This window comes from Coturnix japonica, chromosome 13 (genome assembly GCF_054131305.1).
Source record: "Coturnix japonica strain WE chromosome 13, WE-NBRP24, whole genome shotgun sequence".
Lineage (NCBI taxonomy): Eukaryota > Metazoa > Chordata > Aves > Galliformes > Phasianidae > Coturnix > Coturnix japonica.
The window spans coordinates 1-72,089 of NC_140675.1; the positions used below are offsets into that span (position 1 = coordinate 1).

The 72,089-nt window shown below is 40.2% G+C and overlaps 1 protein-coding gene and 1 long non-coding RNA gene across 2 annotated transcripts; one reads left to right on the forward strand and one right to left on the reverse strand.

Moving 5' to 3' along the window:
- Positions 1 to 72: 72 nt before the first annotated feature.
- Positions 73 to 41,540, reverse strand: LOC146758524 (cytosolic carboxypeptidase 4-like). Its single transcript, XM_085514545.1, has 3 exons — positions 40,419 to 41,540; positions 6,887 to 7,016; positions 73 to 2,528 (listed from the first exon to the last, which is right to left on the reverse strand). Exons 1-3 carry the CDS (start codon positions 40,697 to 40,699, stop codon positions 2,334 to 2,336), a joined length of 606 nt encoding a protein of 201 aa, XP_085370671.1. The 5' UTR covers positions 40,700 to 41,540; the 3' UTR covers positions 73 to 2,333.
- LOC146758525 (uncharacterized) lies at positions 7,023 to 9,565 on the forward strand. The gene is made up of 2 exons (XR_014934008.1): positions 7,023 to 7,174; positions 9,411 to 9,565. It is a non-coding gene; the product is annotated as an uncharacterized LOC146758525 (long non-coding RNA).
- Positions 41,541 to 72,089: the final 30,549 nt, after the last annotated feature.

Genomic DNA, 72,089 nt, shown 5'->3' on the forward strand with positions numbered 1-72,089 from the left:
ACTGCTAATACACAGCGCTATCAAATATTTCTATCAGTGTGGATGCAACACTTCTTCATGCTAACTGTAAAAGTATATACTAGATACCTTAACACTAGGTGTACTCGGTGTAGAAATTGGGCATTTACATACAAAAGCACATATGTGCATATAAACCTTTGTGCTTGCATCCCAGTACATGCCCAAAGACCATCCAGTGAAGAGCTTGTAAAATAAGAACGTTCATTATTTCTTTGATGACAGCTTTCTTAAACTTCTGAATGGAATGGAATCATACAGAAGGAGTTTCTGCTCATTGCTAATGGCATTGACCCTCAAATTTCATTCAGTTTGGGCAGTGAAAGCCAACCAGCTAATTTCACTTTCCAATAACAATCAGTGAAACTGATTGATTCTAAGCAATTCTAGTTCCACTCTGTTGAGCTTTACATCACAGTTCTGTACAGGACTGCTTGGTTTCATCAAAATTGAGAAAATAACATTTAATAGCTGGTCTTCTCTTAAAGGATGACTGACGCAGAAGATAAAATCTTTGGCCTAAACTGTTCTGCAATATCCACTGCAAACATCATAATCATACATACCTCTGTAATAAGAAAGTAAATGTTATTTTCAGCATATCCAATCTATAGCTATGAATGGACCCTACCAGTTCTGTAAGGTACAGACATAAAGATCTATAAGGTCCATTCATCAGCAGAAAAAAACCTTGTGAACAGATAACTGGAACAAAGTGAGAGATTACATTTCAAACCTGAGACCAGCATGAGCCTAACTCTTAAGTCAAGATCTACAGTGTGCTATTAAGAACTACAGCATTCCTTTTCCTGGGAGAATACCGAACAGAGGAATCTTTAAAATTGATTACTTGCTCTGAACTAAACATCCACTGCTTCTGAATTGCCCTCAAAGTACAATTTGCTGCAAAATATTATGATTCCGAGCAACACATCCAGGTTTTCCTGGAGCTGGGTTAAAAATAAAGCACAGTCACCCAAACAATTATAATCCTGAACACAATCATGAGATCCAGCTAAACTGCGTGTGAAGGTTCAGATAGTTTTCATTCTGTCCTTATCTGAAACAGCACACAGATTTTTGTAAATATATGCTATGAAGTACCATAATCAGATCTCTAATCCAGTTTAGTTTTTAAAACAATTGAAATTATATGCATAATCAGTCTTCTATATTTGATTAAATAAAAACGCTGGCAGGTAACAGTAATGTCTCTGTAGTCAGGACTCATTTAGAAGCATTATCAAATCTGAATTTAATATTCCTTTCATTTTACCAGCTTTCACTGGATTTCACACTAATAGTTCTTTCCCCTCTGCTTTTCTCATTAATTACCTTTCAATTGTATTTCTGGGAGGGTGAAAACGCATCTTTTCAAAGGATTCTTTTATGACAACACATTACTTTAACCATGCTCCCTGTCTCTCATACAGCTGGATTTAGCATGCACAAAAACGGGGGTGCTGCCCATGTCCATAAACCTCCGTTCCCATTTGGTCAGAATGGAATTAGGATTCTTTACTGAGGTCCCTTCAGAGATTACTGTCAAAGGGGCCTGGAATGGTGATTAAAAGGAGAAATCCTGAAGTTGGGTTTTCCAATGTCAATGCTACGCATGTCATCTGAGGCCAAGTATTAGGAAGTAACAATGCCTCTTTCTCCCACGAATCAAGGGCTACAGCAAAGGCTGTTCAAAAATCACAATTTTCTTGAGGTATTTTGCTCATGTTTTTGGGAAGTAAATACATGGAGAGCAGGATCGTCCCCAATTACTCATGGGAGGAAGGAGAGAAACTTCCCATATTTTGCAATCACAAAGCCTTTCATCTAGGCCACTGCAGATTCTTGGACACCCTTGGAGGCTTGCTCTTGGTTTCTTCATTGCAGATTCAAGACAGGCACCAGATGCTGAAAGCAGCATTTGAATTCTGTTTGTGTAACAGTGAACTATCCTCAGCCTTTTCAAGCCCACTGATTTCAAATACAACAAGCGATGTTCTGACTGTAAGCACCCTTCCTGCTTTTCCTTGTGAAACAAGTGTTTCCACGGGGACTTCTCGTGAGTTGAGGGTGAGAGAAGCACATGTATACTTGGAACTTATAAAACACAAAAATACAACATTTCTATTAGTCAGCGGCAGTGACAACAAAACAGCATCTTAATGAAATGAATTAGAGATCCACCTATTGACAATATTCTCGCAGATATCTGGTGCATGAAGATAGTAGGAATCATTTAAACTTTTCTGGATCTCTACTCCTCTGCTGCAAGACAAGTTTGCACCTACCAACAGAACTTGTGATCTGACCTCATCTTAAAGAGGGATGTAGGTGCACATATATGCCAACAACTGTAGAAAGGAACAAAGCAGACCTACCCTGTAGCCAACATCTTCTGTGATAACTGCTGTGTCGACCACGCAACCTGCTTGCCACAAGGTCTCTTTGATACTGCAACCATAGAGGAACACATTCTTTTTCTGGGAGTGTCCATGGTAGTCACAGAACACCTAGGGAGGAAAGAAAGGCAAAATCTGTAATACTGAAGTAAGCTTTGTGGTTCTTCACAACAGACACTATAAATACTAGAGGATTGTATGTGAGGAATTACACCTTTGTCAGTGCTCTTCAGACAAACTCAGAGCAGAGCTCTGGGCCAAGCCTATAATCAGTGTCAAACTTTGTTAGTCAGCCGTACCTCGTTTTACCTATTGGAACTGACATGATCTCATGAATCCAGTGTCAACACCGGTGCATTTCTGTCCACAGCAGAAATAAACATGACATCTGTGCAAGATTCCATGCCAACCGAGGAACCTGAGAGTTCATGGTAACTTATGATACAACGGAGCAATTTGTTGGGCTCCTCTGACTTCTCAACTCTAGCATTAGCCTCAGGAGATTTTAAAACTGCACCTTTTGCCAGCAATTAATCACCTTGGCTTCTTTAAACACAAAAACTGTGCTACACAATGTTTAGGAAAATGTAATTGTGCAGTTGTGTAAAAATGTATTGTATGTGGTCAGATACTTACATGAATTCCTGGACATAAAGCACGGGACATTATCTTTGTCAGACAAATAATCTGATTCCACACAACGTAATGTATCTATTTAATCCATCTCTCATGTCAGCTATCATATAAACTAGGTACAAGGTACATTCCAGGTTTTAATGGAAGTTTTGATTGCCTTCATAGGCACATATCAACTTTGATAAAAATGAAAATCACGATTTAATGACCCAAGAGGAAAATATTGACCCAAGTGTTAAATAATAATCAATCTCATTGCCCTCCGGAATATGAAGTCAATATAGACACTGCTGTTACATATATTCTCCATGTCTTTATCAGAAACATTCAGAAATCCAGCAGTGAAAAGACAAGGATTTCTAAAGAGAAGAAACTGGTTTGTTTTAAGGCAATATTCATTGCCGATTAGAAAGGAACATCGTGATATCATTTAAATAGTTTTCTGAGGCATCTATCAGAGACAAAGGGACAGGTGTCATAAGGTAGGGAAGCACTGTGGATCAATTAAAAAGATGAGGAAGAAAGATACATATTCTTATATAAACATAGACAGGAGGAGAGAAACAGATGGAATAGATCAACTTCTTCCACCAACTGTTAAGGCAAGTTTTACCCTAGTATGCTTGTTTAGTAGTTATACAGTAACTCAGTTTAGCTGCAGCCAGTCAGGAAGTTTAATTACCTAAGGAACTGAGCATTTAAATTCCTCCAGCTGCTCTGACAAGCTGCACGTTGATTGGAGATGCTAAGACACTCACACGCAGATTCATCCCACAAGTCCTAGTTAACAGGACTGCTATAGCCACAGAACATCCTGAGTTGGACAGGACCTGTAAAAGGATCACCCAGTCCAACACATGGGGCTTATGCAGTCCTACACTTCAAGCAACTGCCTGAAAAACAGGGAATTATCCCATAAAGCCCCCTTCTAAACAGCTGCATTTATTGGTTCTTTTAATGACAGGCATTTTTCCAGTTAGCGTTCCATCTATGCTTCCAGCAATACAGTCATAGATTAGTTTAACCACAGGTACCAACTAGAATTTACTCCTATGAATATCAAAGAAGGTTTTATAGCTGTGGTTCTATTTTGAGGCAGAGATCCCAGCTCAACCAGGTATCAATTACCTGCCAATTTACAGAATTACTAACATGCAAGATGCATATATTATTACCTAAAAGATTACTTATCAGAAACCACACAGGGATGATCAGCTGCTCAGATAGCTGTGCTGCCTGATAAGCAGGAGGTCCATAATTCTGCATCTCAAGAGTGAATCCTTAAGTGACAAGTCTGGAACAAGCCTTCCATATTAGTAAAGCATTGTAAAAGCCAGGCTCTGTAACACCACTATTTCATGCCATGGGATGAATCCATGACTGCCACCCACCTCCACAGCAGAGAAGTCAACACTACTGGAAATGTTTCCATTCCATTTGTGTATCATATATACCTACATTTTAATTAATTTTACTGAGCACTGCAGTTATTCTCAATGTTTATGACAAATCGTTTTGTTTTTGTTTTTACAATGCATTCTTCTGCTCTATTTTTATTCTACAGAGTAGCTCAAGCCTCACCACTCAGCCAAGACAAAACTGTATTTTATAGTTGCAGCACCCAATGAAGAACTTTCCTTGGGTTAAGCCTGGGCAACCACAAGGTAAACTTGAGACCTACCCACCCCTTTTTTCTCTCTATCCTTCTTGTACAGCTGTGACACCAACACACAGTCAAATTCCAAGTCTGGTGTTCACTGGGGTATGACTCAAGACACACATGCAAATTTTTATCTATTTAAAGTAATGTGCCAGCACTGAGCACCACAAAGGTAAGGACTGCTTTCAAACTCAAAAACAATCCCCCTCATGACTCACAGAATCAGGAAGCTTTTAAAACAAAGGAAAAGCAAGACAGAAAATGGATGCAAATACTCTTTTTTTTCCTTAGTAGCTTCGTGAGAGGACCCAATCTCAGACTGCTGAGGTAGACACGTTTAGGATGCTTTGCTCACAAAAAGCTATGTACTTGCAGTCAGATTCTGTTTCCAACCTTGATAGAATATCTCAAAAAGCAAACACCGCTTTGTGTCTCCTGGTCCCTAACAGCATCTTCCTGTCCCCTCCAAAAGTAACTTGCTCTTTGCTGCAGCTTGATCCCTCTGTAAGAGCTACACTTTTCCTGTTGCATCCTGCAAGTGCACTGTCAACTGTAATTCACAAACTGCACATTTCCTCACCACGAATGCTCAAGGGGAAAAAGCAACATCTCTTTCCCCTTCAGTCCTAGCTGCTCCCAAGCTTAGCTCTCTGATACTCCCGCTGCTCTCAGTTGAAAAGAAACCACCCTCAGTGGAGAGTTGCAATACTACAGCGTATCCAGCCCCTTCTTTTACTAGGGTTTCCAAAACCAACAAGAGAAGCAAAAATAAATAAACAAATAAAGCACTTAGATGGCTGTTTTCTATGGCTGAAGTTACCAATTAAAATGGGTTTGGTTTGAAAGGCCGCTAACTTTAAAGTTATTTCCTTTTCACTTTCAAGAAGCTTTCCTTTCCTTTGAAGAAACTGCTTGCGCATCCCCAAGATAAATTAAACTAATTCACTCCACAGAAATCATTTGGCTATCAGTGAAATTGCCTTCATGGCATCTTGGCAGTGAGTGCAGGGCAGAAGAAATCCAGCTTCTTCTGGAGTTGGGAAAAGACATTTGCGAGCATGTATAAACCAAAATCAATGTACTCTTCAAAGGCAAAGAAAAAATCAGTTTACCACGTCTGACATACTGCCTGTGAGTGAGAGACATGATACGATCAATAGTCTTACTTCACTCAGCAAGATGAAAACTTCCACTGGGCGCATGTTCAACTTCATGCATCTGGATGTGACAGGGATGGTTATGATAAATTTAAATTAAAAAGGCCCAATACGATTAGCACAATAAAACAAAACTGATCAGATGTAGCTCAAAACCCAAAGAAAATGTAGGTGGAATAAACTCTCAGATACAAGCTGAACTTCCAGTAGATTCCTTGGAGTGCAGAGCTCGATGTCAGGGCTGTCATTTAGGCCAAAAATAGCATATTTCCACAAATATTCACTTAAAGAAACTCACAGACATTTTCACCTTGTCTGAGGATTTTCTCATCAAGACCAGAGTGAACAGTGCATCTTAGGACATTTCCTGCCTAACTGGGGCTATAAGAAGCCAACTTGCTGTTCCATCCACTTCCATTCTGTTCATCAACATTTGAAACCATCAGTGTTTTTTTTTTATCCTGAGGTCTCAGAACTATTCATTCTGTTGGGCATCAAGACCGAACAGATGGGGACAGATCCCAGACATATGCCAGTAGTATCACCCCTCATGAACTTCCGGTAGTTCCCCCAAAAAGTCATTTTCTTCTCACTGAAGCAGCAGAAAAGTTCAACCATTTTGAAAGCTAACTTGTGTTTCTCTGATTGCACAGATTGCTCCAGTTTGGGCTTTTGCATGATCCATTCAGACTATGTCTTCACAGAATTTCTCCTGTCATTGCCAGAAAGATAACAATAACTTACTAACAATATCTAGTTTAGCTGAAGTACTTTGAGGATACTAAGGAGCTGTAAGGAATTTGTATTCACTCTGCAGGTGCACGAAGACTCTGAAGTTTGGAGTTGGTTAGAAGATTCAGTAGATAACCCAAGACTTTCAAAAACACCCCACAATGATGAAAGTATAGCGGTATAGTATGCTTTCCACATCTCTAACCATAAAACAGGGCTGTTGACACAACTGCAATAATCCATCTGCGTGCAATAACCCATAGAAGATACAGGGAGTTACTCACCACAGGGGCCCGGTTGATGCTGCGCAGATAATACAGAAGACCTTTGGTGTGGTAAATTGTTGGATGGAGCTGAGAACTGGGAGTCAGCCACTGCCTGTTCAGATCATCTCCACTCAAGGAACAACGGTGGCTGAAATCACAAAGCAACACATCACAAACAAAAGTTGATTCCAAAGAGTTCCTGATTCTGGCAAGACCTGGCACAAAGATGGGGAATGCCAATTAAAACACAGATCAAAGACTTTTAACACTGGGTTGGAATGAATCAACAGTCGGTACATTTCAGAGGTGCGTACCACCATGCAGATTTTATCATCCCCTTTCCTTCCAGAATTCAGACAGTTACAGCCCTGAAAATAAATGCAGATTTTCCTTTACTTAAGTACATACACAATCAGGACCACTTACAAACAAAATTACCTTCGGAAACGCTCTAAATTCTGCGCTATCTACAAAACTCACCCAGCTTACGTGCACAGCAAAGGCTTCTCAAAACCTCCACAGCAAATAAGTACATCCAACTCCTACTCATTCTAATTGAAGACAGGTGCTTGAATCTCTTCGACCGGCCTGAAATATGTATGCACTTAAATGAGATGAGCTGGATATCTCATTTAAGCTCCTCCGCTCATGAGAAATGTAGCTATCTGAAGCACATCAAGAAGATCTTGATGCATGCTACATCATTATGTGGAACAATTACCTAGATTCACTGCAAAGACTGGATAAAAAGCTAAATAAGGATCCTAGATTTGCACTGAGAAAGTGTTTTCATTAGTTGGATTGAAAATATTCTGCTCCTGACTCAGTGATCAGTGAAAAAATCTGCAGGATATTTGATTGTAAGGAGCAGCACATCATTGTACAATTTTGCAGAATCTGACTAATTTCCCTCATTAGTGATTGTGTGCACTGCAGAGCCTAATTATTGTAAGTACTGGACAAATTTCTAGCTACAGAGTTACATCCAGCTTTGCTGTTCCAGCCTCCTAGTCACAGAATAAGTACAGATGTATTCCTGGGGACACAATCTGGCGGTCTGAAGATAGAATCTCGCATTGCAACTGGGGTGCATTGCATCCAGCGTTATCAGTGAGCCTTGCAAATAATGCTTGCAGAAAAAAGGTCTTAAGGCTGGAATACTTCAAAAAATACTAGATACAATGGAGAACTGGTTAAGAAAGGAAAACAAAGAAACAATAAAATCCACTAAAAATGTCATACGTTTCTAATGGAGAAAAACAAGGTCTCTGATGCCATCTTGGGGTTTCTGGCAACATCACAAGACTCATTCTGACTTTACTCTAGTTTCAGTGTTACCTGAATTCCCTTTTTTCCTCATAACCCACAGCTGCTACATTGCTCATTCTGAAAGCTGAAAAATATTGCCAGTAACAAAAGCATGAGAAGTCACTGAATGCTTCTACCAAATATTCTATGTAAAAACATGACCGTTTCTGTTATGTTTCTTAATAGCCCTTCAGGCAAAGTTACCTGCAGGCTCACCTTTCCTGACCTGCAAGAGAACAGATGCTCAGCTGAGATTTACAAGTGTATTTCTGCCAAGAACTTGTGTGCATACACAGTTTCCTTCCAGCAGGCGTAACTCCATTCTAAAAGTCACTAAACAAAAAGCCAGTTTGTAAATATATATATAAATTATTCTTCTTTCTGAACACAAGAAGAAATTAGATGTTCTCTTAGAAAAGGAGGCAAGAAAAACTAATCGATCCTGTTGCATTGCAGTGTTTCTCATTGCAGCATTAGATTCTGCTATGGACTGTGGTCTGGAATGTAGGGCTGGTTCACAAGCACATCTTGTACACAGCATGCTGACATGTTCATAGGTCACAGTACCCTCACTCTTCAGTCTTTACTCTGCCCATGTTGCAATTTACCAATTCCATCATTCTGATACAAAAGGAGGTTCTTCCTAGAGGAGACTCTATGACAGTTCAATTGCCCCATGACATTCACAGGCTAATTTATAATGGAAGGAAGGTAAAATCTCACCAAGAAGGCAAGAACTGGGAGGCAGAGTTCAGTTTTGTCCTCCAGTGATTAGTATCTTCGCTCATTCGAATGACCTTTAGATATTAGCCCTCTGCCTGGCAGCCTGTAGCCATAGCTCTGAAGGAGATGCAGAACTTTAATTAAATTATGAGACACTGATTTTTCCAACCTCGCTCACTCCCTCTGACCATACTGTTATAGGCTGTTTATTTTTGGAGATCCCCACCAGCTCTGTTCCCTTGCTCCTTTCCTCCTTCTCTTCCTCTCCTAATAGCGATGACATTCGCAGATAATGGTTTTGTCCGTTATGCTCTGCATCCAAGGGTGAAGGTAAAATATTAAGCTGATCTCAAGTGCTGATAGCAAATAAAGAGACTGGAAAGCTGAGACTGGCTTTCTACATTTGGCAAGATTTAATGAAATTCACTTCTCAAACCAAAGGCATTTCTCACAACGTAGTTCCAAGCTACTGTATTTGCTTTAAGTGCTTTATGTCTTCTCTCCTTTGCAGCATTAGTGAGACTACGTGACAGCCTGGATGGGACTCCCAGCAGCTCAAACCAAGTGATGAAAATGTTTGCCACAAGGAATTCCAATAGAGTAAAGGAAACCCCACCTCTACCTCTAAACAGATTACCCGTAATTAAATTGTATTTCTCTTGCTCACAAGTCTGATGCTTTGAACTTCTGTTATAGCTCTACCTCCTTTTCTACCTTTAAACAGTTCTTTGACGGGGGTCAGCATGTGGGACAGCTGTTAGCTGCCTCCTGGGGTACTGCTTGACTACCAGAGCACAGAAAAAAGGAAACTATTTGCTCCTTTGTTCTACATAAGAACTGAAGTGGCTCCATTAAACGTTCGGCCACAACCTTTGAGATACACGATCCATTAGTGCTACTGTAGAAAGGATCAGTTCCACAATTTGAAGTAGTTTGTGCAAATATCACACATCTCTCCCACCAATCAAGACCAAACACTTTTGACCTTCTCCTCCAAGCAGACTCTGGGGCTGTAACGTTTCTGTAAGTAGTTCTAGAATAACTCAGGAAAAGCCACAGAGCTGGTAGAAGATGGGACCCTCAAAGCATAACTAAGGTGTTCTAAAAACGTACGTAGCCAGAAAACACTGCCACAGTGATCCACAGCAAAGCACCCAGCACTCACAACTGTCTGAGGAAAGAAACGCTTGGGTTGTCTGCCTTTCAGATATACTAGTGCCATGCAGCCCTGGAAAATGAACAGAAAGTAGTCAAGCCCACACCCTGAAGCAAAGATTTGATGGAACACGCTCAGCTCTCCTGTGACTGGCTGTGAGCAAAGAAAACTCAACCACAGGTGAATTTGTTGATGACTGTTGGTTTCAAATATCAGTACACATCATCAGTAATACTCCTGCACCTCTGCAAGCCGCACCTCTAAAGATGTATAAAGGCAGGTAGTCATTCTGAACTGCAAATGGGAGAACTACTCTAAAAAAGCCAGATCCTTAAAATCTCAAATTGATACACCACAGTCATAAAGATGAGGTTGAGTTTTCTCTTCTGAATACACAGGCAGTAAATGCACTTCTAAGAGAAGCATTAGACCTTGCTCTGAAGGCAGGGACACCTCACAGAGAGTTAATGAGAAAGAGGTTAAGTTGCTAAAGCACGGACCTATTCAGTTAAAAACAGAATGATATTTTAAGTCTGTTTGCAATTTTAAGACCTTGCTTTTAATCTTGTACCTCGACGTCTGACATCAAGTTTTAATGAAGATTCATCCTCTTTTTTTCTCTCACCCTTAGGTCTGCTTGGTTTAAGAGCAAAGCAAAAGATCCCTGAGCGCCTCAGCTTCCAACTGTACTGAATTCTGAAATGTCTTTGGACTGGGAGACATGAACTAGTCCTAACCCAAGGCTGATATTGTCAACAGAACCCTTCAGTTGGCTGCTGTAAGACTGGTTCGATGCCCTGCATGGAAAGAAAAATGAGAGGGGAAAAAGAGAGAAGGGAACACATGGGGAGGAGAGGGGAAAAAAGAAAACAAACACCAAAAAACAAAACAAACCAAAACAAAAAAAAAAACACTAAAACAAAAGGGAAAAGGAAATATGAAATAAAGACATGGGGGGGATAAATGTAATGCACAAGATATTAGACCAGGAAGAAAGCGAGAAGTGGAAAGAGAGGAAAGTCACTTTTTAAAGAAAAGATGTTGCTGTGCTTGGAAGATAAAATGATTCAAAATCTCCTGTCCATTACAGATAAATGGAAAGACAGGGCCCATCATATCAAATGAATGATGTCAGGACTGATAATAACAGCACCTGGGGCACAGTGAACTATGAAATCTAAAGGGATGCATTGTGTTTGATATGTAGAGAGCAACATCACCATTCACTGTGCATCTTAAAAGCAGACAGCAGTACCAGCACAGGATAAGAATATCTATAAAGGAAAGTAGGCACAAGTAAACATCAGGATGCCGTTGAACAGCGTGTGGCAGCCTCAGACAGACACAGCATGCTGGACTTATAAATAACTACTGCTTACCCAGGATGGAAGCAAGAGGAATATTTGCATTAAGGTGTTTTGGTCTTGCAATTAAGAAAGCTCAGATCAACCTGAGATGTGAGTACATGTGGAGAGGGCAGGTGGAATCGTGAATTTTCTTGATTGTTAACCTTTTCAGAGAACAAGGCAGTGATGTTGGAAAGCAGCAGAACCAGTAAAGCCCTCCCTCATAATTAAAAGGAAGATGTGACAGAAATAGAATTATTTTTTTACAGCCTGAAGTCCATGCGCTGGAACTGACTACATTCACCATACATTTATTCCATGGAGATGCTCATCCAATGCCATCTAGTCGTTGCATTACAGCATTGCCCTGCGATGTCTATGGTCATTCTAGAAACAGGAAGCCCCCACAACAACAGCAATATTGGAGGCTTTAAACTGTGTGCAATCCAATGAAACACCAGCTTATGGCAACTAACAGTCTTCCATTTTCTGAAATATCTGCCTTAATTGCATTAGAGAAATGTTGAAGTACTGAGTACTGCTTCGTAGAGCTCTTCATATAATCCATTTCATTTTATAGCAGATAAATATACAGATAAGCACTACAGGACTCTACAGCTGGAATCAAAGATGGGGAAAAAGAGGGCAAGGTGTTTTCCTACTGTGCTCTGGGCTGCATCATTAATTTCATAGTGAAACTTCTTTCCCATCATTTAAGTGAGCTGCTTAAAGTTCCCTCTGGGATACCTCACTTGGGCATCTTGGCAAGCCACGGGGTTTCACTGAAGAAATGTGATCCCTTCCCCATTTACTTCAGGAAACAAAGGGGGCAATGTTCTTTCTTTGTTCAGGGATTGAAGTTACCAGATTTTCATTTGTTCACAGTGAAATATAGGTGAATATCTGCAAGGCATATATACAGGCACCAATGACCAAAGCAGTTTCCATCCACATTACTGCAGCTAACAATTCACTACTGATCATAGCTTATCTCTTAGATGACACTCGTACTATCTGGCTGCCAACCAACTGAACAAGGCCACTGGAAAGATCCTGACCACTTTAGACCACTGCTGCTCAAAGACTTTTCCATTTCAGCACAGATTAATGAATCCATGATGCGTTGTACTTCCTCTTGAGCAAATGGTGTTCTAAAGCACCACTCCATCAGCTTCTTCTTGCCTACCCACATCAGAGCATTGATGCTAATTAGCATAACGAGCCTTCAGAGTTTCACCTTCTACATCTGACTGATTTTTTTTACAGTGGACAATTCTTCCTTCCCAAGATAAATGATTTAGTCTGTGCTTTCTCCTTTTGGTCCGTGTAACTGTGTCTCTGTCCTTGTTCTGATAGGAGAGTTCCTTTTCTCTCAGCGGACACATTTCATTAAGCCGCACTTTGTCACAAACCAGTTAGACACAGAATGAGATCTGCATCATTCCCAGCTAACACTGTCAATGTCATAATCAAATGAGACAAGAAGTTCACATGACCTACTGAAAAGGTGAGTTAACAGCCTTATCACAGCTAAACTACCTCCTCAGTTCCACATGAAAGGACGCTCATCAGATTTCTACTATATTAGCTGCAACAACAGTAACTATCAAATATGAGAACAAATTCACCTGCAGTTGGTGACACTTTGCACTGTCATTTATGAGGAAAATGCAAGTTATGATGATCTGTACTGTTTTGTGGAGGAGTAAATAAGGATTCAGGAAGCACCTAAAAACTGAAAGTTTCTTGACACCTACCATGAGATTGAGTCATCTTTAGACCCTTTTTGCAACAACTTCAAATACTTTCTCACTGGTAAGAAAGCCCAAAACAGAATTTTTAGTCACTAGTTCTGACTGGAAAAAGTAATTTTCAACTCAAGATTTTTCTTTTAACAAGTACCTGCTTCCTGCTGGAAATCATAGCTTTTCCTCAGCTCATTCTCTTCAAAACTTGGAGTTTTCCATCAAAACTTCAAATTGGCCAGTTCAGAATGTTAAACTGTTTAAGAGATGCCCTCAGCATATGGCAGAATATGTGCACTTAAGGATTCTAAGGTACTCATTCTTCTCTGCCAAAGCGCCTCTTTGTCTGGGCCACGTGTCCTACAACACAACTTAAAGCGCTGACAACACTAATTCAGTAAGATGCACAAATTAAGATGCAGCAGGGGAGGCAGGTGAAGCCAGGACAACGGGACAGCCAAGCAACTCCCAAATGGCACTGCAATGACATTTCCAAATGGAAATGATGTTTTTAAATGGGAAGATTTGGCTCCAATTTTGACTATTACTCATTGAAAAGCTTAAGTTTACCATGGGGAGAAAACAGTTCTTTAAGACAGCCTCATCCTCCTACAAACTCTTTCAGCAGATCCTAATTTTGCAGGCACAAATATTGAAAAGTGAAGACACTCATGCAACAAGGTAGCAAATCAGTGAAAAATTAAGACCAGAACCAGAGGTTTCAAGACAAAGGACTGAATAACTAACATTTTACTTTTGAAGTAATGTCCTTCAGCCTGCTTCTAAGTCTTGCATTGTTCACTTTCTTAATTTAAATATGGTTTACATTCATATACCTGAAGAAAGGTTCTTAACTGACTTAAGCTAATTGCTCACATATGGATTGCATTAATTGAGTTGATTTAAATATCGGGTAGTTATATCAGTGCAATCTCCATATACAAATGAACACTAAGAAATACATTTTCCAGATGACTGTTCTAAAATTTAAACCCAACTAAGTGACACATAAGAGCAAAGTGTGGCATCATAGATCAATAATAAGAACTACAAGCAGAGCCTTGCGTAGAGGCCAAGAATAAAAAATAAATAGAATGTGCAGAGATACCTTCAGATCTGTTCAATTTTCCTAGGATCCTTATGCAGCCCCATAGTCCAGTAGGTAGCACTCATTCCTACAGGCAAGAGCGAACTGAAGATGTTAATTAGAATGGGAGGAAAAGACCTCAGAACAGATGCTACGAATCAGAAATATTCTGCTAATAAGTTATAGAATAATTGGAGTAATCCAAAAACATTGTCAGTGAGTGCTGAAGAACCGTTGCACTTTTGTTTTAGTAATGAGAGTAATGAAACAAACACTGCACAAGGACTGTGGTCCAAGATATTATGATACAGTTCCCTTCTGGACCATCACTAACATCATCCTGGTCTAATCATGTTCAGCATCATCTAAAAGGTTTTGTCCAGCTTGTAACATCCCGCTTCCTGCTAGTCATTGATCAGGACATTGTGCGCCTACCTCAGAAGACAAACCAATTTTGGAAACCTAGAGTCCCTTTTCAGTTTGGGGCCTGCAAAGATCTGTGTATCAGACTTGTTTCAGCAAACTGACAGCAGCACGAGCAGAGATCTCAGTACATGAGACTGTGATGTGATTTATGCTGGAACTGACTGCAGGTTGACATATATGAAGACATACTATACTTCCTCCGTCAGTAAATTAGAGTACTGACAAAGCACCATTACCAGAAATATGCTGAGCGGTAGCTTATGAAATAACACAAACCCAAGAACACAGTTTGTCAACCACCCTCTCCATGGCAGGCACAGTTAAAGAAAGTAACACTAGACTTTGCTAATCACTCACATTGGAGGAGCTTTCCCTTCTTTCTTCCTACTTTTCTCCCTTTCTTTTTACAGTCACGCCTTAAAACCAATATGATTGTGATCATATTGCTACTGATGCCTACAGCTCCACTGGAAATGCCCGCTATAACAGGATATATACACTGTTGTGTGACGATGCCTACTAACTTCACAGGCTACTTGCATGACAAATACAATCTCCCCGCAATGAAGTAATAATTCCTCACAGGTTACTCAGCAATCATATACATGAATGCAAGCTTTTCCCCTTTCTGAACACAGAATTTCCAGCTCTGCCTGCCTAGTCCACTGAACAGTCACGAATTCCTATGAAACAATTTGATTTCTTTGCAATAAGTGTTCCTTTCTGTAGAGATAAGCAATAGTTACAGATCAGGTCTGTTTGCAATACAGTTTCCATGTCAAAATAGGAAAAAAAGCCAGAGCAAAACACTGAAAAAACAACAAAAGACTTATTTTCAAGTTATGCATTCCACCTGACTCTGAAGGGAAATGCATGTCTTCTATTGAACTAGACACGCATTCCATGCATCCTCAGAGATCAGGCAACCGCTGCTCTACCATCACTAGAAAAGCATCTGAGGGACTGATCTGTCACTGAGCAGAGTGAGCAGGCACAGATAAGTAAATCAGTTTGGGGTTATATCTGCAGATGCACTAAGTTGTTTTATTTACTTTCCCCCTATGCTTATGCACTACATGACTTCAAAGCTCAACTGAATGCTAATTCTGATACGAAAAGATGCACTAAAACAAATTGCACTTACGTAACTGCTCATCCAAGCACAGTGTCTCTGGGCACTGCACAATAGTAAAGTTAAACGAAGCATTCAATACCCACTTATTAAAATAAAGTATTCACTGGAGAAACCTGATGGGCTTGTAAATGTCTGCAAAACATTCAGGAAAAAAAAAAAAAATTAAAATATCCATATAAAATGCAGTAACTGATAAAATCGCTATAAAACAAAACAAAACAGACCCAATTCTCCAGGGAAACTCACATAATGGTGAGATTGGGCCAAGTGTTTAAGAGATGCCACGCAAGTGGTAAGTAAAGCTGGCACAGAAAAGTGAGGGCGCATAGAGAAAAATGAAGACTCCTAAGAAAAAGGATTTGAATTTGAGGGGAGATCTGCCTTAGAAACCAGGGCAAACACATTAAGTGCAGCAGTTTTGCTGGAAGATTCTAGTGGAAAAAAACAAAAGTCAAAGAAAAACTAGGACAGTAGATAGGAACAAATGTAAGCGGTTCTTATATACTTATGTGAGCAGAAATCTAAGCTGTTTTTTTTTTTTCCATAGCAATTGGCAAATTTTAATTGGGGGCTCGTACGATCAAAAAAAAATCCCTCTTGAAACAGATTTGTAAAGTGAAGTTACTTGAATTCTGAAATAAATGACCTGATTTTTCAAAATATGGAGCTACTCATCACTGCCTATTGAAGTTCAATAGAATTGCAAGCACTCAGCATCTTCCAAAGTCAGGAAATTCTTAACTAGCTTCCTAAAACATATTGGATCAGGGCAACTAATTTATGGTCCTTACTATTCGTTTTTATCTCTGTTCTTCAATTGAATCAGGAAGCTTTACGTATCAGAATATATCAGCAATATTCTAGAATGGAGGACACAGAACTTTTCCAAGTATTTTGGTGAGTTTCTGCATAGCTCTTCCTTCCCTTCCCTTGTTTTTAATGTATTGAAGTAGAGGAAAAATCTCTTGAAGGGTAATGAATTAAGGATATTTGGGCATCAATGGGTTTGAAGACACTTATGAAGAAAATCAATGATCGGCATCCAATTCTGGTAATCAAGCACTTAAAAAACTTTCAGATTAGAAGCACTGTCCTGCGTCAGTGAGTCAAAACCTCAGGTTCTGATCAAAAGCTGAAATAACTCACGACATAGCAAAGGGCAGCACAGTAAGCTCTCTCATTTAGACATGGAGAAAAGGGTACAAGATAAGAACACTAATAGGACCACTGGATCATTATAGCTCTTCTACTTCAAAGGTCCATGTTTAAAAGCTGATACAGTGCCACTAAACAACATGTGTCTGCTGGCTGCTCTACATGCTCAGTCACTAAACAAGGAGTAGGACCATACTGTCTACCTTTACTTAAGTTAACGACCGAGCACTACAGTTTTCTTCTCTCTAATACGAGAAACAGTTTTCATCACCTCATGGGTAAAGCAGGGTTTGCCCATGATTCTATGTTTTAATTCTTGATGGACCTTCCAGACCTAACAGGTGAATAACAGTACTGATTTATTGCTAAGTGCATCATACAGGGCAATACTACTTATGCCACGAAGGAGAAATTGTGCTAAGCACCAACTTTAAACCAAAAGAGCTTCAAAACTGCCTTCTAAAGACCAATATTTCATCACTGCAAAGAAACAACCTTAGACGCAACTTCCAACCATATTTTTCAGTGGAGGGCATCCATAGCATTTCTATCCACAGAATGACATGGAAGGGAAGTACAGGGGAATAAAATTCTCTGTTTGAAGATGGATTTGAAACAGAAACACGCCATGTGCTTAGAATCATAAATAGAGGCAGGAAGGCTAACGAGGCTCTGGAATATTTCTGATGTTATCTGATAGTGTTTTTCTTTTCTGAATTTCTCCAGGACTCCTTGTACTTTGAGCTATCCCGCCCCTCTCAGACCCAGGAGAGATTAAAGACTCAGCTGCATAACATTTAATCAATACCGATAAGCTCATAGAAATATCCTCTACAAAAATCAATGTGCAAATTCAAGTAGGCCATTCTGATCAACTGGAATAAATGTTGCAAATTATTTTGACCGTGGCTGTAAAAACACTGAGGAATAAACACCAACAAAGGAAAGACCTTAAGATCTAAGTTATCTTTCTCCTATATATATAAACAACGTAGTTCAGCTGTTACTGTTTGAATTTAGGTAAATTAGTGCTTTCTCAGCTTCTTATCTTTATAGTGTATTTGTAAGCAAAGTCATTGATTGCCTGAAGCAGAAGACCTAGAAAAAAACTTCAGCCTTCCACCTTTCTTGAACAACTTAATTCCAAATATATATAATTAATAGTGCTATATAGTGCTGTGAAATGCTAAATATCTTTAATTCTTCTTAAGGTGTAACACTTTTTTAACCTCCTCACAGTCTGAGCAGCAGTTCCTTAGTGGTGGATAGCGTGATAGACGCTTATCTCTAGCCCTGAGTGCTGCAAAATACCAGGAACAGAAAGCTAACAGAGATAGCAACAAGGTAAAAAGAAAGAGGAAGAACTAGGCCTTATAGAGCTCGTTTCTCACACAGCAAATCTGTTGGCCCCAAAATTATGCTCATTGAATGGCAGCACTGAATGTATTTCTCATGGTATGACTCCACAGCTGCAAAATCCCAGCTGCAATTAAGGAACTGCGGGGCTGGATGTTCCATCATTTTTATATGTGCAGGCACTCCAGCGGTGGCTGTGGCAGGCTGCAGCTGCCTGCTCTCAGCCCCCAGCTGCTGCCTCGCAAAAAAGGCAGTAACTGCAATTGTGTGCAAACGTTAGGAAAACACAAATTTTGTGGGTGTTGGAATGGTTCAAAATTGCTGAGCATTATTTCATTCTAGCGCTTCCCAGCTCAGTCAGGTGAATAGGACTTGCTTGGAAGATATCACAAGAACGTGGTTTTACGCCACTGGAAGAGGTGATGAGGTGACCTCCTAAGCATAATGGTTTCAAACAGAAAGATAATAGCTGAATTTCAGAGTAGACACATCTCAGAGGAAATCCTCATGACTCCAACTTTGAGCAAGTTTCCAATGATTACAGAACAAGCAGGTGCCTTTTTCTCTTGTTTATCTGTTAGGGTTTTCCTGTCTATGTGGCATTGAGTACTGATTGCTGTCTAAAAGAGTAGCTGTGTTGGATGGTTCACAGATACTAGGGACAAATTAACAGCCTGACAGTTACATGCAAAAGTACAGACTTATGTCTTCTTCCTCAATATTATGTCATACTTGATGAGAAATACTTCTGAATATACCCTTTAGGGTGCATGCACCTCCTTCATCTAGCTTACGTCTAAGATAATTCCATCTGAAGATGCTGGCAAAGGTGGAAGAAGCTAAGATACTTTTGCATGATCACATATTCAATAGCTTTGCTTCACTGTGGCATCTGGCTGAGCCCTTCCCAACTCTCCCATACTTTCCCTTCACTAAGTCCATCGGTGGTTCAGATGCATTGCCATTTTGAGTTCAGGGAAATGATTTAGCAGAGGGTTGTTAGAAGAACTGAAGCACTGCCATTGCTTCAAATAACATTCCTGCTGAGGTCATAGATGTGACTGAAAGTTGGCAAAGGGAAGAGCAAGGAGAAGAACCCTTGAGGCACTCGAAGCAATGATACCACTGACAAGCTCTCTGAAGAGAGAGCTTTGCTGCAGCAGTAATATGGGAGATGCCATTTGAACAAAGGAATAATAGAAATCAGTACAGTCAAATCATGTGTCTTTTAAGTTGTAGTTTAGTCAACTACGTTTTCAAAGTATTATTTACACGCACATCCCAGGATTTCATCAAATGCAAAGTATATCCACTGATTGAATGGCCACAATCCCTTAATGGCAATCAAAGAAGAGAGATGTTTGAATTTTAGTTTCTTACTGATTTATTATTATTATCTAGCTCTCTGCTTGCAACTGCAAATATCCCTTTGCTGCTCCATTAACCTGATCACTTATCTATGTTTCAAACTACACTCAGAATGTCCACACAGAAAATATCCACACTACATTTGGAGAAGATGTGCCTTGCATTTATGCATGAGATCATGGGCTACATTTTAATGGATACTTAACCTGGGCTAAAAATCAGCTAGCACTGTAAGGAAGGACTCTGGTCACATCCCACCAAGTACTGAATACCAGTAGATGACTCATGCACAACCAAAACCATAGTGCCATAGAGTGGAAGGGTCAGTTCATCTGCCATTTACCCTGAGTCAAAAAAGCATCAGCACAAACAAAAAATGGAGCAGGGAAACTCACCCCAGGCTTGGGCTAAGCCAGATTATCAGAGAAGGTTTCCTGAACAGCAAATATATATCCTCTAATATCCTCTAACAGAGCACACTTGTGTACACATCAGGTCCTAGCAAAAGTTGGAATGGCAAGAAAGCATCGGTACATCCCTCATTTCTGTTGTTCCCAAAGGAAATGGTCCCTTATCATCACTATCCTCACATACACAACATTTGCTACTTGTTTTTAGCAGTGATGAAGTTTTTGTTTTATCTGCTAGCAGTTGTTTCAGCCAGATGTTTCACTGAGAAATTCTGACTGGTTGACAAATAAAGTTTACAGTTTCTTAAGGAAGATAAAAAAGGAAATGGGGGAATTTACACACCACAATTGGGTTACACTACCAGTAACGCTACCAGCCTGCAAACTAATTTCACTTACTACAGCAGAGCAATGGTAGATCTACAGCAGAATGCAGGGGAAGCAGAATGCAACCATAAGCCACTGCCCCTTTATTGACCAATTTCCCCATCATGCTGATGGCACTAGAGATGCTTCACAGAATGCGACTCAAAAGGCCATCAGTTGGTTTTCCTTAATCATTTCCTGTAACAACGCAAACAAGAAAGTTCACCAACTCAGTATCTTCCTATTTTGTCTGATTTTCCAGCAGAACACGCATTTCCAGTACATTTGTAGGCTCAGAATCTGCCAAAGATATCACTGTTGTCATTCAATGCATTATGGTGCATGTTAAAAGAAGTGATTTCTATTAATAAGAGGAGCAAATGAAAATAAATTACTTAGAGCCAAGTCGTAGAGATTCTTATTCCTTCAGTTTCTGGATATAAGATGATCTCAGTAAACAGATCAAAAATGTCATTCTCCCTTACCACTCATAGCCATTATAACGACTGCCCAGAGCTCCATATTGACACTCAGTGTCGCCTATTGAATATGACTGTAGCAAATGTCAACTTTTGTCCTGTTAGAGTACAACTGTCATGTGATAGATAGAGCTGCCTGTCAATTCCTCACTGTGCTTTTCTACCTTCCTTTCAACTTCCATTACATTGTACGTTTTTAAAGAAAAGATGCCTTCTTTCTAACAACAATAACCATCTTCAGTACACTTCAAAGCCACAGTGAAGAAACGCTTATGGACTGTGAAAAGTATTGCTCAAAGAGAAGCCTCACATTTAGGGGGTTGATCCATCAATGACCTTCAAACACCTGGATGTACCACAGATAGGACACACATCATTCTACATAAACACAATCATCTCTTTCTTAAATGTGCCCCATTAAGAAATATAACCGAAAAATATATGGAAACAATTCATCTTCCCTACCAGACGTTTATCTTTTTAACCACCAGATAGGACTGTATATGAAAAGCAACTTCCTTCTCAAATCCCTACTGGAAGCAATAGGAACACTGCGTTACAATCAGCTCCACACAGGCAAATGTTTTATTCATATCGCACGACTGGAAGAAAAAATAGAAAGAAAGAGGGGAAAAAAAAAAGGCATATACTGGTTAATTTTATCTAAATAAACCCCACAGTGTGGCTTTTAAATGATATCAAGATCTTTTCCTACCCCACTGAGGTACGTTTTACCTATTTGGGATGAGTGGCATCAAATGCAGTTGCCAAGAGTGAAACCCCACAGCTCTTTACAGTAAGTCATGGAATCCAGAGGCCTTTCCACACATCCCGCAGATAAATGGATTATTTAACGTGATTTTTCAAACAAGCGATCAAACCCAATCCCACTTCACTTAACCAAATGAGTTTCAAGGAGGAGAAACAAAGAAATCTACTGCCGTTTTCAAGACTGACAGTTTCTCTTCTCTTCTAGTTCTTCCTCCCACCACCACCACCTGTTTTGCACAACATGTTACTAATATCGTAATCACTGAATTATTAGACAGAGAATTTACAAGCACCACTTGTTTTTTCCTTGCTGATGAAGGGAAACTGCCACAGCAATGAAAACTACAGATTATATCTTCTAAACTCGGGTCTGAGGAGAGCATAAGCTACACTAACGATTTCTGAACACTAATAACAAAACCACTTAACGCTCTCTATTATTTAATATAAAACAGTCCTACATAAGTAATAGGGAAAATATTGTAACAGAATAGGCCAATGGGGAACAAAGCTACTCAAGAAATACGATACAGTCCATTGCATTGAATAGGAATGAAGATGAATTATTTTCCAAATATTAAAGAACTACTAGGACAGAGATTCTATAGTTGACAGCATGGATGGATTCCATAGAGATAAAACTGTGACCATAGGCCAATATCGAGCTATATTTGGCAAAGAACAAAGTAAAGGGTTGGAAAGAGTTCTGGACAGTACCTACCAGTAACGACATGTGATGCTTCAATAATCTCAGTGGATTAGCAAAACAAAAAATGAGTAAAAAAGGAAGAGCAGGAAAGCAGCACACAAAGGGCAGAAGCTGAAGTGCAAACAGAAAGAAAGACTTCTGCTAAGAAATAAAAGACAAAAATAAAAGAGACTCTGAACTGCAAAGAAATTGGGATTTCACTCCCTTTGGGGGCACCTCAAGGAAAGAAAATGTATGCTGAGATAGTGAAGAAAACAATCAAAGATAGGGTAAATATTTACGTTTCTATTCACATAACTGAGAAGGTATAAATCATAAGAAAAACCAACAGCTTGGACCTTGGGGGATTTCTCAGTGCTGTTTTGTTTACACATAGAGAGCCAGCACTTTGCTTAGAGCTTCTTCCATCAGCTTCACTGCAGGGTTACAAACAAGGAATCGGGTCTTTCAGTGGAAAAGATATTCACACTGCACTCCTATGGCTGTGAAGTTTCTGCAGCATGGTGGTTCTGGCTTAAAGTTCATGCTGTAAATCCAAGTAGTGCCACATGCTTATCCGAGTACAATCCAAGAGAAAATGCCAGACAAACTCTCGTTCACCTCAAAGCCCCAGAAAGATAAGAAAAACAGCACACACTTGTCCTTTGACAATACTTCTTTCTCTGTCTTCTGCAAAGTGACACAAATATTGAAAAGAATCTCATTTTCAGTATGCTCCTTGCTACCAAGTATTCTAACACAATTTATGGACTATAATTATAACTCAGGCAGTGAAACATCCAACTACTGAAGACAACAGCTGGTCTCAAATTCATGGCTAACAATACAACCTTATCAGCCCAAAAAAAGCAATTACAGACTACAGGACCTTTAAACCAGAAAAAAAAAAATGAAAATCAAAGACCATGGCAGATAAAGGCAGTGTCAGTTTCCAGCCTGGGCTGCCAGCCAATCATTTCTGATTGTAAACCATTGACAACCTGCTCTGCCAGGTTATAAGATACTGGGATCACTCGCCTATTACTGAAGTGCAGTTAAAACATTCAAACGTGACAACAGTAACAGCTCTACATCATGGTGAAAAGGAACTGAGTTTCAAATGATTGAACCAATGCTAATACTGCAAGGAAGGGAACAGCAGCAATGCCTGATACATTATCAAGCATCACTGCCCTTTCTAACAAGGTTTACCTGGTTACAGGTAATAACCGTAAACAGTGATTGCCAGTAGTAGCACGGACCGTAAGTTCTGAAACAGAAGATGCTAAGTGACAGTCCTGCCATCTCCTCTTCTGTGAACCCAATGCATTGGGGCTCAGAACTCTGTGCATCTGAGATGTCAAAGAATTCAATGCCTGGGTCAGAAGAGCACAGTATGTGTTTCACCTGGACTAAGCCCTCTCAGATCCGCTCTGGATTTCATTTTTTTAACCTGCTTTATCTTAAATATATAAACTGAAAATCTAATACAACGCTTGCGTGCTGCTGACACCTCAGTGAGTATGAAAGCTAAAGGAACATGGATGGACAGGTGCATGGAGGGTGATGCTCTGCCTCACTCCACGAACTGATTGCCATGGCTGTACATTCTATATGAAACTGAATTTAACATTTCTCCCTGCTTTGCTTGTTCATCTTTTCTCCCAGCTTGATTTTTCTTACTCTTAGGATTTCTTACCCCTTGCTCTACCGTTCCAAGCACTTCTTTTCTCTGTACTCAGCCAGGTCTTCCTCACTGTGACTTCAGCTGTATGCATTAGCAAAATCGGCTGCTTTGATTAGAAACACAGGAGTGGAAGGTAGATAATAGCCCGGTTCTCTACACCTGATCTCCCAGTGAGGGGTCACTGATAGGGGTCCACAGCTGAAATAAGCGTCTCATCACATGAAGAGTTGGTGAAGAAAAAGCTGTACTGTCAAATAAAACAGAGCACAGCAGTGCTAGGAGTTGGAGGGGGTGAAGTTATCTATATATTTAGGCTGGTTTGTGTTTTGCAGATTTTGTTCTGAAGAAGCAGAGCTTTCAGCTCAACAGCAACAGAGCCTGAAGTCCTGTATTTAACTACAGGGCAGAGTCAACTGAGGAAGTTGCAACTCCATCCTCTCAGGAAACAGGCTTGTTAGAGGAGCTATGGAAGGAGCCACTCTGCTACCAAGCCTGCTCCCAAGGAAGCACCGCTCTCATCTTCTAAACAATACGGCTGTGACAATAATCCTGAAGGACTGTTTTTTAAGGCCAGTTCACTGATGGGCTCTGATTAAATTATCTCCAGAGTGATCCATCTGTTGATTGACACTTTTAAAATACCGACCGTCCCAGATCATTTGACACTGGCTACTGATGAATCATCAAGTTAAAGCCTTTACTTTAAATACTACTGTTACGAATGAAATGTCAAATAGTGACATTTGATATTCTGCACCAATTACTACCGCTCATGTGGGCACATAAACACCACTTAAGCGGAGTCAAAATCAGGCTATTAGGGTGCAGGGATCAAAAGAGACAGGCTACTTGTCTTGTCTGGGTTTATAGACTACATAGCTATTGAGGGTCCATTAATCAAGCAGGGAAAAAAACAGCTATTATGGGTACTGCAAAAAGAGATGGTCTAAAGGAGGTTGAAAAGGATGAGTGCCTGTGCCGTGCCATACATTCCTCGCTTCTCTTGAACAGCCCCCAGTTCGTGCGTCATTCTGACATAGATTATACAAACAAGGAGGCACTGTTGGGTTAAGGGTGATGAGAGAGAGGAAAATGTTGACAGACTCTCCACCAGTGTGAGGCACAGAGCTGTGAAAGCCTGCTCTGATTCTTAACTTGTATGGTCAAGAAGGGTGGAAGGCGCCTTACAGAGGATATTTCTGTATCAGGTCACGAGAGACAAAGTCTTGTTCCGTCAGCAGTACTTTTTATCCCTTGTATTTATAAGGGCAACAGTACTTACATGTCTCCTGCATATAGGAAAGCGCAGATCACAACTTTTACTCCACTGCATTTCAGAGTCAAAGCAGTCAACAGAGGTTAAAAAAACGCAATAAGAGAACTCTGGGGATTTATTAGCAGCCAGAATCATGCCATCAGTCCAGAACTTGATAATAAATAGCTTTCTTTTTTTTTCCTAAGAAAGCTTAGCTTCTCAACACTGAAAACTTGGTGGGTTTTTGAAGCCTTCTGAATACGTGAGCGAGCTTTGAGAAAGCTTCTTTTGAAGGTAGGGCTCATCCTTGACACAAATGTACAGTGGGGATACCTCAGATATTTGAATTAAATTTGACTTGAAAATTCTGAACTCAAAGCTCCAGAGTCATCAATTCCCACGCAAACATGTACTTGCCAGCTTTCTTATTTTCTCTGGAGCATACCACTGACCCTATTACAGCATCCCCCAGTTGTACGTGCAGCTACTTCTCTTTTCAATGAGACCGTGTTCAGAGGAAGCCAGCATGATGGATAATAGAAGTCCTTTGACATACTGTGTCATTTATCACATAACAGCCTCAATCCTCCTAACAGGGCCTTCTCCATATGTCACTGTCAGCTCTTGTGCCACCCCAATGCATCAAAAAGAAAAGTTTGAATATGAAGCATTGTAATTCCTAAGTCACAGCTCATTGCAGCTTTCCAGACATGAAGAACCATTCTATCTATCTGCCAGCTTGTTTGTTTAATTTTCACTCTGTCTCACACATGTGAGAAATTAAGCCTTCAGTGTAGAAGAAAACCAGAAAAATGTCAGGTCTGGCAGAAAAGAGGAAGATAAAAATCTCCAGTTCCATCAGGAATCCAATGTGACATTTTAAAGTGTAAAAAGAGCAGCCTATGAGCATCAGGTATTAGAAAAATACTGGCAGATCTAAAGAATTCCTTCTCCTTTCCAACCCAGGAAAGAGGTTCTCTAATGGGCTGATGCGAAACTAGAAAGCTTAAAGCAATGCAGATAAGCTCCTGAACTCGGCTGCTTAATGGAGGCATATCTCAGCTCTTCAAGGGCAAGGAATGGAGTTAAAACACCCAGGAAAGCCTCTAGAGATTACCCAGTAGGCCCTGTTTTGGGCTACCTACAGTAATCAGAAATCACTCTATAATGAAAAATTTCACTGAGTCAGTTCCCAGGTGATTTGTGAAAACATAAGAGGAGACTGGAGCCACTGCTGGGGCCTCAGCTCTGCTCTCTGTAACACTCACATACATTCATCACTCTTTGCGCTCCCTCTCAAGTGTTAAGAGATGACAATCAGACCATGATCCATCCAGGCTCTTTTGCCATTAGTCTGTAGGAATGCAGCCCCATCTCGGTACTGGCTGCATTCACTGACAGTATCATGTTTGTGCTACCCAAGCACAGACTCTCCATAGCATTCATTCAAGAAGATGAGGGCTTCCTTTCAGATCTTCTCTATTTCATTTTCTTTCAGCAACACACAGAACTGGTCCAAGCTTGCATGAACCATTTCACAGACTCATTTTGTACTCATTAGCATTTCCTGGGTTAGAAAAAGCTCCATCTTACTTTCAGTGATTCAGAACCTCTCAGTGTGAATGGTCTTCAATTCCAAGAATTAAGATGCCATTTGGAATCACAAGTGATTTTAAAATATGATTTGCCACTTCATTAGGTTATTGTTGTGCAGTCTATGTAAATTTCCATTTCATTAAAAAATTTTCAAAAGAATCACAGGCAAATTACAGCTCGAAAATTAGTCAGTAAAACTTCATTAAGCCAACCCTTAATAGGATTATTAATGTGAAAGAACCAAAGATTAATTTCTTCCTCAATGAACATTAACTGACAAAATTCTTACCCTTTGTGGCACTCACAATGCTGCTCTCATGTCTTGATGCCTACTCTAACAGTAGAATCATGGAAGGTATATTAAACAACAGTGTATATTATTATGCTACAATGGATCATAAGTCAGCTGACTCAAAGGTTCCAAATTTCATTGCAAATTTCAGTATCCTCAAGGTTTTGGGGCAGCAACTTAGCATCAGCTCGAACTGTTCTTTTCATCAACTGATCTGATCTTTTCATCCCCCTTATTAAGTATTCACAGTAGATAACTTTATGTGGAGACATTAAAGTTGTGATACAGCAGAGTCTAGCAAGCCCCCAGGAAGCCCATAGGCCAAGTCACTAATAAGCCCTTCAAAGGCCTTCATCCCCCTGTAAGCAGTTTTTTCTCTGAAGCTTCCAGGATGGAGCTCTGAACCAACAATATCAATTCTGTATTCCCATGTATTTCACAGTTCGGTACACAGACAGACTTTTTTTGTGTGGGTATGAAGGGAAAGAAGATAAAAGAAGGATAAATCAGCTAGGGGCAAGTCTTGGTCACTACTCAACCACAAGGCAAAGCAGGGATGAATTCCAACTCACCATGAGAGTATCCTAAATAAGAGTTAGATGGAAATACGAGCTTATGCTACAGGAACAATTAAAGGAGTCAGTCACTAGGAAAAGGAAAACACTGCTGTACTGCTGCTTTGTAGCCACCAGCTCACATTCTTCAGATTACAGCAGAAATATCAAGAGAGGGAAAAAAAAACCTGATAAATCAATACGAGTTTATTACCAAATACAGCAAAATGCTGACAGTACAGCACACAAAACGTATGCTTATTTTCATGCCTAATTTGCACAAGCTCATTCCCAAAGGATGAGCATAATATTCAAAAGTGAGAGCACAAATGACCATTTAAATGCCTAAACCCCAACTTAACTAATTGCATATAAAAACGTATACGTAACCTCCAAGCAAAACTGCAGCCTTTCAATCCTGATAGCCTGTGTCAAAATGGTCTCCATTACTCTATGGCTGCATACACATTTACACACAAAGAACGCTTCTTGGCAAACCTCAAAGCAAACTCCTTATTTAAGCTCACATCAGGCTTAAGCAAGAAACCATGCCCTGCAGGTAGTTTGTGGAGACATAGTGCTTGGTAGACACATGCTGTTTAGGGACCAGCCATTCCACTTGAGATCATGCAAGTACAATTGTGGTTTCAGAGCTGCCAGGTGTTTCTCAAAGATGGATAAAATGCTGGGGGAAAACAAAAACAGAATACGGACACTGTCTGATTGCATCTAAGGGATTTCTTTCAGTCACTCTGTAGCTCACAATAACTGCTGCACACCCAGTTGCTGTGACTTTTGCCCGATGGCTTAAATCCAGCAACGTCCTGTATTCATAGGCAACAGGTTCAGAGGTTATAAAGAACTACTCTGTAGCAGCCCAAAGGTAGCACACTAAGCAATGCCTGACATTAAAGTACATACAGTTTTGTTATGGCTCTTTGACACCCTTTGGGAAAAAAGATATAAGAAATAAATTGCTGTCATAGCAGTACACACAGTCAGAATTGACACATGGCAACAAAAAAAAGGGAAAGGCACGAACACTGGCCAAACCAGTTCATTATAAGTAACAGCCCCGAGCTGGGCTTTTGTTTCTGTAAGAAACCACATAATGGAAAGATAGACTTGATTCTGATTATTTCTGCTTACAGCAACAGAGACTTTTTCTTAACATTCTCCTTTTTATTTAGATTCCCAGTTGTATTAGTATTATGAGTTGGGAGGCTCAAAGCCACTGCCTCTGAACAGACTACATGCTTGATGAGATCCTGTGCTGCTCGAATCAGTCTAAAGATAGACAGAGAACTAGAACAGTTCAAGGGTGCCCTCACCTGCACATCACAGAAAGAGACAAATTACAGCTAATTCAGTTAGTGCAGTTCTTTGGTGCTCTTCACTTGAAAACTAGCACACACACAAAAACATGCAATGCATCACCCAGGCATGGAGGTCTTCCAAAGCAAGCTTTCTTCCCTGACATGTTTTGGAGGGGGTGGGGAACAGTCACCCCTCTGCTGCCTTCAGCAGTGAGCTTTCTACACTGAATGTTAATATATGTTTATAGTGAGACACTAAACAGGTCAACTAGAAAGAGGTTTGGGTATTCCTTGCAAATGGTTTAACCCACAGAGTATGGCCTGTCTTTCCAGCCTTGACTCCCCAGATATCTCAGCCTAAATCCAAGGAGCTTACCTTGAATCACCTAAAAAAGTTCAAATAAAATGTAACAGCCATAATCTCCTATAACTCTTGACTTCACTTTCAGGCTCTGCTTTACAGCTCTGCTACCACAAATATAATCCAGAACTGCTTTGCTTAACATTACATCCACTGGAGCATAGAATTCACCGTGAGCTCAAATGTGGTACTAGAGATTTCTGTGACAGAATAACATCTATAAGGGACTTGGATGAAAGACCACCACGTTTTTTTCCACGTCACTGGAGCAAGGATTTAAAACCCCAATCATGCTCTGTAGAAGTGACAGACGAGTGCAATAAACTTCATTAATACCCAAACCTCTTTTCCTGCTTCTTCTCATTTTTAAGTGGTATTAAAATAGTTTATGATTGTTCAGCTGCTCTGCACTTTACATCCTCTTATGTGTCATAACCATTTGGGGGATGACAGAAAAATAGACACTTTTTTTTAAATCTTTTTTTTTTTTTTTTAATATAATTTAAAATTTTAATGTATATTTTAAATTACATTAAAAAAAAATAAAAAAGCCTTTAAACTACCAGACAATGAATATGCAAAATGTTCCTCAAAGTTTACATTACTGTTATCATTGTTATCTACTGGTAGAAACGTCACAGACCAGAGATAGACCTGGGAAGCAAGTTTTGCTTTAGATGGTGCTCAGTGGGACCAGGTGCCCCTTAAATGGAGGATAGATTTTTTTTAATCAAAAGCTGAGCTTCTGAACATGTAGGGGAGAAAAATTAGAGATATGGGAGATAAAGAAACATTACCATCTGAGATGCCATGTGATATACATAGAAAGAACCCCTGTACTCACCCAGAACGTTGTCACTGCATAATAACTTTACAGGAGTAGGAGTAATAGGACTTCTTCAACTATAATAACTATACCTTAAGTACTTATCATTTTTGGAGACAAATCAAAGCGACCCAAAAGGTGGTTTAGGATCTAGACTGTATTGTCCACTACCACTTCCTCACTGTGCTCTACTTCCTCAAGCAAACAACGCAGAAGAGGCTCTATCGAATGTAATGGAATATTTAAGCACCTCGTACAGGGACACATCCACCTGTGGAATTTACAAGCCAGTTCTAACAGTACAAGGAAGAGTGGCTGAGCTCTGAACACAGCAAGATCTCTACAGCAACTTAATGCCAAAATAATCACTATTCCCATGCAATGAAGTATCACCGTGCTAATCTGAAGGTTCCTAACAGGATCACAACATCACCGAGCTGGGGTGTGTTCAAATACCAACTTCGTAGTTCTACAGTGCATACAGACACAAGGTCATCATTACTGAAGCCCCCTTTGCTGCCCATCTCACCCTCTTCTTTTTGTTTCATATTGTTTCCTCCAGCTCAAATTCTGGGCCAGATGACTTCAAAAAGCTCTTCATTTTTCTATCCCTTTAAGACTCCAACGCTTTACAGCATTAGAAGTGTGGCTGACTTTTTTTTCCCTGACTCCCAGCAGTGCTGTCTTTCAGGTCACAGGAGAGGTTTTGATTTCCCACTCTTTGTCATTCCAGCATCAACTTAATTTTCTGTTTTTCATTCTCTTGCTGCTTCCCTGGGACATGCAGCTGGTTTCAGAAATCAAGGTGACAATTTGCTCAAACTACTGGGGTAAAATTTGCCCGTGTAATTACCCTAATTGCATGTGCAATCATATGAACCATGTACACAGGTGAACTATTCAACCTCAGCTGGTCCTCTGTGGGTGCATTTTTGAACAAGCAATTTTGAAAATACAGGCTTCCAGATGAAGCTTATTTTTGTTGTTATGCCTCTTTGTCCCATTTTTTAAAACACCATTTTCCAATTGCCAGCCCATTTCTCCAACCCAAGGCAGTCACATATCTGCTCTCCTACCACTGTACTTTGCCAGCTGTTATTCAATTGAATCTGTTATTCAAATGAAACAGAGGGCAGGGAAGAGCGGAAAAGAAACACAGAAACAGAGATGTTAAAGAACAGTAGTAGCTAAAATACCGAGCTAACTAAACAGAGACATTTAAAAGCCAACACGCAGTAAGGCAGCTCTACCTTTGCATAACTAAGCTCCAAGTTTTTTTATTCATATGCTTTTAGAAAGAACTTCTGTGCATATATCACAAAAAATGATGTGTTTTAATACTTAAAAGGGACTGAATGGTCGTATAAAATTTGAAATGTCACTTGGAACTCCAGGGATGTCCAGTTTGCAGGGTGAAAGAAATACTGCTCGATTTATTACACAGTAATATATGAAGGTATATTATGAGAGACAATAATCTTCATTCCCAGGCAATTTCAGCTTTCCAGGTAGTGTGGATATTGCAGTAAAGTATTGGACATTCTTCATTGCATCTATAAAAGTGAAGTTTTTACAATTTCATTTTGTGGACTTTTTTCCCATCCCATGAATAACAACTCCAAGTCTGAATCTGTAGCTTCCAAAAGGCATTAACTTGGGTAAGATGAGTTGGTCTTGAGATAAGTGATCAAAACTAGCCCTTGCACTCATGACATGAGCTTCTACCCAGTACATTCAGCATTTATGTCGGTACTCCATGCCTACCACAACCAGGAATCAGATGCAAAATCCAAGTTCGTTAGTATCTGTGTGACATCTCATTGTAGTGTTTAACTATGGGGTGAACTGGGTTCAGGGTTTGCAGGTGCATCCTGACAATTTCAAGAAAGCATAAAGAAATCCCTCATCTTACAGCGTTCTCCAGTCCCTTCACTGATGATACTGAACCTCACAAATCTTCCCTGGGTGGCTGAAGAAGTCACGGCAGTGAGATTCTCCCCCCCATCCTAAGAAGAAACAGTGAAGGAAAGCAGTAACTACAAAAGCTTCCACCTCCATAAAGTACATCATGAGAAAATGGATTAGCCTTCACAACAGATCCATTAGCCAGCACCCCAGTATCCTCTTTGTTCTTGCCAATTCTAAAGCACGCTGTGCCAGTATTGGATCAGCTCCTAACAAGAGACAAGCTGGTCCTTGCCTGTCTGCACAGAGCCTAGCACAGGCACAATTGCTATGGGAATAATATATTACCAAATGGACTTAAATGAGCATAATAACAAACAAAAGATAATCATACACACTCAAACTAATGCAAATAAGAATATAATTCAATCAACTCATTAACTTTACTAAAAGCTAGCTTTGTACATCAGCCTCCTGGCTCTTAGAACTGTCAAAGGAGCGCAGACATCTGATTATGAACTCCCGTTGTCAGTCAGGAGACTAGACATGAATGCTGAACAAAAATAATTCCTTTCTGAGCCCACGGAACATCGTGTTCATATCTAATATTCATACTACCTTGAAAATACAAGGTAGTAGCCATATAAAATGGAATAATTTCTGAGGCTTAAAGCTGAATTGTTTAGTAGTCCAAGACATTAATATCACTGAGCTCATATCAAGTAATCTTCAAGTGCAGTGAAATTCCCAAGTGACCTTGACTAATCTGAACAGATTGGGTATGAAAGCATCGAGGGAGCTGCAGGCACCTCATGGGGGGAACCTTTACTGTTTCAGAGCAAACACTGTGCGTGCTTTTGGGACTGGAAGACCAAAGAAACAAGAGACAATGCATTTGGTCCCCCCTGTTCTTAAAATGACCATTAACTAATTCGTTTTTGTGGATGTTTAGACATGATACTGTTTTCTCCAAAGGCAAACAATAGTACAGCACTTCCATAGGTTATTGACAAGCAAGAGAACAAGATCATAGACATTACATATTAAGAAACCCTTGGCCCTATCTATGCCAGACCTCCTCTGTGAGGTCTTTTTTGGTCTCTACCAAGGCATACAAACAGTGGCACAGCCCTCTGGGCAATTTACCAGAATCTAGCATTGTGTTGGCCTGTTATAATAACAGGCCTCTGGACTCTGGGACAAGCTCTTATAATTCAAGAGACTGAGCGTATTCTCCTGCCCGACCTCCTGAAAGCGCATGGAAAGTGCTGGAAAATAAAAGGAAAGGCAGCAAAGCACCCAAAGTCTCAGCTACTCAGCTTTCAGAAAACAGAAGCACCAAGCAATAAAACCAACTGCTGACATGAGACTGGTGCCGAGTCCCACAGACAACGATAGCAGACAGACTCCTATTTTAGAGACTTGACGAAACAATAAATTAGGTGAGGGTGTGTTAGAACAACAGCTGGTTGCTAATTAGTCGCAGCCCCCTCAGCAGGGTATCAATAAAGCAGCAAAGAACATCTCGAGTAAATTAAATTTTAAAAACCCCTACTGCAATCACTCCCCTGACAGACCCTTCCTTCATCTCCCTTCTCAGCTTTTTATTTATTGTAATTACTTTAGTAATAAGATTTGTTTCCTTGTTATTATATGTATTACTATGCAGGGCGGCAACAACAACAATAACAACAATAGCTAGGAAGAGTTATGTTGCTTATTTATCTCTGTGGCTGTTATTGGGCCACTGGGTGGATAGAGCAATGAGGAGGTGGGTGCCTGGGAAAAGCAGTAAATAGAAAAGAAAGCATATTCCTCAGGAGCAGAGACATATGGGGACATATTTACAAAGGAGGAAACACTGACAATGAGCGAATAGATCTAATAACTCAGGGGAGCCCAACAGCTCCAGCTGATAAAGGAAGGAATAAACAATACTGCATTAGAAGTGCTGTCAGGAGTCCTGGGGTGTAGCTGCGTGCCAACAGAGGTTTACCATAGGAGAGCCAAGGATGGACTGCCATGTTAGCACAGGGCAAAGGCTTTGTCTGAAATAGGGTCATCTCCCACAGCATACTGATGTACTGAGAAGAGTTTGGTGGAGGATCAGACTCTGGTTCTGGGTCCACCAAGGGAGAAGCTGCAAAGACTTAAAGAATCACATACCCATATTTTATCTTATGTTGTTCATGTACTAGCCAGATTTCATAGCATCATAGACTCATTAAGGTTGGAAAGACCATTTAGCCAAGCTATCAGCCCATCCCCACCATGCCCAGTGACATCCCTCAGCGCCACATCTCCACGGTTCCTGCACACCTCAAGGGACAGTGACTCCACCACCTCCCTGGGCAGCTGTTCCAACACACCACCATTCCTTCTAAAAAGAAATTTTGCCTAATATCCAACCTGAACCTACCCTGGTGCAAATTGAGGCCATTACCTCACATCCTATAGATCTAACCTTCCAAATCATGGGCTTCTGCTATAGGGAATCTGCTGAGACTATCAGGAACAATAAGGCTGCTTGCCTTGAAGAAGTATAAGTGGTCTTAGACCCTCTTCACTAGAACTAAAGAACAAGCACCCAAAATTCTCAGGACGGCCTGCTGAGAAGACCGTGATGGCCAACAAGAAGCACATTTTCACCAGTTATGCCTCACCACCAGTGCAAGATCACTGTCCTCTTTATGGGGACAGCTGAGGCAACACCAGAGGCAAGAGAGCAGCACTTAGATAAGAACCATCTACTGCACTCAAAGAAAGTTCACCCACAGTTCATAGCACTTCCCTGAGCCACATTCCAGATGCAGTACAAGCATTCCTCAGACATGGCATTTTCATCTGCTCTGAGGTCCCGAGTCAGCGCTTGCAAATAGACCACCTTATAACACAGAGCTCAGAGCACAGCCATTCTAAATGAGTAAGGACTGAATCTTATGCAAAAATGTTCTTCCACACGCATCTACCCAACTACCGTTGGCACTATCCTTAAAGAAATGCACGCATCACACATCAGCTAGTCTGGAGAGACCCCTTAAATTGTGCTTGCAAAGTGCATGGCATCCATTTAGATATGCAAGACTAGATTCTGAGAATTCAACTCCTCTTTAACCCTCTGATCAGAGAGAAGCAAACAAGAGAAGGGAAGGGAGAGTAGGAGGGATGTCTACAGCCACATGGCTTTGTGTGCCTCTACTTCAAGATTTAATCCTCAAGGATGCAGTTCTGGGTCATCAAGTGAGTCCTCAAGTGCGGCCCTTAGCTTGTTTGCTGTCTATGTCCAGCTCTGCCTCTGACTACGTGGAGAACAAAATGTCTCAGTGCAGGAGAGTGCACAATAATATAGGAGGAAATAGAAGTTATATACACAGATAATGCTTTTGGGTAGAAGAACTAGCTTGCTTCTGTTCTTCCTACAAGTATCCTTCAAAAAAAAAAGAAAAGAAAAAAAAAAAAGGCCCTTGTTTCAAAAAGTAAGTGGGAAACATTAATAGTTAATAGTTTCCCTTCTGAGAGCATGCAATAGAAATGTGTTCTGAAAGGGCTTTCAGAGGACGTTTCTATCTCTCCATTTCTGTAATTGTCAGAGTTAAAGCTTTTCTCTGCTGGATTCCAGGGCGCAATAAACAAAGCCCTGTAAGTAAAACAGGATGGAACAAACAGCCTGACTAAAGTGAGAGTGAATATCAATAAAGAGAAACAAACAAAAAGCCCAGCTCACCTGCCTTACCTATAAGCAGCAGCAAAGCTTACTCAGCCTGTGTTGTGGGAAGGCAGGTGCAGAAGGGAACAGGGTGTTTTTAAACCAGATAAAGAATAGTCCATGGCTATAATCCAAAATGCAAATCAGGATTTCCTCTTCCTAACAGCTACTATGGTTACCCCATGCCTTCGAAGAAGTCACACTGCTTCCAAAAAAATTAATCTTCCTTTACCAAAATAGACTCACCGGCTCCCATCTCCACTGATTGGTTCAATTCATTTACAAAAACACATCAAGTTCCTCTCATTGAAAAGCTTCTTTGATTCAACAGTAGGGAAAGGAAAGCGAGAAAAGGGCAGACAGAAGGGAAGAAAGAGGAAACATGAAAGGGAGTAAAGAAAAAGGAAGAAGGTGGCAATGGAGGAGAGAGACATGAACTTGGAAGAGAGAGATTGGGCAGTTCAAGACCTGTGGATGCTCATAATAGACAGTGCATGGGCAGTCTGAAGATGAAATATTCTTTAAAACAAAAGCACTTATCTAGGAGTTCCACCTCTTGTTTGATCAATCATATCGCAAGGCCGAATAATTTTTAATTTAATACTTCTGGGAAGTGGGGGGGAAGCACTCATTAAACACGGGCACGGTTGGCAAGCACTGCGCGTTAGCATTTGGCACTATTTATTATTGCTGTTTATGGTGATATAAATTAGGTTATACTGATATAATTAATAACCCTAAATTCAGGGGTAATAAATAGCAATATTTATATGAAACTGCAGACTCTGAAGAAGTCCAGCCAAAAAAATCCCCACAAAATGCTGACTACCACGTTGTGACTGCTAACATACACATGGGAGCACCAGGTACGTGGGTGCAGAAGATATGCAGGTGTGAGCAGACACTGAGGAATGGCTGCATACACAAGCTGTTGACAGAAGGGTATGTAGCATGTGCACAGAGAAGACAGCCTAAAAGCAGGTCACAAGATGGTACACAACTGCATGGAGAAGTGTTGGTGCACAGGCAACTTGTTGCTCCACTGTGTGGTAATGAGCTTATGTGGAACAGTGTGAACAGCCAACAGTGCTGGGTATTTCTTTGTAACAGAACTGTTTGTGCTGTCATAAGCTTTTACAAGTTCCTTTCCTGACCCTGGTTTTAGTGGATGAATCAGAAGAACTAGATTGAAGAGAAAATGCTCCTGGTACACATATTTCACTCATTTCAAGCTGTGTGAAGGTTGTGGTGTGTCATTATTTCATCCTCCCAGGAAGAAAACTCAGGGGAAAGAAAAAAAAAGGAGGGGGAAATGCTCAAGGTCACATACTTCATCAACAGCAGAGCCAGGAACAAAGCACGGGTCTCTCACTCACCCAGTATAACTCAGCAGTTTCCTAATCAAAGTGCTGTGCTCCTTCATGGATTATCCACCGCTGTGTAGAATGGAATTCCTTCTCTAGCTTTCCTGTTAATCCGTGATTTAATTTAAAAAGACGATAAAGGGATGAGAGAAAACAGTCAGCTGAACACCAACCAATACCTTGGGTTTTCACAGAACAGCCTTCGCAAGATAATCAGCCTACAAGGACACTTTCCCTTTAGTAATTTAATGCCTGTCACTTTGGACCATCTTATAGCACCGTTCTTGGAGATTAAGACTACTTTTACTTGTAAAGAAGAAAAAAAACACACAAATAACTATATCAGGTCAGACCATACATCTATCAGAGGCAGCATCCCATTTCCAGCAGTGGTCAAACACTACTGTGTGACAACACACAGGATGCACTTAATAAAAAGTAGTGTCTAACATTAAAATATATAGCCACTACCAGATCAGCTGAAATTTATTTGACAAACCCTACATCTGACTGCTATTCAGGACAGAGCAAAGGCTGCCCAGGGAGGTGGAGTCACCATCCATTGGAGACCTTAAAGAAACATGGAGATGTGGTACTTCAGGACACGGTTTACTGGGCAATACTGGTTGTAGGCGGACGGTTGGACCAGATGACAGACTTCTTTTCCAACCTTAATGATTCCATGAGAACAGTCGCACAGAACACAACTGCTCATCAGTACTCTCTGGATTGAACAAACTCAAATTATATGTGATATTGGGTAGTGATTTTTATTTTTATGTGATGACAGCCTTACTCATACAGACATGCTTGCATCACCACTACCTTCATTTAGCATCAGCAACAGGACTCAACTCTCTCCATCACTGACAGACAGGAATAAATCCTCATAGTACTGACTGATGTGAAAGGGAGTGAAAGGGAAGGCTGTTTCCTAGCTCAGCCACACACAGTCAGAGCATAATCACATTACTGCCATCATATCTGTGACAGAGGAACATTCTCTGCATGCAACTTTCAGATCACATTAACCAAAGCAAATACCAAGGCCCTGATCGTCTTGTTGCTGCACAAGGCTCTCGAAGTGTGATTGCACGGTATCCTGCTGGGATGAGCACTCTTCCACTGAGCTGTGCCTGCAGCAGGGAGTCAGCTGGGGAAGGGGCACAGCTGGGCTGCTGGAAGAAATCCTTTGTAACCGTGCGATGGCATTCATCTTTGTGACGGGCAGGGAAGCATTATGCACACCCCAGCACACAGGACTGGGGAGGAGGGAGAGAGTGAGGAGCTTCAAAAGAACTGCCAACAGAAAAGAATTCAACCCTTTTTTAAATATAAAGATACCGAGGTAACGAGACTAGAGCAGGATTAATACCAGATAACAGAAGGATGGATGGGTAGTACAGAAGATGCACTTTCAAAGCATGAAGATTCGAAATGAGTGATGATTCAAAATAAACAGTGGATTTGACACATTCAGTCGTGATTGTAAATCTCAAGGCAAATAAGTGGCTTCCTGAAATGTGCTACAGAGACCTAAAAGTAAGTAGTATGGACCTGTTTACAGCTACTCAGTCAATAATGGCCTACAGACCCTTTTCCTGGAAAAAGAGCTTCCCTTTGTGGCAGTGATTTGAATGACAACAGAGTTTAATACAGCACTTAAACCTAGATGAAGTAGAACATTAATGGACAAAGAAACCTGCATGTGCTTCCACATGCAGCAAGGGACTAAAAGTCATCTCCAAAAAGCTGCCAATAAACTCTAGGCCAAGAAAAGAAGCTTTTCTTTCTGTGCAGGAACACCTCAGTCCACTGAAAAAGCACATGGGAAGAAGCAAGAGCAACAGAGCCATGGGAGGCCCCACAGCACAGCATTTAAATTGGAGCATGATGGAATGGTTCTCTCCCTTCCCCAGGCTTCATGCTTAGCTACAGAGCCATAGCCAAGTCCTTGGACCTCTGCTCCTATCCCACACCAAACTTTCCTACTCATCACCAGGTTGAACTACAGTGGAAGCTCCACACGTTCCTGTGTGATATGAGCTCAGACAGTACCCTTCATTCCAGGTGTCACCAAAAGCCACACTGTCCCTCCTGAGGACCCTTCCTCTGCTATGCTCACTCCTGACAGCTGGAGAAAAAAGGTCAGACATTCCCTCCAGCCCTCCATCTGCTGGAAACTTTAATTAAGCAGAGTGAAAGGAAAAACAGAAAGCCACAATCTTTCATTTTTGCTTCTGCTGTCTGGAAGAATCAAGGAAACATTTGGTGCCAGCAGAAGCTTCCAATACTCGGGGGCAGCATCCAGCTCCCCTGAACAGCCTAAACTACAACACACTCATGTCCTGGGGAGAACAGGAACACAAAAAACTATGCTCATAGTCGCAGACCAGAGGCTAAGAACACTCCAAGCTGCCCTCTGCTGAAGCCCAGACCACAACAGAAAGGAATTAGATTAGGACCAAATAAGCTCAAGATTTGCTTAAGGTCTTTACCCTGTTTCTTCAGCACCGGATCAGCACAACCTGACCTGAAACCAGATGAATGGTTGTAGTGATGATGTGGGTAGGAGCAATGTAAAGGCAGCTCTGAAGAATGCAAAAAGAAACTGGTATATTCATAAGCTCAGAAAGACTTGGAATCTCTTCAGAAGCATGTGGGAGGAAACAGAGTAAAGGAGATAGGAGAAGGAGGGAGTTTCATTATACGGAAACATTTCCATAAAGATACGAGCATTTAATAGATCCTTACATCTTTCCCCCATTCAGGTTATATAAAGCATTAATTAAAGCCAGTTATTCCCAGATATATCAGCTTGCAGATAAAGTTTGCCCTGCTGATTTGGCAGAATAGATAACTTTCCATTCAGCAAGTAAGATTCAGTTTGTCTGCTATCGCTAATACTTCACCCAGTCAGTTGGGACACCTTACGGCCCCACACAGTACAGAACCATGAATATCTGATGCACACGAGACAGCACACTGGGCTGTATCCAGGACTTACATTCTCCTTACAGGACTGATCACAGGATGAATAAAACACAAGGCAAAAGGCAACAGGAATTCTGGCCCAAAACACTGAAGACTAGGCCTGCTAAGTATACAGCAGTAAAGCCTGCAGGTAAACCCAGTGAAAATTCACAATAAGTATGTTACTACAACGCACTTGCCATTGATGACTCCATCAGGGTTGAGCATGGGGACAATCTTGAAAATGAAACATTTCCTCAGGAGATCAGCAATGGCATCACTGCTCACAAGGAACTCCAGGGTCCCCTTCATCACCCAGCTGGCGTTGCTTTCACCAGGATGAACACGGGCCATCAGAAAGACATAAGGACGACTGTCTGTAAAACAAAGCAAAGGCATGGAGATGTTATGCACAGAAGCTGCAGAGATACGATGCCAACTTTTTTTTTTAAGAGAGAATCTTACTAAACAGTTCATGGACAGAGCCTAATGAACCCCTGTTGCAAAGCAGACTAGCAATTTGGCAGAGAAAATTGTCTTGCTATCAGATACGTTATTTGCCATTCCCATGAAAAAGCACCCTCATTTGGCCTAGTTACACGTCTCCAAAAGCTCTCTGTATACACATGCTCAGAAGAGACCAAATTTGACAGCAGATTGTTTGAAAATCCCATCTGTGTTGAGCAAAATCCACAGATGGGCCAAGGGAAGAAGACAGAGGTAGACACCTGCCAAGCATAGAGAATAAAAGAAAAGGACAAAGCAATGATGTGTCTTAAAATTATCCTTCTGTGAATGTTCACAATCTCAGGCTGCTGTCACAAATCAACCTGACACATTTGCTTTAGTGGAAGCCACTATCTGACAGGGAATCACAACGATGCCATGATGTTTTTTGCAGCTCTGTCAGAGCACAGGCTCTCTAGTAAAGGGACAGAAAACAATCAAAGGTATCATCTGAGCATCCTTGTAAGCAAACGCTGATTTAGCAAGTTATGCTTCTATGTCCTCAGCTCCCAAAGCTGTACTAAAGTCCTTCAGTTTTCTAACAGCTTTACAAATCATTACTCAATTAATGTGAAACACAGAGGTGGAATCACAGAACCTTTTGAGTTGGAAAGGATCCTTAAAGGTCACTTGGTCCAACTCCTCTGCAAGGATGTAGACAGGTCTGGAAACAATCCCACATTCACCCCTTCCCATTCATAGGCATTTGATGGGCATGACCAGAGTCTCCACTCGAATTCATACAGAGCAATCATACTGTGGTCCAGTAAAGCAACCAGAACTCTGCTATTCAATAGCCGTGTACTAATCTTTATTTTTCCTTTATCATTCTTGCACCTTACCCTGAGATTAGTATATTTTCACTGCTGTGTATACATTAGTGCCCAAGGCGCTAATGGACTGTAAAAGATCCCTTCAGCCAATAGAGACATACTAGGAGTTCTGCTTACTTTTTATTACAAAAACATATATATATTAGAAAACAACCTCTATTCAGCTCCAGCTAGATGCTGTGCATTACAGTCTACCTTAGTAATGCTTTAAAACAGCAACAAGCAAAAACTACTTTTCACAAAGGCATCAGTTGCATTTTGCTATTTCCAAACATTTTCTTCTTTCTCCCATCATCATGATTTAGTGCTGTTTTGCAGGCTCATTGCTGAGCTAAACTTATGGGACTGTGTTGTTGTAGTTGAGAATGAGGCTCTTGAGGACTCCTAATGGACAACAGCTGTAAATAGCACAAAGCAAAATAAAACATGCTCCCTTGCAACTGATGAAAACGGCTTTAACTCCTGTCTCTTCTATACATTGGGAAAGCATGCAGCATGTTAATTGAGCGATTCTTTCTTCAGTTACTCTATGAGAAAACGAAACCACAAGAAAGGGTCTTCACATCTCAGAAATGGAAGGTTTGCCACAATTCAGCTAATTGAGGATACTGTGAGACTGGCAGAGATGTGAATTCTGCTCTCCTCAAGACTGATAAACCTCTGTCTAACATTCAACGTGACAAAAGCTTCTAGAGAGTCCTGATTTTAAACCCCAGGAAATAGTGGATCCATAGGATCCAGGTGGGGAAACATCTCTATTCCACTTAAAACTCCCTTTCTAAGCTTCACTCCCCTCCTGACAGGTATATTTGCAATGCCAAAATCACATCTCCGGGCACCAACTGGCCGGCAATAGTCAAGATTTCTGCACTTAGCTGAGCTGCTACACTTCATTCTTGATTCACTATGCCCCATAACAGCAGTGCTGATGAAGCCACCCCAGTGCTGCTGATCTGCTCTGGGACACACCTACTGTTCTGAAGTGTAATTTTGGTCCAGAGCCCCTTGATACCACCTTGTGCTACACTGCACCTCCTCAGGACACCGAGACACATGTTCTTCTATGTTTCCTTCAGGGCCCAGAACTGAGTTTGATGCTTCAAAATCCCCAAGTCAGTCCTTACACTGAATCCTCCCCAAGTCCTGGGGAAGCTGCCAGAAAGCTCAGGTTACCCATTTATCTCTGCAAAGCCCACATGACACGTAACCTTCACTGGGAATGTAAATAATAAAAAGAGTGAGCAGAGGAACCTTTTCGTGCTACATAAAGCCCCATCCAACAGATCTTGTCTCATTACTCTGTGCTACATTCTGACATGGCCAGGATATAACGTGCCACTAACAAAACCAGAGATGAGAGATTAAAGGCACTGATGCCTCTTGCAAAACATGGAGCAAAAACCCTTTGAGTAATAAATCTAACGTATCAACCACCTCCCACCTTCCCTTCTCTTTATTCATTTTAACTTGGGATATATGCATGAAAATAAGAGCTTTGTTCCTACAGTACTGCTAACTTGTTGCTTAATCTCCTGCCTATTGCAGGGATCTTCCTCTTGATTTTATCTGATTTGGAAGTTAGAAATCATGACATCAGTTGGGGAAAGATCAATCTGAAATAAAAGAATGAAACCCCGTTAACAAATCAATGTCTCGCCTCATAAAAAGAGGCACAGAAGGGAAATGAAGTGCACTTCCAGATGCCCTGACATGGGTTAAAATTCTATGCATTGTCAAGCTGCTATTTGGGCCACAGCGTTTGAAAGGGAACAAGGTTTTGAAATGACACAAGACTGGGATTTCATTAGGAGTCAAAGGGAATCATAAAGAGCGTGTGACAAATTCAACCTAGATCCAGGTCTTGACTGGAATGATTCTGGCTGTGCCTCTGCATACCTCTCATCCTATCAGCCCCAAGCCAGAGCCCACAAAACATAGGCCTTCCCTCCACTCCCCCTTATTCCTAAATACAACATGACTTTATCATGAGAGCTGCACAGATCAAAGGTTCAAGTTTACCCCCTTGACATAAGAGATAAACAAAGAAAGCCAACATTCCCACCCAACTTCATTATGTGTGACCTCTACAGCATATTCTGAGAGTCAAATGATGTGTAAAAAAGAGCATCAAACGCAGTTCTGCTGCGTGTATCACGGCTGCATCCTGCCTTGGATACATCTGAACTGCCCAAGGCTGCCTAGTTAAACAAAGTCTGACAAAGACAGGATATGGTGTGATGTACATCAAATATATTCAAGGAGAAGGAAAAAAAAAAACAACTTCAAATACTGAGATCACAGAAAACTTGAGACTGCTCTGAGGCAGAACCTGTGTTGGTCACTTTCCTCCGCTCCCCACCCAAAATCTTTCCCCAAGTTGTCACATTTTCAGTTACTCCACGATGTAATACTATGCTCCTCCATTTACCCCACCTCCTCCTTATTTCCTGACCCTGCATTTGGCAAAATCCTACTCAAAGAGACACATCTTAATGCAGAGGCAGCTTACCTAGTCTGACAGGGCCCACTGCTGTTTTCCAGAATTATCAGAGAGATAACCCTCCCTTAAATACACTTACACGATATGCGTTATCAATGGTCCTCATGGCAAAGAAGTGAATGTTACAAATCACCTTGGTTAACTGCTTTCTACCATCAAAGCTGGGTGAAGGTATTCCAGGCTCCAAGTTGCTTGGAAACATCCCTTAGTGGATGAGTTTTATGAATTCACTCACCAATGAATCAGAATGATTAGAAATGACTGCAGAGACCAATACATGTACAAAGCATCCAGACATAGTACAGTTTAACATCCTACTAAAGATGGATATTCTCGTTATTCTTTTTCTGGGTTATTCCCCCAGCCCCTTAACTCCAAGAAATTAGAATGTCAGGTTCTATAAATCATTTTGGGGCAGATCCCAAAATCCCAAATTCTGAAGGCAGATGGAAATTCTACACACATTTGACTAATATTCCATATGATGCAACTAAAAAACAACCAAGTGAACTAATACCTGATGAAACAAAAGCATACCTATAGCGAAGGATAGGGAAACAAGTCTGCAAAGAATCCTCAATGATGAGAAGCCTCAATGCTTTACTTAGAATCCTCAATGCTTAGAACACTCAATGTTTAGATCCCTCAATGGCTTAGAACAATCAATGCATAGAATCCTCAATGCTTAGAATTCCAATGCTTAACAGAGAATCCTCAATGCTTAGAAACCTCAATGCTTAGAAACCTCAATGCTTAGAAACATCAATGCTTAGCATCCTCAATGCACAGCTTAGAATCCTCAATGCTTAGAAAACTCTATGCATAGAGTCCTTAATGCTTAGACACCCCAATGCTTAGCTTACTCAATGTTAAGCAACCTCAATGCTTAGCTTAGAATTCTCATTGCTTAGAATTCTCATTGCTTAGAAACCTCAATGCTTAGTTTAGAATCTTCAATGCTTAGAATCCTCAGTGCTTAGAATCGTCAATGCTTAGAATCCTCAATGCTTAGAGAGCTCATTGCTTTGCATTCTCAAAGCATAAAATCCTCAATGCTTAGCATCATCAATGCTTAAAAATCTCAATGCATAGAGTCCTTAATGCTTAGAAACCTCAATGCTTATCACCCTCACTGCGTAGCTTCGTATCCCCAATGCTTAGAATCCTCAGTGCCTAGAATCCTCAATGCTTAGCATCCTCAATGCTTAGCTTAGCATCCTCAATGATTAGAATCCTCAATGCTTAGAAACCTAAATGCTTAGAAACCTCAAAGCATAGAGTCCTTAGTGCTTAGAAACCTCAATGCATAGAGTCCTTAATGCTTAGAATCATCAATGCTTAGAAACCTCGATGCTTAGAAACCTCAAAGCATAGAGTCCTCAGTGCTTAGAAACTTCAATGCTTAGAATCCTCAATGCTTTGCATCCTCAATGCTCAGCATCCTCAATGTTTAGCTTAGAAACCTCAATGCGCAGAATCCTCAATGCTTAGAATCCTCATTGCTTAGAATCCTCAATGCTGAGAAACCTTATTGCTTTGAAACCTCAATGCTTAGCACCCTTAAAGCTTAGAAACCTCAATGCATAGAGCCCTTAATGCTTAGAATGATCAATGCTTAGAATCCTCAATGCTTAAAGTTCTTAATGCTTAGAAACCTCAATGCTGAGAATCCTCAATGATGAGAATCCTCAGTGCTTAGCATCCTCAATGCTGAGAATCCTCATTGCTTAGCACCCTCAATGCTTAGCTTAGAATCCTCAATGCTCAGAATCTGAAATACTCAGAAACCTCAATGCATAGCATCCTCAATGCTAAGAATCCTCAAAGCATAGAATCCTCAATGCCTAGAAACCTCAATGCTTACCAACCGCAATGCTTAGCTTAAAGTCCTCAAAGCTTAGAACACTCAATGCTTAGAAACCTCAATCCTTAGCATCCTCAATGCATAAAATACTCAATGCATGGAGTCCTTAATGAGTAGAAACCTCAATGCTTAGTATCCTCAATGATTAGAAACCTCATAGCTTAGAGACCTTAATTTTTAGTAACCTAAATGCTTAGAAACCTCAGTGCTTTGCACTCTCAATGCTCAGCATCCTCAGTGCTTAGTTTAGAACCCTCAATGCATAAAATCCTCAATGCATAGAATCCTCATTGCTTAGAATCCTCAACACTGAGAAACCTCAATACTTAGAATCCTACATGCTTAGCTTAGAATCCTCAATGCTGGGAATCCTCAATGATTAGCATCCTCAATGCTTAGAATCCTCAATGCCTAGCTTAGAATCCTCAATGCTTAGAATCCTCAATGCTTAGCATCCTCAATGCTAAGAATCCTCAATGCCTAGAAACCTCAATGCTTACCAACCGCAATGCTTAGCTTGAAATCCTCAAACCTTAGAACACTCAATGCTTAGAAACCTCAATCCTTAGCATCCTCAATGCTTAGCTTAGATTCCTCGATGCTTAGAATCCACAATGCTTATAATACTCAAAGCTTAGAATCCTCAATGCTTAGCATCCACAATGCATAAAAAACTCAATGCATAGAGTCCTTAATTTTTAGTAACCTCAATGCTTAGTATCCTCAATGATTAGAAACTTTATAGCTTAGAGACCTTAATTTTTAGTAACCTCAATGCTTAGAAACCTCAACGCTTTGCACCCTCAATGCTCAGAATCCTCAGTGCTTAGTTTAGAACCCTAAATGCATAAAATCCTCAACGCATACAATCCTCATTGCTTAGAATCCTCAACACTGAGAAACCTCAATACTTAGAATACTCAATGCCAAGCTTAGAAACCTCAATGCTTGGAATCCTCGATGCTTAGAAACCTCATTGCTTAGAAACCTAAATGCTCAACGTAGAATCTTCAATGCTTAGAATCCTCAATGATAAGAGCCCTAAATGCTTAGAAACCTCAACGTGTTGCATCCTCACATCAGAGCTTAGAATCGTCAATACTTAGAATCCTCATTGCTTAGAATCCTCAATGCATAGCTTAGAATCCTGAATGCTTAGCATCCTCAACGCTTAGCATCCTCAATGCTTAGCTTAGAATCCTCAAAGCTCAGGATCCTCAATGCTTAAAAACCTCAATGCACAGAGTCCTTAATGCTTAGAAACCTCAATACTAAGCATCCTCAGAGCTTAGCTTAGAATCCTCACTGCTTAGAAACCTCAACGCTTATAATCCTCAGTGCTTAGCATCCTCAATGCGTAGAATCCCCAATGCTTAGAAACCTCAATGCATAGCATCCTCAATCCTTAGTATGCTCTATGCTTAGCTTAGAATCCTCAATGCTTAGAATCCTCAATGCTTAGCATCCTCCATGCACTGCTTAGAAACCTCAATGCCTAGAATCCTCATAGCTTAGAATCCTCAACGCTGAGAAATTTTATTGCTTGGAAACCTCAATACTTAGCATCCCTAATGCTTAGAAACCTCAATGCATAGAGGCCTTAATGCTTAGAAACCTCAAAGATTAGAAAACTCAATGCTTGGCTTAGAATCCTCAATACTTAGAAACCTCAATGCATAGAGACCTTAAAGCTTAGAAACCTCAATGCTTAGAGTCCTTAATGCATAGAATCCTCAATACATAGAATCCACAATGCTTAGCATCCTCATTGCTTAGCATCCTCAATGCATACCTTAGAATCCTCAATGCTTAGAAACCTAAACACGTAAAATCTTCAATGTGTAGAATGCTCATTTCTTAGAATCCTCAATGCTGAGAAACCTTATTGCTTAGAAACCTCAATGCTTAAAGTACTAAATGCTAAGAATCATCAATGCATACCTTAGAATCCTCAATGCTTAGAATCCTCAATGCACAGCTCAGAATCCTCAATGCTTAGAATCCTCAATGCTTAAAATAGAATCCTCAATAGTTAGAATTCTCAATGCTTCACATCCTCAATGCTTAGCTTAGATACCTCAACGCGTAAAATCTTCAATGTGTAGAATGGTCATTTCTCAGAATCCTCAATGCTGAGAAACCTTATTGCATAGAAACTTCAATGCTTAAAGTCCTAAATGCTTAGAATCCTCAATGCATAGCTTAGAATCCTCAATGCTTAGAATCCTCAATGCTTAGCTTAGAATCCTCAATGCTTAGAAACCTCAATGCTTAGAAACCTCAATGCACAGAATCCATAATGTTTAGAAACCTCAATACTTAGCATCCTCAGTGCTTAGCTTAGAATCCTCAATGCTTAGAAACCTCAATGCTTAGAATCCGCAGTGCATAGCATCCTCAACGCGTAGAATCCCCAATGCTTAGAAACCTCAATGCTTAGCATCCACAATCCTTAATATGCTCTATGCTTAGCTTAGAATCCTCAATGCTTAGAATCCACAATTCTTAGCATCATCCATGCATTTCTTAGAACCCTCAATGCCTAGAATCCTCATTCCTTAGAATCCTCAACGCTGAGAAATTTCATTGCTTTGAAACCCCAATGCTTAGCATCCCAAATGCTTACAAACCTCAATGCATAGAGGCCTTAATGCTTAGAAACCTCAAAGATTAGAAAACTCAGTGCTTGGCTTAGAAACCTAAATGCTTAGAATCCTCAACGCTCAGCTTAGAATCATCAATGCTTAGAATCCTCAATGCTTAGAATCCTCAATGCTTAGAATCCTCAGTGCTTAGCTTAGAATCCTCACTGCTTAGAAACCTCAACGCTTATAATCCTCAGTGCTTAGCATCCTCAACGCGTAGAATCCCCAATGCTTAGAAACCTCAATGCTTAGCATCCTCAATCCTTAGCATGCTCTATGCTTAGCTTAGAATCCTCAATGCTTAGAATCCTCAATGCTTACAAACATCAATGCTGAGAAATTTTATTGTTTGAAACCTCATTGCTTAGCATCCCAAATGCTTACAAAACTCAATGCATAGAGGCCTTAATGCTTAGAAACCTCAAAGATTAGAAAACTCAATGCTTGGCTTAGAATCCTCAATGCTTAGAATCCTCAATGCTTAGAATCTTCAATGCTTAGAATCCACCATGCATAGCTTAGAATCCTCAATGCTTAGAACCTCATTACATAGCTTAGAATCCTCAATGCTTATAATCCTCAATGCTTAGAATCCTCAATGCATAGAATCCGCAATGCTTAGAATCCTCAATGCTTAGCATCCTCAATGCTTAGCATCCTCAATGCTTAGAATCGTCAATGCTTAGCATCCTCAATGCTTAGAATCCTCAATGCTTAGCTTAGAAACCTCAATGCTTAGAATCCTCAATGCTTAGAATCCTCAATGCTTAGAATCCTCAATGCTTAGAATCCTCAATGCCTAGCTTAGAATCCTCGATGCTTAGAATCCTCAATGCTTAGAATCCTCATTGCTTAGAATCCTCAATGCTTAGAATCCTCAATGCTTAGAATCCTCAATGCCTAGCTTAGAATCCTCGATGCTTAGAATCCTCGATGCTTAGAATCCTCAATGCTTAGAATCCTCAGTGCTTAGAATCGTCAATGCTTAGAATCCTCAAAGCTCAGGATCCTCAATGCTTAGAAACCTCAATGCACAGAGTCCTTAATGCTTAGAAACCTCAATACTTAGCATCCTCAGTGCTTAGCTTAGAATCCTCACTGCTTAGAAACCTCAGTGCTTAGAATCCTCAGTGCTTAGCATCCTCAACGCGTAGAATCCCCAATGCTTAGAAACCTCAATGCTTAGCATCCTCAATCCTTAGTATGCTCTATGCTTAGCTTAGAATCCTCAATGCTTAGAATCCTCAATGCTTACAAACCTCAATGCTGAGAAATTTTATTGTTTGAAACCTCATTGCTTAGCATCCCAAATGCTTACAAACCTCAATACATTGAGGCCTTAATGCTTAGAAAACTCAAAGATTAGAATACTCAATGCTTGGCTTAGAATCCTCAATGCTTAGAATCCTCCATGCTTAGAATCCTCAATGCTTAGAATCCTCAATGCTTAGCATCCTCAATGCATAGCTTAGAATCCTCAAAGCTCAGGATCCTCAATGCTTAGAAACCTCAATGCACAGAGTCCTTAATGCTTAGAAACCTCAATACTTAGCATCCTCTGTGCTTAGCTTAGAATCCTTTGCTTAGAAACCTCAATGCTTAGAATCCTCAGTGCATAGCATCCTCAACGCGTAGAATGCCCAATGCTTAGAAACCTCAATGTTTAGCATCCTCAATCCTTAGTATGCTCTATGCTTAGCTTAGCATCCTCAATGCATAGAATCCTCAATGCTTAGAATCCTCACTGCTTAGAATCCTCAGTGCTTAGAATCCTCAATGCTTAGAATCCTCACTGCTTAGAAACCTGAATGCTTAGAATCCTCAATGCTTAGAATCCTCAATGTTTGCTTAGAAACCTCAATGCTTAGAATCCTCAATGCTTAGAATCCTCAATGCTTAGAATCCTCAATGCTTAGAATCCTCAATGCCTAGCTTAGAATCCTCGATGCTTAGAATCCTCAATGCTTAGAATCCTCATTGCTTAGAATCCTCAATGCTTAGAATCCTCAATGCTTAGAATCCTCAATGCCTAGCTTAGAATCCTCGATGCTTAGAATCCTCGATGCTTAGAATCCTCAATGCTTAGAATCCTCAGTGCTTAGAATCGTCAATGCTTAGAATCCTCAAAGCTCAGGATCCTCAATGCTTAGAAACCTCAATGCACAGAGTCCTTAATGCTTAGAAACCTCAATACTTAGCATCCTCAGTGCTTAGCTTAGAATCCTCACTGCTTAGAAACCTCAGTGCTTAGAATCCTCAGTGCTTAGCATCCTCAACGCGTAGAATCCCCAATGCTTAGAAACCTCAATGCTTAGCATCCTCAATCCTTAGTATGCTCTATGCTTAGCTTAGAATCCTCAATGCTTAGAATCCTCAATGCTTACAAACCTCAATGCTGAGAAATTTTATTGTTTGAAACCTCATTGCTTAGCATCCCAAATGCTTACAAACCTCAATACATTGAGGCCTTAATGCTTAGAAAACTCAAAGATTAGAATACTCAATGCTTGGCTTAGAATCCTCAATGCTTAGAATCCTCCATGCTTAGAATCCTCAATGCTTAGAATCCTCAATGCTTAGCATCCTCAATGCATAGCTTAGAATCCTCAAAGCTCAGGATCCTCAATGCTTAGAAACCTCAATGCACAGAGTCCTTAATGCTTAGAAACCTCAATACTTAGCATCCTCTGTGCTTAGCTTAGAATCCTTTGCTTAGAAACCTCAATGCTTAGAATCCTCAGTGCATAGCATCCTCAACGCGTAGAATGCCCAATGCTTAGAAACCTCAATGTTTAGCATCCTCAATCCTTAGTATGCTCTATGCTTAGCTTAGAATCCTCAATGCTTAGAATCCTCAATGCTTACAAACCTCAATGCTGAGAAATTTTATTATTTGAAACCTCATTGCTTAGCATCCCAAATGCTTACAAACCTCAACGCATAGAGGCCTTAATGCTTAGAAACCTCAAAGATTAGAAAACTCAATGCTTGGCTTAGAATCCTCAATGCTTAGAATCTTCAATGCTTAGCATCCTCCATGCATTGCTTAGAATCCGCAATAGTTAGAATACTCAATGCTTCGTATCATCAATGCTTAGCTTAGAAACCTCAATGCTTAGAATCCTCAATGCTTAGAATGCTCAATGCTTACCTTAGAAACCTCAATGCTTAGAATCCTCACTGCTTAGAATCCTCAATGCTGAGAATCCTTAATGCTTAGAATCCTCAATGCTTAGAATCCTCAATGCTTAGAATCCTCAATGCACAGAGTCCTTAATGCTTAGAAACCTCAATACTTAGCATCCTCAATGCTTAGAATCCTCAATGCTTAGAATCTTCAATGATTAGAATCCTCAATGCTTAGCTCAGAAACCTCAATCCTTAGCATCCTCAATGCTTAGAATCCTCAATGCTTAGAATCCTCAATGCTTAGAATCCTCAATGCTTAGCATCCTCAATGCTTAGCTTAGAAACCTCAATGCTTAGAATCCTCAATGCTTAGAATCCTCAATGCTTAGAATCCTCAATGCTTAGCATCCTCAATGCTTGGCATCCTCAATGCTATGTATCCTCAATGCTTAGAATCCACAAAGCTTAGAATCCTCAATGCTTAGAATCCTCAATGCTTAGAATCCTCAATGCTTAGAATCCTCAATGCTTAACATCCTCAATGCTTAGCTTAGAAACCTCAATGCACAGAGTCCTTAATGCTTAGAAACCTCAATGCACAGAGTCCTTAATGCTTAGAAACCTCAATACTTAGCATCCTCAGTGCATAGCTTAGAATCCTCACTGCTTAGAAACCTGAATGCTTAGAATCCTCAATGCTTAGAATCCTCAATGCTTAGAATCCTCAATGCTTAGCATCCTCAATGCATAGCTTAGAATCCTCAAAGCTCAGGATCCTCAATGCTTAGAAACCTGAATGCACAGAGTCCTTAATGCTTAGAAACCTCAATCCTTAGCATCCTCAGTGCTTAGCTTAGAATCCTTTGCTTAGAAACCTCAATGCTTAGAATCCTCAGTGCATAGCATCCTCAACGCGTTGAATGCCCAATGCTTAGAAACCTCAATGTTTAGCATCCTCAATCCTTAGTATGCTCTATGCTTAGCATAGAATCCTCAGTGCTTAGAATCCTCAATGCTTACAAACCTCAATGCTGAGAAATTTTATTATTTGAAACCTCATTGCTTAGCATCCCAAATGCTTACAAACCTAAATGCATAGAGGCCTTAATGCTTAGAATCTTCAAAGATTAGAAAAATCAATGCTTGGGTTAGAATCCTCAATGCTTAGAATCCCCAATGCTTAGAATCCTCAATGCTTAGCATCCTCCATGCATTGCTTAGAATCCTCAATAGTTAGAATCCTCAATGCTTAGCATCCTCAATGCTTAGCTTAGAATCCTCAATGCATAGCATCCTCAATGCTTAGAATCCTCAATGCATAGCATCCTCAATGCTTAGAATCCTCAATGCTTAGAAACCTCAATGCTTAGAATCCTCAATGCTTAGAATCCTCAATGCTTAGAATCCTCAATGCTTAGCATCCTCAATGCTTAGAAACCTCAATGCTTAGAATCCACAATGCCTAGCTTAGAATCCTCAATGCTGAGAATCCTCAATGCTTAGAATCCTCAATGCTTAGAATCCCCAATGCTTAGAATCCTCAATGCTTAGAAACCTCAATGCACAGAGTCCTTAATGCTTAGAAACCTCAATACTTAGCATCCTCAGTGCTTAGCGTAGAATCCTCACTGCTTAGAAACCTGAGTGCTTAGAATCCTCAATGCTTAGAAACCTCAATGTTTAGCATCCTCAATCCTTAGTATGCTCTATGCTTAGCTTAGAATCCTCAGTGCTTAGAATCCTCAATGCTTACAAACCTCAATGCTGAGAAATTTTATTATTTGAAACCTCATTGCTTAGCATCCCAAATGCTTACAAACCTAAATGCATAGAGGCCTTAATGCTTAGAATCTTCAAAGATTAGAATACTCAATGCTTGGCTTAGAATCCTCAATGCTTAGAATCCTCCATGCTTAGAATCCTCAATGCTTAGAATCCTCAATGCTTAGCATCCTCAATGCATAGCTTAGAATCCCCAAAGCTCAGGATCCTCAATACTTAGAAACCTCAATGCACAGAGTCCTTAATGCTTAGAAAACTCAATACTTAGCATTCTCAGTGCTTAGTATAGAATCCTCACTGCTTAGAAACCTGAATGCTTAGAATCCTCAATGCTTAGATTACTCGATGCTTAGAATCCTCAATGCTTAGCATCCTCAATGCTTAGAATCCTCAATGCTTAGAATCCTCAACGCTTAGCATCCTCAACGCTTAGCATCCTCAATGCTTTGAATCCTCAATGCTTAGAATCCTCAATGCTTAGCATCCTCAATACTTAGCATCCCCAATGCTTAGCATCCTCAATGCTTAGAATCCTCAACGCTTAGCATCCTCAACGCTTAGAATCCTCAATGCTTAGAATCCACAATGCCTAGCTTAGAATCCTCAATGCTGAGAATCCTCAATGCTTAGAATCCTCAATGCTTAGAAACCTCAATGCACAGAGTCCTTAATGCTTAGAAACCTCAATACTTAGCATCCTCAGTGCTTAGCGTCGAATCCTCACTGCTTAGAAACCTGAATGCTTAGAATCCTCAATGCTTAGATTACTCGATGCTTAGAATCCTCAATGCTTAGCTTAGAAACCTCAATGCTTAGAATCCTCAATGCTTAACATCCTCAATGCATAGAATGCTCAATGCTTAGAATCCTCAATGCTTAGAATCCTCAATGCACAGAGAACTTAATGCTTAGAAACCTCAATACTTAGCATCCTCAGTGCTTAGCTTAGAATCTTCACTGCTTAGAAACCTGAATGCTTAGAATCCTCAAATCACAGAGTCCTTAATGCTTAGCATTCTCAATGCTTCGCTTAGAATCCTCAAAGCTCAGGATCCTCAGTGCTTAGAAACCTCAATGCACAGAGTCCTTAATGCTTAGAAAACTCAATACTTAGCATCCTCAGTGCTTAGCTTAGAATACTCACTACTTAGAAACCTCAATGCTTAGAATCCTCAGTGCTTAGCATCCTCAATGCGTAGAATCCCCAATACTTAGAAACCTCAATCCTTAGTATGCTCTATGCTTAGCTGAGAATCCTCAATGCTTAGAATCCTCAATGCTTAGAATCCTCAATGCTTGGAATCCTCAATGCTTAGCATCCTTAATGCTTAGAAACCTCAATACTTAGTATCCTCAGTGCTTAGCTTAGAATCCTCACTGCTTAGAAACCTGAATGCTTAGAAACCTCAATGCTTAGAATCCTCAATGCTTAACATCCTCAATGTTTAGAATCCTCAATGCATAGCTTAGAATCCTCAATGCTTAGAAACCTCAATGCTTAGAATCCTCAATGCTTAGCATCCTCAACACGTAGAATCCCCAATGCTTAGAAACCTCAATGCTTAGCATACTCAATCATTAGTTTGCTCTATGCTTAGCTAAGAATACTCAATGCTTAGAATCCTCAATGCTTACAAACGTCAATGCTGAGAAATTTCATTGTTTGAAACCTCATTGCTTAGAATCCTCAATGCTTACAAACCTCAATGCATAGAGTCCCAAATGCTTATTAACCTCAAAGATTAGAAAATTCAATGCTTGGCTTAGAATCCTCAATGCTTAGAATCCTCAATGCTTAGCATCCTCAATGCTTAGCATCCTCATTGCTTAGATTAGAATCCTCGGTGCTTAGCATCCTCAATGCTTAGCATCCTCAATGCTTAGAATCCTCAATGCTTAGCATCCTCATTACATATCTTAGAATCCAAAAAGCTTAGAATCCTCAATGCTTAGCATCCTCAATGCTTAGCATCCTCAATGCTTTGCATCCTCATTGCTTAGCTTAGAATCCTCGGTGCTTAGAAACCTCAATGCTTAGCATCCTCAAAGCTTATAATCCTCAATGCTTAGCATCCTCAATGCTTAGAATCCTCAATGCTTAGCATCCTCAATGCTTAGCATCCTCAATGCTTACAAACCTCAGTGCATAGAGGCCTTAATGTTTAGAAACCTCAAAGATTAGAAAACTCAATGCTTGGCTTAGAATCCTCAATGCTTAGAATCCTCAATGCTTAGAAACCGCAATGCACAGAGTCCCTAATGCTTAGAAACCTCAATACTTAGCATCCTCAGTGCTTAGCTTAGAATCCTCACTGAATAGAAACCTGAATGCATAGAATCCTCAATGCTTAGAATCCTCAATGCTTAGCTTAGAAACCTCAATGCTTAGAATCCTCAATGCTTAACATCCTCAATGTTTAGAATTTTCAATGCATAGCTTAGAATCCTCAATGCTTAGAATCCTCAATGCTTTGCTTAGAAACCTCAATGCTTAGAATCCTCAACGCTTAGAATCCTCAATGCTTAGAGTCCTCCATGCATTGCTTAGAATCCTCAATAGTTAGAATCCTCAATGCTTCGCGTCCTCAATGCTTAGCTTAGAAACCTCAATACTTAGAATCCTCAATGCTTAGCATCCTCATTACATAGCTTAGAATCCTCAATGCTTAGAATCCTCAATGCTTAGCATCCTCAATGCTTAACATCCTCAATGCTTGGAATCCTCAATGCTTAGCATCCTCAATGCTTAGAATCCTCAATGCTTAGCATCCTCAAAGCTTAGCATCCTCAATGCTTAGCAACCTCAATGCTTAGAATCCTCAATGCTTAGCATCCTCAATGCTTAGCATCCTCAATGCTTAGCATCCTCAATACTTAGAAACCTCAATGCTTTGCTTAGAAACCTCAATGCTTAGAATCCTCAATGCTTAGAATCCTCAATGCTTAGCATCCTCAATTCTTAGCATCCTCAATGCTTAGCATCCTCAATGCTTAGAATCCTCAATGCTTAGCATCCTCAATGCTTAGCTTAGAAAACTCAATGCTTAGCATCCTCAATGCTTAACAGCCTCAATGCTTAGCATCCTCAATGCTTAGCATCCTCATTGCTTAGAAACCTCAATGCACAGAGTCCTTAATGCTTAGAAACCTCAATACTTAGCATCCTCAGTGCTTATCTTAGAATCCTCACTGCTTAGAAACCTCAATACTTAGAATCCTCAATGCTTAGAATCCTCAATGCTTAGCATCCTCAATGCTTAGAATCCTCAATGCCTAGATTAGAATCCTCAATGCTTAGAATCCTCAATGCTTAGAATCCTCCGTGCTTAGAATCCTCAATGCTTAGAATCCTCAATGCTTACAAACCTTAATGCTGAGAAATTTTATTGTTTGAAACCTCATTGTTTAGCATCCCAAATGCTTACAAACCTCAATGCATAGAGGCCTTAATGCTTACAAACCTCAAAGATTAGAAAACTCAATGCTTGGCTTAGGATCCTCAATGCTTAGAATCCTCAATGCTTAGAATACTCCATGCATAGCTTAGAATCCTCAATGCTTAGAATCCTCAATGCTTAGCATCCTCCATGCATTGCTTAGAATCCTCAATAGTTAGAATCCTCAATGCTTCGCATCATCAATGCTTAGCTTAGAAACCTCAATGCTTAGAATCCTCAATGCTTAGCATCCTCAATGCTTAGCATCCTCAATGCTTAGCATCCTCATTGCTTAGCATCCTCATTGCTTAGCTTAGAATCCTCAATGCTCAGAATCCTCACTGCTTAGGAACCTCAATGCTTAGCAACCTCCATGCATTGCTTAGAAACCTCAATGCGCAGAATCCTCATTGCTTAGAAATTTTATTGCTCTGAAACCTCAATGCTTAGCAACCCTAATGCTTACAAACCTCATTGCATAGAAGGCTTAATGTTTAGAAACAACAAAGATTAGAAAACTCAATGCTTGGCTTAGCATCCTCAATGCTTAGCATCCTCAATGCTTAGCATCCTCAATGCCTAGAATCCTCAATGCTTAGCATCCTCATTGCGTAGAATCCTCAATGCTTAGAATCCTCAATGCTTTGCTTAGAAACCTCAATGCTTAAAATCCTCAATGCTTAGAATGCTCAATGCCTAGATTAGAATCCTCAATGCTTAGATTCCTCAATGCTTAGAATCCTCAATGCTTAGCATCCCCAATGCTTAGAATCCTCAATGCTTAGAATCCTCAATGCTTAGCATCCTCAATGCTTAGCTTAGAAAACTCAATGCTTAGAATCCTCAATGCTTAACAGCCTCAATGCTTAGCATCCTCAATGCATATCTTAGAATCCTCAAAGTTCAGGATCCTCAATGCTTAGAAACCTCAATGCACAGAGTCCTTAATGCTTAGAAACCTCAATACTTAGCATCCTCAGTGCTTATCTTAGAATCCTCACTGCTTAGAAACCTCAATGCTTAGAATCCTCAGTGCTTAGCATCCTCAACGCGTAGAATCCCCAATGCTTCGAAACCTCAATGCTTAGCATCCTCAATCCTTAGTATGCTCTATGCTTAGCTTAGAATCCTCAGTGCTTAGAATCCTCAATGCTTACAAACCTCAATGCTGAGAAATTTTATTGTTTGAAACCTCATTGCTTAGCATCCCAAATGCTTACAAACCTCAATACATAGAGGCCTTAATGCTTAGAAAACTCAAAGATTAGAATACTCAATGCTTGGCTTAGAATCCTCAATGCTTAGAATCCTCCATGCTTAGAATCCTCAATGCTTAGAATCCTCAATGCTTAGCATCCTCAATGCATAGCTTAGAATCCTCAAAGCTCAGGATCCTCAATGCTTAGAAACCTCAATGCACAGAGTCCTTAATGCTTAGAAACCTCAATACTTAGCATCCTCTGTGCTTAGCTTAGAATCCTTTGCTTAGAAACCTCAATGCTTAGAATCCTCAGTGCATAGCATCCTCAACGCGTAGAATGCCCAATGCTTAGAAACCTCAATGTTTAGCATCCTCAATCCTTAGTATGCTCTATGCTTAGCTTAGAATCCTCAATGCTTACAAACCTCAATGCTGAGAAATTTTATTATTTGAAACCTCATTGCTTAGCATCCCAAATGCTTACAAACCTCAACGCATAGAGGCCTTAATGCTTAGAAACCTCAAAGATTAGAAAACTCAATGCTTGGCTTAGAATCCTCAATGCTTAGAATCCTCAATGCTTAGAATCTTCAATGCTTAGCATCCTCCATGCATTGCTTAGAATCCGCAATAGTTAGAATACTCAATGCTTCGTATCATCAATGCTTAGCTTAGAAACCTCAATGCTTAGAATCCTCAATGCTTAGAATGCTCAATGCTTACCTTAGAAACCTCAATGCTTAGAATCCTCACTGCTTAGAATCCTCAATGCTGAGAATCCTTAATGCTTAGAATCCTCAATGCTTAGAATCCTCAATGCTTAGAATCCTCAATGCACAGAGTCCTTAATGCTTAGAAACCTCAATACTTAGCATCCTCAATGCTTAGAATCCTCAATGCTTAGAATCTTCAATGATTAGAATCCTCAATGCTTAGCTCAGAAACCTCAATCCTTAGCATCCTCAATGCTTAGAATCCTCAATGCTTAGAATCCTCAATGCTTAGAATCCTCAATGCTTAGCATCCTCAATGCTTAGCTTAGAAACCTCAATGCTTAGAATCCTCAATGCTTAGAATCCTCAATGCTTAGAATCCTCAATGCTTAGCATCCTCAATGCTTAGCATCCTCAATGCTTGGCATCCTCAATGCTATGTATCCTCAATGCTTAGAATCCACAAAGCTTAGAATCCTCAATGCTTAGAATCCACAATGCTTAGAATCCTCAATGCTTAGAATCCTCAATGCTTAACATCCTCAATGCTTAGCTTAGAAACCTCAATGCACAGAGTCCTTAATGCTTAGAAACCTCAATGCACAGAGTCCTTAATGCTTAGAAACCTCAATACTTAGCATCCTCAGTGCATAGCTTAGAATCCTCACTGCTTAGAAACCTGAATGCTTAGAATCCTCAATGCTTAGAATCCTCAATGCTTAGAATCCTCAATGCTTAGCATCCTCAATGCATAGCTTAGAATCCTCAAAGCTCAGGATCCTCAATGCTTAGAAACCTGAATGCACAGAGTCCTTAATGCTTAGAAACCTCAATCCTTAGCATCCTCAGTGCTTAGCTTAGAATCCTTTGCTTAGAAACCTCAATGCTTAGAATCCTCAATGCCTAGATTAGAATCCTCAATGTTTAGAATCCTCAATGCTTAGAATCCTCAATGCTTAGCATCCTCAATGCTTAGCATCCTCATTGCTTAGCATCCTCATTGCTTAGCATCCTCATTGCTTAGCTTAGAATCCTCAAAGCTCAGAATCCTCACTGCTTAGGAACCTCAATGCTTAGCATCCTCCATGCATTGCTTAGAAACCTCAATGCGCAGAATCCTCATTGCTTAGAAATTTTATTGCTCTGAAACCTCAATGCTTAGCAACCCTAATGCTTACAGACCTCATTGCATAGAGGCCTTAATGTTTAGAAACCACAAAGATTAGAAAACTCAATGCTTGGCTTAGAATCCTCAATGCTTAGCATCTTCAATGCTTAGCATCCTCAATGCCTAGAATACTCAATGCTTAGAATCCTCAATGCTTTGCATCCTCAATGCTTAGCATACTCAATGCTTAGCATCCTCAATGCTTAGAAACCTCAATGCTTTCCTTAGAAACCGCAATGCTTAGAATCCTCAATGCTTAGAATCCTCAATGCTTAGAATCCTCAATGCCTAGATTAGAATCCTCAATGCTTAGAATCCTCAATGCTTAGAATCCACAATGCTTAGAATCCTCAGTGCTTAGAATCCTCAATGCTTAGAATCCTCAATGCTTAGAATCCTCAATGCTTAGCTTAGAAAACTCAATGCTTAGAATCCTCAATGCTTAACATCCTCAATGTTTAGAATCCTCAATGCTTAGCTTAGAATCCTCAATGCTTAGAATCCTCAATGCTTACAAGCCTCAATGCTGAGAAATTTTATTGTTTGAAACCTCATTGCTTAGCATTCCAAATGCTTACAATCCTTAATGCATAGAGGCCTTAATGCTTAGAAACCTCAAAGATTAGAAAACTCAATGCTTGGCTTAGAATCCTCTATGCTTAGAATCCTCAATGCTTAGAATCCTCAATGCTTAGCATCCTCAATGCTTAGCATCCTCAATGTCTAGAATCCTCAATGCTTAGAATCCTCAATGCTTTGCATCCTCAATGCTTAGCATACTCAATGCTTAGCATCCTCAATGCTTAGAAACCTCAATGCTTTGCTTAGAAACGTCAGTGCTTAGAATCCTCAATGCTTAGAATCCTCAATGCCTAGCTTAGAATCCTCAATGCTTAGAATCCTCAATGCTTAGAATCCTCAATGCTTAGAATCCTCAATGCTTAGCATCCTCAATGCTTAGCATCCTCAATGCTTAGCATCCTCAATACATAGCATCCTCAATGCTTAGAATCCTCCATGCTTAGCTTAGAAACCTCAATGCTTAGAATCCTCAATGCTTAGAATCCTCAATGCCTAGATTAGAATCCTCAATGCTTAGAATCCTCAGTGCTTAGAATCCTCAATGCTTAGAATCCTCAGTGCTTAGAATCCTCAATGCTTAGAATCCTCAATGCTTAGAATCCTCAATGCTTAGCTTAGAAAACTCAATGCTTAGAATCCTCAATGCTTAACATCCTCAATGTTGAGAATCCTCAATGCATAGCTTAGAATCCTCAATGCTTAGAATCCTCAATGCTTAGCATCCTCAATCCTTAGTATGCTCTATGCTTAGCTTAGAATCCTCAATGCTTAGAATCCTCAATGCTTACAAGCCTCAATGCTGAGAAATTTTATTGTTTGAAACCTCATTGCTTAGCATCCCAAATGCTTACAAACCTCAATGCATAGAGGCCTTAATGCTTAGAAACCTCAAAGATTAGAAAACTCAATGCTTGGCTTAGAATCCTCTATGCTTAGAATCCTCAATGCTTAGAATCCTCAATGCTTAGAATCCTCAATGCTTAGGAACCTCAATGCACAGAGTCCTCACTGCTTAGAAACCTCAATGCTTATAATCCTCAGTGCTTAGCATCCTCAATGCGTAGAATCCCCAATGCTTAGAAACCTCAATGCTTAGCATCGTCAATCCTTAGTATGCTCTATGCTTAGCTTAGAATCCTCAATGCTTAGAATCCTCAATGCTTAGCATCCTCAATGCTTTGTATCCCCATTACATAGCTTAGAATCCTCAATGCTTAGCATCCTCAATGCTTAGCATCCTCATTGCTTAGCTTCGAATGCTCAAAGCACAGAATCCTCACTGCTTAGGAACCTCAATGCTTAGCATCCTCCATGCATTGCTTAGAAACCTCAATGCGTAGAATCCTCATTTCTTAGAAATTTTATTGCTCTGAAACCTCAATGCTTCGCATCCCTAATGCTTAAAAACCTCAGTGCATAGAGGCCTTAATGTTTAGAAACAGCAAAGATTAGAAAACTCAATGCATGGCTTAGAATCCTCAATGTTTAGAATCCTCAATGCATAGAATCCTCAATGCTTAGAAACCTCAATACTTAGCATCCTCATTGCTTAGCTTAGAATCCTCACTGCTTAGAAACCTCAATGCTTAGAATCCTCAGTGCTTAGCATCCTCAACGCGTAGAATCCTCAATGCTTAGAAACCTCAATGTTTAGCATCCTCAATCCTTAGTATGCTCTATGCTTAGCATAGAATCCTCAGTGCTTAGAATCCTCAATGCTTACAAACCTCAATGCTGAGAAATTTTATTATTTGAAACCTCATTGCTTAGCATCCCAAATGCTTACAAACCTAAATGCATAGAGGCCTTAATGCTTAAAATCTTCAAAGATTAGAATACTCAATGCTTGGCTTAGAATCCTCAATGCTTAGAATCCTCCATGCTTAGAATCCTCAATGCTTAGAATCCTCAATGCTTAGCATCCTCAATGCATAGCTTAGAATCCCCAAAGCTCAGGATCCTCAATACTTAGAAACCTCAATGCACAGAGTCCTTAATGCTTAGAAAACTCAATACTTAGCATTCTCAGTGCTTAGTATAGAATCCTCACTGCTTAGAAACCTGAATGCTTAGAATCCTCAATGCTTAGATTACTCGATGCTTAGAATCCTCAATGCTTAGCATCCTCAATGCTTAGAATCCTCAATGCTTAGAATCCTCAACGCTTAGCATCCTCAACGCTTAGCATCCTCAATGCTTTGAATCCTCAATGCTTAGAATCCTCAATGCTTAGCATCCTCAATAATTAGCATCCCCAATGCTTAGCATCCTCAATGCTTAGAATCCTCAACGCTTAGCATCCTCAATGCTTAGAATCCTCAATGCTTAGAATCCACAATGCCTAGCTTAGAATCCTCAATGCTGAGAATCCTCAATGCTTAGAATCCTCAATGCTTAGAAACCTCAATGCACAGAGTCCTTAATGCTTAGAAACCTCAATACTTAGCATCCTCAGTGCTTAGCGTCGAATCCTCACTGCTTAGAAACCTGAATGCTTAGAATCCTCAATGCTTAGATTACTCGATGCTTAGAATCCTCAATGCTTAGCTTAGAAACCTCAATGCTTAGAATCCTCAATGCTTAACATCCTCAATGCATAGAATGCTCAATGCTTAGAATCCTCAATGCACAGAGAACTTAATGCTTAGAAACCTCAATACTTAGCATCCTCAGTGCTTAGCTTAGAATCTTCACTGCTTAGAAACCTGAATGCTTAGAATCCTCAAATGACAGAGTCCTTAATGCTTAGCATTCTCAATGCTTCGCTTAGAATCCTCAAAGCTCAGGATCCTCAGTGCTTAGAAACCTCAATGCACAGAGTCCTTAATGCTTAGAAAACTCAATACTTAGCATCCTCAGTGCTTAGCTTAGAATACTCACTACTTTGAAACCTCAATGCTTAGAATCCTCAGTGCTTAGCATCCTCAATGCGTAGAATCCCCAATACTTAGAAACCTCAATCCTTAGTATGCTCTATGCTTAGCTTAGAATCCTCAATGCTTAGAATCCTCAATGCTTAGCATCCTCAATGCTTAGCATCCTCAATGCTTAGCATCCACAATGCCTAGCTTAGAATCCTCAATGCTTAGAATCCTCAATCCTTAGAATCCTCAATGCTTAGGAACCTCAATGCACAGAGTCCTTAATGCTTAGAAACCACAATACATAGAATCCTCAGTGCTTAGCATAGAATCCTCACTGCTTAGAAACTTCAATGCTTAGAATCCTCACTGCTTAGAAACCTCAATGCTTATAATCCTCAGTGCTTAGCATCCTCAATGCGTAGAACCCCCTATGCTTAGAAACCTCAATTCTTAGCATCCTCAATCCTTAGTATGCTCTATGCTTAGCTTAGAATCCTCAATGCTTAGAATCCTCAATGCTTAGCATCCTCAATGCTTAGCATCCCCATTACATAGCTTAGAATCCTCAATGCTTAGCATCCTCATTGCTTAGCATCCTCATTGCTTAGCTTCGAATCCTCAAAGCTCAGAATCCTCACTGCTTAGGAACCTCAATGCTTAGCATCCTCAATGCATTGCATAGAAACCTCAATGCGTAGAATCCTCATTGCTTAGGAATTTTATTGCTCTGTATCCACAATGCTTAGCATCCCTAATGCTTACAAACCTCAGAGCATAGAGGCCTTAATGTTTAGAAAGCACAAAGATAAGAAAACTCAATGCTTGGCTTAGAATCCTCAATGCTTAGAAACCGGAATGCTTAGAATCCTCAATGCTAAGCTTAGAAACTTCAATGCTTAGCATCCTCAATGCTTAGCATCCTCAATCCTTAGCATCCTCAATGCATATCTTAGCATCCTCAAAGCTCAGGATCCTCAATGCTTAGAAACCTCAATGCACAGAGTCCTTAATGCTTAGAAACCTCAATACTTAGAATCCTCAGTGCTTAGCATCCTCAACGCGTAGAATCCCCAATGCTTAGAAACCTCAATGCTTAGCATCCTCAATCCTTAGTATGCTCTATGCTAAGCTTAGAATCCTCAATGCTTAGAATCCTCAATGCTTACAAACCTCAATGCTGAGAAATTTTATTGTTTGAAACCTCATTGCTTAGCATCCCAAATGCTTACAAACCTCAATGCATAGAGGCCTTAATGCTTAGAAACCTCAAAGATTAGAAAACTCAATGCTTGGCTTAGAATCCTCAATGCTTAGAATCCTCAATGCTTAGAATCTTCAATGCTTAGCATCCTCCATGCATTGCTTAGAATCCTCAATAGAATCCTCAATGCTTCTCAACCTCAATGCTTAGCTTAGAAACCTCAATGCTTAGAATCCTCAATGCTTAGAATCCTAAATGCTTACCTTAGAAAACTCAATGCTTAGAATCCTCACTGCTTAGAAACCTGAATGCTTAGAATCCTCAATGATTAGAATCCTCAATGCTAAGCTTAGAAACCTCAATGCTTAGAATCCTCAATGCTTAGCATCCTCAATGCTTAGCATCCTCAATGCTTAGCATCCTCAGTGCATAGAATCCTCAATGCTTAGAAACCTGAATGCTTAGAATCCTCAATGCTTAGAATCCTCAATGCTAAGCTTAGAAACCTCAATGCTTAGCATCCTCAATGCTTAGAATCCTCAATCCTTAGCATCCTCAATGCATATCTTAGAATCCTCAAAGCTCAGGATCCTCAATGCTTAGAAACCTCAATGCACAGAGTCCTTAATGCTTAGAAACCTCAATACTTAGCATCCTCATTGCTAAGCTTAGAATCCTCACTGCTTAGAAACCTGAATGCTTAGAATCCTCAATGCTTAGAATCCTCAATGCTTACAAACCTCAATGCTGAGAAATTTTATTGTTTGAAACCTCATTGCTTAGCATTCCAAATGCTTACAAACCTCAATGCATAGAGGCCTCAATGCTTAGAAACCTCAAAGATTAGAAAACTCAATGCTTGGCTTAGAATCCTCAATGCTTAGAATCCTCAATGCTTAGAATCCTCAATGCTTAGCATCCTCAATACTTAGCATCCTCAATGCTTAGAATCCTCAATGCTTAGAATCCTCAATGCTTAGAATCCTCAAAGATTAGCATCCTCAATGCTTAGCATCCTCAATGCTTAGAATCCTCAATGCTTAGCTTAGAAACCTCAATGCTTAGAATCCTCAATGCTTAGAATCCTCAATGCTTAGCTTAGAAACCTCAATGCTTAGAATCCTCACTGCTTAGAATCCTCAATGCTTAGAATCCTCAATGCTTAGAATCCTCAATGCCTAGATTAGAATCCTCAATGTTTAGAATCCTCAATGCTTAGAATCCTCAATGCTTAGCATCCTCAATGCTTAGCTTAGAAAACTCAATGCTTAGAATCCTCAATGCTTATAAACCTCAATGCACAGAATCCTTAATGCTTAGAAACCTCAATACTTAGCATCCTAAGTGCTTAGCTTAGAATCCTCACTGCTTAGAAACCTGAATGCTTAGAATCCTCAATGCTTAGAATCCTCAATGCTTAGCTTAGAATCCTCAATAGTTAGAATCCTCAATGCTTCGCATCCTCAATGCTTAGCATAGAAACCTCAATACTTAGAATCCTCAATGCTTAGAATTCTCAATGCTTAACATCCTCAATGTTTAGAATCCTCAATGCTTAGAATCCTCAATGCTTAGAATCCTCAATGCTTAGAATCCTCCTTGCATTGCTTAGAATCCTCAATAGTTAGAATCCTCAATGCTTCGCATCCTCAATGCTTAGCATAGAAACCTCAATACTTAGAATCCTCAATGCTTAGCATCCTCAATGCTTAGAATCCTCAATGCTTAGCATCCTCAAATCTTAGAATCCTCAATGCTTAGCATCCTCAATTCTTAGCATCCTCAATGCTTAGTATGCTTAATGCTTAGAATCCTCAATGCTTAGCATCCTCAATGCTTACCATCCTCAATGCTTAGCATCCTCAATGCTTAGCATCCTCAATGCTTAGAATCCTCAATGCTTAGAATCGTCAATGCTTAGAATCCTCAATGCTTAGAATCCTCCATGCATTGCTTAGAATCCTCAATAGTTAGAATCCTCAATGCTTACCATCCTCAATGCTTAGCATAGAACCCTCAATACTTAGAATCCTCAATGCTTAGAATCCTTATTACATAGCTTAGAATCCTCAATGCTTAGAATCCTCAATGCTTAGCATCCTCAATGCTTAGCATCCTCAATGCTTAGCATCCTCAAAGCTTAGAATCCTCAATGCTTAGCATCCTCAATGCTTAGCATCCTCAATGCTTAGAATCCTCAATGCTTAGCATCCTCAATGCTTAGAAACCTCAATGCTTTGCTTAGAAACCTCAATGCTTAGAATCCTCAATGCTTAGAATCCTCAATGCCTAGCTTAGAATCCTCAATGCTTAGAATCCTCAATGCTTAGAATCCTCAATGCTTAGCATCCTCAATGCTTAGCATCCTCAATGCTTAGAATCCTCAATACTTAGAATTCTCAATGCTTAGAATCCTCCATACTTAGCTTAGAAACCTCAATGCTTAGAATCCTCAATGCTTAGAATCCTCAATGCTTAGAATCCTAAATGCTTAGAATCCTCAATGCCTAGATTAGAATCCTCAATGCTTAGAATCCTCAATGCATAGCTTAGAATCCTCAATGCTTAGAATCCTCAATGCTTAGCATCCTCAATGCTTACCTTAGAAACCTCAATGCTTAGAATCCTCAATGCTTAGAATCCTCAATGCTTAGAATCCTCAATGCTTAGAATCCTCAATGCCTAGATTAGAATCCTCAATGTTTAGAATCCTCAATGCTTAGAATCCTCAATGCTTAGCATCCTCAATGCTTAGCATCCTCATTGCTTAGCATCCTCATTGCTTAGCATCCTCATTGCTTAGCTTAGAATCCTCAAAGCTCAGAATCCTCACTGCTTAGGAACCTCAATGCTTAGCATCCTCCATGCATTGCTTAGAAACCTCAATGCGCAGAATCCTCATTGCTTAGAAATTTTATTGCTCTGAAACCTCAATGCTTAGCAACCCTAATGCTTACAGACCTCATTGCATAGAGGCCTTAATGTTTAGAAACCACAAAGATTAGAAAACTCAATGCTTGGCTTAGAATCCTCAATGCTTAGCATCTTCAATGCTTAGCATCCTCAATGCCTAGAATACTCAATGCTTAGAATCCTCAATGCTTTGCATCCTCAATGCTTAGCATACTCAATGCTTAGCATCCTCAATGCTTAGAAACCTCAATGCTTTCCTTAGAAACCGCAATGCTTAGAATCCTCAATGCTTAGAATCCTCAATGCTTAGAATCCTCAATGCCTAGATTAGAATCCTCAATGCTTAGAATCCTCAATGCTTAGAATCCACAATGCTTAGAATCCTCAGTGCTTAGAATCCTCAATGCTTAGAATCCTCAATGCTTAGAATCCTCAATGCTTAGCTTAGAAAACTCAATGCTTAGAATCCTCAATGCTTAACATCCTCAATGTTTAGAATCCTCAATGCTTAGCTTAGAATCCTCAATGCTTAGAATCCTCAATGCTTACAAGCCTCAATGCTGAGAAATTTTATTGTTTGAAACCTCATTGCTTAGCATTCCAAATGCTTACAATCCTTAATGCATAGAGGCCTTAATGCTTAGAAACCTCAAAGATTAGAAAACTCAATGCTTGGCTTAGAATCCTCTATGCTTAGAATCCTCAATGCTTAGAATCCTCAATGCTTAGCATCCTCAATGCTTAGCATCCTCAATGTCTAGAATCCTCAATGCTTAGAATCCTCAATGCTTTGCATCCTCAATGCTTAGCATACTCAATGCTTAGCATCCTCAATGCTTAGAAACCTCAATGCTTTGCTTAGAAACGTCAGTGCTTAGAATCCTCAATGCTTAGAATCCTCAATGCCTAGCTTAGAATCCTCAATGCTTAGAATCCTCAATGCTTAGAATCCTCAATGCTTAGAATCCTCAATGCTTAGCATCCTCAATGCTTAGCATCCTCAATGCTTAGCATCCTCAATACATAGCATCCTCAATGCTTAGAATCCTCCATGCTTAGCTTAGAAACCTCAATGCTTAGAATCCTCAATGCTTAGAATCCTCAATGCCTAGATTAGAATCCTCAATGCTTAGAATCCTCAGTGCTTAGAATCCTCAATGCTTAGAATCCTCAGTGCTTAGAATCCTCAATGCTTAGAATCCTCAATGCTTAGAATCCTCAATGCTTAGCTTAGAAAACTCAATGCTTAGAATCCTCAATGCTTAACATCCTCAATGTTGAGAATCCTCAATGCTTAGCTTAGAATCCTCAATGCTTAGAATCCTCAATGCTTAGCATCCTCAATCCTTAGTATGCTCTATGCTTAGCTTAGAATCCTCAATGCTTAGAATCCTCAATGCTTACAAGCCTCAATGCTGAGAAATTTTATTGTTTGAAACCTCATTGCTTAGCATCCCAAATGCTTACAAACCTCAATGCATAGAGGCCTTAATGCTTAGAAACCTCAAAGATTAGAAAACTCAATGCTTGGCTTAGAATCCTCTATGCTTAGAATCCTCAATGCTTAGAATCCTCAATGCTTAGAATCCTCAATGCTTAGGAACCTCAATGCACAGAGTCCTCACTGCTTAGAAACCTCAATGCTTATAATCCTCAGTGCTTAGCATCCTCAATGCGTAGAATCCCCAATGCTTAGAAACCTCAATGCTTAGCATCGTCAATCCTTAGTATGCTCTATGCTTAGCTTAGAATCCTCAATGCTTAGAATCCTCAATGCTTAGCATCCTCAATGCTTTGTATCCCCATTACATAGCTTAGAATCCTCAATGCTTAGCATCCTCAATGCTTAGCATCCTCATTGCTTAGCTTCGAATGCTCAAAGCACAGAATCCTCACTGCTTAGGAACCTCAATGCTTAGCATCCTCCATGCATTGCTTAGAAACCTCAATGCGTAGAATCCTCATTTCTTAGAAATTTTATTGCTCTGAAACCTCAATGCTTCGCATCCCTAATGCTTAAAAACCTCAGTGCATAGAGGCCTTAATGTTTAGAAACAGCAAAGATTAGAAAACTCAATGCATGGCTTAGAATCCTCAATGTTTAGAATCCTCAATGCATAGAATCCTCAATGCTTAGAAACCTCAATACTTAGCATCCTCATTGCTTAGCTTAGAATCCTCACTGCTTAGAAACCTCAATGCTTAGAATCCTCAGTGCTTAGCATCCTCAACGCGTAGAATCCTCAATGCTTAGAAACCTCAATGTTTAGCATCCTCAATCCTTAGTATGCTCTATGCTTAGCATAGAATCCTCAGTGCTTAGAATCCTCAATGCTTACAAACCTCAATGCTGAGAAATTTTATTATTTGAAACCTCATTGCTTAGCATCCCAAATGCTTACAAACCTAAATGCATAGAGGCCTTAATGCTTAAAATCTTCAAAGATTAGAATACTCAATGCTTGGCTTAGAATCCTCAATGCTTAGAATCCTCCATGCTTAGAATCCTCAATGCTTAGAATCCTCAATGCTTAGCATCCTCAATGCATAGCTTAGAATCCCCAAAGCTCAGGATCCTCAATACTTAGAAACCTCAATGCACAGAGTCCTTAATGCTTAGAAAACTCAATACTTAGCATTCTCAGTGCTTAGTATAGAATCCTCACTGCTTAGAAACCTGAATGCTTAGAATCCTCAATGCTTAGATTACTCGATGCTTAGAATCCTCAATGCTTAGCATCCTCAATGCTTAGAATCCTCAATGCTTAGAATCCTCAACGCTTAGCATCCTCAACGCTTAGCATCCTCAATGCTTTGAATCCTCAATGCTTAGAATCCTCAATGCTTAGCATCCTCAATAATTAGCATCCCCAATGCTTAGCATCCTCAATGCTTAGAATCCTCAACGCTTAGCATCCTCAATGCTTAGAATCCTCAATGCTTAGAATCCACAATGCCTAGCTTAGAATCCTCAATGCTGAGAATCCTCAATGCTTAGAATCCTCAATGCTTAGAAACCTCAATGCACAGAGTCCTTAATGCTTAGAAACCTCAATACTTAGCATCCTCAGTGCTTAGCGTCGAATCCTCACTGCTTAGAAACCTGAATGCTTAGAATCCTCAATGCTTAGATTACTCGATGCTTAGAATCCTCAATGCTTAGCTTAGAAACCTCAATGCTTAGAATCCTCAATGCTTAACATCCTCAATGCATAGAATGCTCAATGCTTAGAATCCTCAATGCACAGAGAACTTAATGCTTAGAAACCTCAATACTTAGCATCCTCAGTGCTTAGCTTAGAATCTTCACTGCTTAGAAACCTGAATGCTTAGAATCCTCAAATGACAGAGTCCTTAATGCTTAGCATTCTCAATGCTTCGCTTAGAATCCTCAAAGCTCAGGATCCTCAGTGCTTAGAAACCTCAATGCACAGAGTCCTTAATGCTTAGAAAACTCAATACTTAGCATCCTCAGTGCTTAGCTTAGAATACTCACTACTTAGAAACCTCAATGCTTAGAATCCTCAGTGCTTAGCATCCTCAATGCGTAGAATCCCCAATACTTAGAAACCTCAATCCTTAGTATGCTCTATGCTTAGCTTAGAATCCTCAATGCTTAGAATCCTCAATGCTTAGCATCCTCAATGCTTAGCATCCTCAATGCTTAGCATCCACAATGCCTAGCTTAGAATCCTCAATGCTTAGAATCCTCAATCCTTAGAATCCTCAATGCTTAGGAACCTCAATGCACAGAGTCCTTAATGCTTAGAAACCACAATACATAGAATCCTCAGTGCTTAGCATAGAATCCTCACTGCTTAGAAACTTCAATGCTTAGAATCCTCACTGCTTAGAAACCTCAATGCTTATAATCCTCAGTGCTTAGCATCCTCAATGCGTAGAACCCCCTATGCTTAGAAACCTCAATTCTTAGCATCCTCAATCCTTAGTATGCTCTATGCTTAGCTTAGAATCCTCAATGCTTAGAATCCTCAATGCTTAGCATCCTCAATGCTTAGCATCCCCATTACATAGCTTAGAATCCTCAATGCTTAGCATCCTCATTGCTTAGCATCCTCATTGCTTAGCTTCGAATCCTCAAAGCTCAGAATCCTCACTGCTTAGGAACCTCAATGCTTAGCATCCTCAATGCATTGCATAGAAACCTCAATGCGTAGAATCCTCATTGCTTAGGAATTTTATTGCTCTGTAACCACAATGCTTAGCATCCCTAATGCTTACAAACCTCAGAGCATAGAGGCCTTAATGTTTAGAAAGCACAAAGATAAGAAAACTCAATGCTTGGCTTAGAATCCTCAATGCTTAGAAACCGGAATGCTTAGAATCCTCAATGCTAAGCTTAGAAACTTCAATGCTTAGCATCCTCAATGCTTAGCATCCTCAATCCTTAGCATCCTCAATGCATATCTTAGCATCCTCAAAGCTCAGGATCCTCAATGCTTAGAAACCTCAATGCACAGAGTCCTTAATGCTTAGAAACCTCAATACTTAGAATCCTCAGTGCTTA

Excerpts from the sequence above, each read along its gene's own strand:
- LOC146758524 (XM_085514545.1), bottom strand. The coding sequence starts at position 40,699 with ATGAACTGTTTAGTAAGATTCTCTCTTAAAAAAAAAAGTTGGCATCGT. Across the intron at positions 7,017-40,418 it reads GATGGAGTCATCAATGGCAA|CCACCGTTGTTCCTTGAGTG; the intron begins GTGCGTTGTAGT and ends TTGTGATTTCAG. Across the intron at positions 2,529-6,886 it reads GCATCAACCGGGCCCCTGTG|GTGTTCTGTGACTACCATGG; the intron begins GTGAGTAACTCC and ends TTTCCTCCCTAG.